Consider the following 72089-nt stretch of genomic DNA (forward strand, 5'->3'; position numbering starts at 1 on the left):
ATTAAATTAACATAGATGTAGTGAAGGAAATACAGTTAGTAACTCAATGGTTCAGAGAGAAAAATTATGCTTAAATAATGAGCATTTGCAGACAGAAGACTGAGACCTCTTTGTTGTTAACATATCACTCTCAAGAAGGAAGTGAGCTGTCCAGCATGAGATGAAGAAGGGAAGTGTGCCAGATAAAGAAGTGAGGGCAGGACTTGCAAAAGAGGACCAGGTCTGGGACATAGATATAACCTGAGCATCTGCTGGTTAGTGCTTCACTAGTTCCCCAGTAATGAAGGGTTGGTCACTAACATCAAACCCACATTGCAGTGATGCTTGAGTTAGCTTGCAATTATATAGACACTTAAAATTAACTGTTAGGTAAACTCATTGTGGGTTTTTGTTCTAATAGACTTTATAGGTTTTCTCTTCAAATTCTGTTTTGGAACAAGTGTAGTCTATAGATACACTTATCCCACATTTGCAATTAATATCCAGGTGTATGCTCACTCTATGCTCTTCTGTCTCTTCAAAGTACTTTTCAATTTATTAATGGATGTTAGTGATCAGAGGCTAAAGTCAGGAGTTAAAACAGTGATTGAGTGAAACTTTATAAACAATCCTATATAATAAAGAGGTAATATGCAAATTGACCATCACTCCAACACACAATATGGCTGCCCCATGTGGACACAAGATGGCCACAACAAGATGGCCAGCAGGGGAGGGCAGTTGTGGGCAATCAGGCCAGCAGGGGAGGGCAGTAGGGAGGGACCAGGTCTGCAGAGGAGGGCAGTTGGGGAAGACCAGACTTGCAGGGGAGGGCAGTTGGGGGCGACCAGGATGGCAAGGGAGGGAAGTTGGGGGTGACCAGGCCTGCAGGGGAGGACAGTTGGGGGCAACCAGGCCAGCAGGGAAGGGCAGTTAGGGGCAATCGGGCCGGGGGGGGGGAGCAGTTAGGCATCGATCAGGCTGGTAGGGGAGTGGTTAGGGGGTGATCAGGCTGGCAGGCAGAAGCGGTTGGGGACAATCAGGCAGGCAGGCAGGTGAGTGGTTGGGAGCCAGCAGTCCTGGATTGTGAGAGGATCTCAGATTGGAGAGAGTGCAGGCTGGGCTGAGGGACCCCCCACCCCATGCACGAATTTCGTGCACCGGGCCTCTAATTATTAATAACAAGTTTACAGTCTTAGTTGCAGGGGTGTATCGGGGCATACACTTAGGCACCCAGAAGGAAAAGGGATGGATGTTGGACATGGGTAAGAAACAGAGATGAAGAAAAGATATTGTAAAGGAAAGAAGAAGACCCAGAAAAACGTATCCTCTTACCCTCTTCTAAATATTTGATTTGTTTAGTAAAGAGCTTTTTCACTAATCCCTTGCTTTACCTGTACACAACCCCAAAACATAGACTGAATGAAAGTCAATAATTTCATATTATGGATGAAGTAGCTAAGCATCAAGAAAACTCAGTGGTTTGCCTAAGGTTGAGCTTAGATTGTAACTTGTGTCTTCTATCTCCCACTATATTTCTGTTTTCACTTAGGCATTTTATTCATGTGCATTACTTGACATTGAACTACTCTTTTTGTTACTTTGTGCTATTAATGTCTATTAAAAGAAAATTGGAATCTGGGCAGTGGAGCAGTATAGGATTAGAAATCAAACAATATATATCTAATTAATTCAATGAATACTTGATTAATATTTGGCAGTTGCATTTTCATTACAATATAATTAATTAGAATTTCTGATAAACAACTTCACGCAATTGCTGTGAGAATTAAATGTGATAATGTATGTGAAAGTGCCTACTGCATTGACTGGCAGTTAGAAGGAACTCAATTAGTTGAATATGAATCTTATCAAGATTAATTTTTCAGGAGGATTTCTTTGAGGCAAAGTTTACTCTGTGGTAGAGAACTAAAAATGGAGAAGTACTATATAATGCCATCATTAATTGATAACTAATTTCTGAAAAGTGAACCTCAGAATTTCAGTTTGGAATGTCTACCTACATACCTCACCACCATCTGAAAACCATCATCTCCAAAATGTAACTTCTATTCCTCCCATATAAATTTTTTCTCTTACTCCCTTTTGCTAATGGTGTCAACTAGGCTTAAAGTTATGACTCCTCTCTTCCTTTCTAATATCAGTCACCAAATTCTTTCAATTTTCTCTTGAAATAGTCTATTTTGGTTATTTCTTCTCCCTTTCTACTGCTATTTATCTGCGAAGGTTTTTGTCAACTCCTAGGAGGTATTACCTCTAAAATGTAGTCATCTCTGATTTTGTCTGCATTAGAAACCTTACTTTGTTTTTTTTATTTGTTTTGTTAATCCTCACCATAGGATATTTTTTTTTCCATTGATTTTTAGGGAGAGTGAAAGAGAGAGGAAAGGACAGAGAGAAACATTGATGTGAGAAAAACAAAAACACATCAATTGATTGCCTTCTGCACGAGCCCTGAACAGGGCCCTGGCAGGGAAGGAGCGTGCAACCAACATACGTGCCCTTGACCGGAATCAAACCACAGACCCTTTGGTCCAGAGGCTGATGATCTATCCACTGAGCAAAACTGGCTAGGGCTAGAAACCTTACTTTGAATAGTCTTCTTCAAATCCTGCTTTTAGTATGTTAAACTTATGATTAAGAAATGTCAAGGCTTGCCCTGGCCAATGTGGCTCATTTGGTTGGAGCTCTGTACCATATACCAAAAGGTCACAGGTGTGATTCCCTGTCAGGCACATACCCAGGTTGTGGGTTTGATCCCTGGTTGGAGTGTGTATGGGAGGCAACCAATCAATGTTTCTCTCTCACATCAATATGTAATACTTTAAACAATAAAGAAAAAAAAGGAAGAAATTTCCAGGCTTCCCAATACCTCATGCACCAAGTCTAACATCCTCTTGATTTCCCATTATCTTTTTAATGTAGCCTCTCTCAATTTTTCTAAGCATGTTTTCAAGTCTAAATTCATCTAGAAGCTTGAAATCCAGGCCTACATTTAATTTTTTTTTCATTTTGTTTTGTGTTTAGTGTTTATTTAACACCCTTTTATGTTGTTTAAGAATTGCTTCTTTTTTTTTCTCCAGCTTTATTAATTTACAAATACATATCATATGAAGTTAAGGTATATAACTTGAAGTTTTGATATATGTATGCATTGTGAAATTATCACCACAATCAAACTAATTAACATTTTCATCACCTCAGTTATATTTTTCTTTTTGTGGTGAGAACACTTAAGATCTATTTCTTTTAATAAATTTCAAGCATATAATACAGTATTGTTAACTATAGTCACAGTAATCTCCAGCATTTAATCGTTTTGCATAACTAAGTGTGTACCTTTTGACCAGCGTCTCCCCATTTTCTCTTCTCTCCAGCCCCTGGCAACTACCATTCTACTCTCTTACCTGAGATCATACAGTATTTGTCTTTTTGTGTCTGGCTTAGCCTAATGTCCTCCAAGTTCATCTATGGAATGGGATGAAATATACATAGTCATACAAAGTGTGGGATCCTTTTCCCTACTGGGTGCTGGGGGTCGAGTCCTTAGAATATGTCAAGAAAAAGAATTTTCTCAGGGGAGGATGAGTTATTTTTTTATTTTTGTGGAATTACATCCTTGGGTTTCCAAAGTTCCATTTCACTTAATCCAGTCCAGGAAGATGTGCAGCTGTGATTCAGTAGAGCTAGAAGCAAAGCCCAAATCCAGAGCTTCCGTTCCACAGTGGAATTGGGTCTGGTACAGCATCAGGCTAGTTGCAGTCCATTAGTCCATTGTGTGTGGGGTCCTCATGACTGTGGCCATGTGGGAGAATGCAGGGGAGCCAAAGGAGCATGCCCCTGCAACAAGTGTCCCAAGAGTGCTAGGAGCCAGAAGAGACCTCCTTTCTTTAGGAGACTAAATATCTTAAATTTTCCTGTGCTTGCAGTGGCCATGCCTCTTCTGGCCAATGACCTCTTCCCAGGTGTGACTGACAGGAAAGTACCATCCCTATTTTATCCAGACTTTACTGGGCATGTGTCTAAACTGCAGCTTCCTGGGAAAGCTGCACAGATGAATGCCTATAATATTTGGCTATCCCTGTGCTCCTTTCCAGTTCTTTATAACTGGGTTAAATTACAATGGTATCACATCCATGTTGTCACAAATGGCAGGATTTCCGTCTTTTTAAGGCTAAATAATATTCCATTGTGTGTGTGTGTGTGTGTGTGTGTGTGTGCACGTGTGTGTGTGTGTAAACCACATCTTTATCTACTCATCTGTCAATGGACATTTAGGTTGTTTCATGTCTTGGTTATCTATACTAATAAAAGGGTAATATGCTAATTAGACCAGGTGACTGAACATCTTCTGGATGCCTGACTTCCTTCCGGACAGTTAGGGGGTGACCAGGCTGGCAGGGGGGCAGTTAGGGGGCAGTCAGCAGGGGGGCAGTTGGGGGGTGGCCAGGCAGGCCAGCAGAGGGGCAGTTGGGGGGCTTCCAGGCAGGCTGGCAGGGGGACAGTGGGGGAGGGTAGCCAGGCAAGTTGGCAGGGGGATATTTGGGGGGTGACCAGGCCAGCAGGGGGCATTTGGGGGGCAACCAGGACAGCAGGGGGCATTTGGGGGGCAACCAGGCCAGCAGTGGGGGGCAGTTAGGAGGTGATCAGGCAGACAGGCAGGCAAGCGGTTAGGAGCCAGTGGTCCTGGATTGTGAGAGGGATGTCTGACTGCCTGTTTAGCCCTGTGGGATCGGGCCTAAACCGGCAGTTGGACATCCCCCAAGGGGTCCCCGATTGAAGAGGGTGCAGGCCGGGCTGAGGGACCCCCCTGTGCACGAATTTTGTGCACCGGTCCTCTAGTTGTTAATAATGCTGTAATAAACATGAGACTGCAGACACTTCTTTGAGATACTAATTTCACTTCCATTGGACATACACCTAGAAGTGGGATTGCTAGACCATACGGTAGTTCTATTTATCATTTTTAGGAATCTCTATTCTGGTTTTCATAATGACTGCACAAATTTACATTGTTAACCTAAAAATCAAAGGCCAAAGTTAGAGGCAACAAGTGTTTATTAGAGATAAAATAATAGCTATTTTCAAAGCATTGATTCAGGCAGGTAGTTTGGAACTACCAGATTAGAACTACCAATCAGTTCCAATTAGGAGGTAAAGACAAGGGGAAGGGGGTAAATTACATGACTAGAAGGAAGGCATTTCTATAGGTGCAGATAAGCTAACATAGTAACGCTAATTTTAAAGAATGTCTTTAATTTTCAGCCCTGTGCTGGGGTTGACCAGCAGAACCTGAGCAACAGATGAATGGATTACTCCGACACAACTGCTGTGGAAGAGAGGGCCAAGGGACTGGCTGGCTAAAAGAACCAGGCAGCCTTGATCGCCTGCCTCATTAGTCTTTTATTGTAGCAGCAGTTTGAGATAAAGTTTATCTTTAAGATACAATCACTAGGGTAAGTAATCTTGGGAGGACACATGTGTTTGTAGTGTCCTTTAAGCAAGGACACCCAAAGATTAAGCATAAGGATTCCAGTAAACACCAGGGGGGTCTGCGTGCACACAGACTTGTTTGGAAAGGTCAAGAAATAATTAGAGGTGCTTCCTTCAGCACTCCCCTAAGTCGGAATTCCGATAAACAGCAGGTCGCCTTCAGCACACTTCCCTTTTCTCAGAATGCCCTCCTTATAAACTTGTCAAGCAAGTCTCCTGTGCTCCCCAACAGTCCTGTATTCATAACAGACAGTTGTTTAGTGATGCTTTAAGCCCAGTCCAAAGGTTATTTTCCCTAGTTTTAACATTCCAAATGTTTGAGGAGTAAGACATGTGAGGCAGTTTCTCAGCTCAGACTCCATTTTAAGTGGCTTTGTTTATATTATTTTTTACAATATTCCCACCAACAGTTTATAAAGGTTCCTTTTTCTTTACATTTTCATCAGCACCTGTCTTTTGTGTTTTCGATAATGGTCATAAGAATTTCTTTTTTTGACTTGTTTGCTTTTCCATCTTAGCTGTAAGCATACTATCTAATAAAAGAGTAATATGCAAATTGACTGTCATTCCAACACACAAAATGGCCGCCCCCATGTGGTCAAATATGGCTGGCCCATTGTGGACACAAGATGGCCACCACAACTGGATCGAAAAAATGGCCGTGGAATAGACAGACATGTCCCAAGCCTTGTCCTGGAGCAGATAGAGAGGACAGCTGAGGGTCACACGGGGAGTGTTTGTTGATGAGTTGAGGGACAGCTATACTCCAGGAGACGGTGGGGGACTGCTGAATGGGGCTCCCTTGACCAGGCAGTCCCCACTGCTGCTGGGTTCCCTCCCGGAGTGACAGGCTCGGATGTGGAGACCGCGCCATCTTGAAAGGGAAAGTGGATGTTATCGGAAGCCTGAAAATCTACAACTACGGCACCCACTAAACAGCTGCGAACCCCAGAACACTGGTCCCCAATTGGTGCAAACACGTGGATTCAGAGGAGCTGTACACTCGACCACAGAAAGGTCAGATTTTGCCTGGGATAAGGTGAGGTCTCTGGTCCCAGCAGGGGAGAGAAACACACGCACCGAGGGAGCTGGAGACATGGGGAAGTCTGCTCCTAGGAAAATCTGTGACTGTTGGGGCTGGCATGATCCGTGAATGTGGAAAGGGGTCCTCAGAGCTGCTACCAGAAAAGAACTCTAAAAAGCAACCTATTTTGATCTGACGCAAAAGGACAGCCTAAAAATTTTAAAAGTGTGCCGGCTGCTTAGACCTAAGGGGGGAAAAAAGACTGCACAGACTTGCGTGCAGCCCCGGAGTTTGCACACTTACGCTGGCTCTTTTTTTTTTTTCCTCTTTAAATCCTTGCTTCTGATTACTAAGTCCAATACATAGGCTCACCCAATTGGGGACACCCTAAGAGACTGCAGGGGAAAGTTGTTTTGCTGGAACCTGGGGATCAAAGCAGGGAATAACCATCAGAGAACCAGCTCTGGGGCAACCCACTCCCACAAACTGGTATTGAGTGCCACAGGGAAAGCAGGATCTAAGCACTGGCTAGAGAGGACCTATAGATCCGGAGATCAATCAAGAAACACTGCCACCCAGGGGCTGAATCACAAATTGACTCCTGTGTAAACACAAATAAAGGAATACAAGAAATTAAGACACACCGCCTGCTTAAAAATCAGGACTGGCTTACAACACCGAGGAGCAGTGGAACGCAGGGAACTGCAATACTGTCCTGACTAGGAAACAGGCGTGCTAAACAGAACAGTAGAGGAAGTGAATGACCTTCACTACAGCACATTTTTATTTTTATTATTTTATTCTTTTCATCTTTTACTTAAGAAACTAATTATTTTCTTTTTTCCTCACTTGATTTTACCTTTTTAATTATTACATTTTTATTTTCAATCAGTATTATTACTACTACTATTTTACCTTTTTTTTTTTAAAGTATCATTTTATTTTCTCTTTATTTTACTTTGGGATTAGTGTTCTACGTTCTATTTTTATCTTTCCTTTAGCATCATTTTACTCTATCTCAACTTTACCTTTATGCCATCACTCTTTCCTAACTTTCCCCTTTTGTTGTCCTGTTTCTCTTACCCTTTTTCTGCTTTAGATTTTCCCTATTCTTTCTTTTTACCCCCTGTTAAAATTTCACCCTACTTATATATCTAATTTCCAATCCCCTGCTCCAAATCCATACACACCTCTCTCTTCCCTGTCTTCACTATCCAAAAAATTGTTTTTCTCTCTGTCCTTTTGTTGTTGTTTGCTTGATTGTTGATTATATCGATTTTTTATACTTGTTTGTGAGATTGTTTTGCTTATTCTTTTTGTTTGTTTTGTTTTTGTTTGCTTTTTTGCTTCTGTTTTCCCTCACCTCACTTGATACTAGTTGTTGTTTGTAGTTTGTATTCATCTCCAGGTACTTGTTGCTGGCATTTGTTGGGATTAGTGCAGCCGTGGGCAAACTACGGCCTGCGGGCCAGATACGGCCCATTCGGCTGTTCTATCTGGCCCGCAGAGCCGAAAGAGTGGAGGGTTCTCTTGCTCTCCCCTCCGCTCCTTTACTTTGAATTTATATTAGTTCACACAAACACTCCATCTATGCTTTTGTTCTGGCCCTCCAGTCCAGTTTAAGAACCCATTGTGGCCCTCGAGTCAAAAAGTTTGCCCACCCCTGGATTAGTGGCTGTTCTATTGGAGTTTTCTCCCCATATATATAGTTTGTTCCCCTCTTCTTTCTTATTCTCTTTCTTTTCTCTCTTACTTTTTTTTCCCTTTTCCCAATTTCATTTTGGCATTCCTTTCTTTTTTTCTCTTCTTCTTCTTTCTCTCCTATCCTCTAATTTGCCTTTCTCTGGTGGTCACCTTTGTTTGGTGTTATTAATATCGTGAATACATTTCTGTTCAGTGCCTTGTGCGTTGTACCTGGTTGCATTGTATTTTGTGCCTTTAAATCAATGCAGGAGAGAGAACTACATAACCAGACACCCAGAGAAGAGAGACCATGGGGAGACAAAGAGACAGCCCGCATATGAAAGAAAAGCAGAAATCACCAGAAAAGGAAGTAAACAAAATGGAAGCAAGCAACCTGTCAGAAAAAGAATTCAGAGAAATGATCATAAGGTGGTTGAAAAGAATGGAAAACAAATTCGACAATATGTGTAAGAACCAAGAGGAAATGAAGAAGAACCAAGAAGAAATGAAAAATGACATTGCTACTGTAAAGAACTCAATAGAAAGCACCAAGAGTAGACTAGAAAAAGCAGAGGACCGCATCAGTGAGATAGAAGACAAGGTAGGAAAAATACCCAAGTAGAGCAGCTTCTAGAAAAAAAAAATTAAAAAGCAGGAGGAGAGCCTAAGGGAACTTTGGGACAACATGAAACAAAACAACATCTGCATAATAGGGGTTCCAGAAGGAGAGGAAGCTGAGCAAGGAATAGAAAACCTGTTTGAAGAAATAATGACAGAAAACTTCCCTGATATAAGGAAGAAAAAACCCACACAAATCCAAGAAGCTCACGGAGTCCCAAGCAAAATGAACCCCAAAAGACCAACGCCAAGGCACATTATAATTAAATTGGCAAACAACAACGACAAAGTAAGAATCTTAAAAGCAGCCAGAGAGAGACAGAAAGTTACCTACAAAGGAACCCCCATCAGACTAGCAATTGATTTCTCATCAGAAACTCATCAGGCCAGAAGGGAATGAAATAAAATATACAAAGTCATGCAAAAGAAGTGTCTGAATCCAAGAATACTGTACCCAGCAAGGCTATCAATCAAAATTGAAGCTAAAATCAGGAGCGTCACAGACAAAAAAGGACTACGGGAATTTATTAACACCAAACCAGCAATGCAAGAAATGCTAAAGGGTCTGCTGTAAAAAGAAATAGGAAGTGAAGAAGGAACACAGGGGTAAAGAATAAAAATGGCGACAAATAAGCACCTATCAATAATAACTTTAAATGTAAGTGGATTAAATGCCCCAATCAAAAGACATAGGGTAACGGATTGGATAAGAACACATGACCCATATATCTGCTGTCTACAAGAAACCCACCTCAGAAAAAAGGACCCACACAGACTGAGGGTGAAGGGTTGGAAAAAGGTTTTTCAGGCAAATGGAAATGAAAAAAAAAGCTGGGGTAGCAATACCTATACCTGACAAATTAGATCTCAAAGTGAAGGACATAACAAGAGATAAAGAAGGCCACTTCATAATACTAAAGAGAGCAATCCAACAAGGAGAAATAACTCTGGTAAACATATATGCACCCAATACAGGAGCACCCAAATACATAAAAAAACTCCTGGAAGATATCAAGGGAGAGATTGACAGCAATATAATCATAGTAGGAGACTTTAATACCCCATTATCACCATTGGACAAATCCTCTAAACAAAAAATCAGCAAAGAAACATAAATCCTAAATGACTCACTAGACCAGATGGAATTAATTGACATCTTCAAAACATTTCACCCCAAAACCACAGAATATACATTCTTCTCAAGTGCACATGGGTCATTTTCAAAGATAGGCCATATATTGGGAGAAAGGAAAGTCTCTTCAAATTCAAGAAGATAGAAATCATATCAAGCATCTTCTCAGATCACAGTGGCATAAAACTGGAAATCAGCTACAATAAAAACAATCCAAAGAAATAAAAAACATGGAGACTAAACAACATGCTATTAAAAAATGACTGGGTTACCAGAGAGATCAGGGAAGAAATAAAAAACATCATGGCAACAAATGACAATGAAAACACAACAATCCAAAATATATGGGACACAGCAAAAGCAATCTTGAGAGGGAAGTTCATAGCTCTACAAGCCTACTGCAAAAAACAAGAAACAATGGTAATAAATTACCTAACCCTACAACTCAAAGAGTTAGAAAGAGAGCAACAAAAAAAGCCCAGTGTAAGCAGAAGGAAGGAAATAATAAAGATGAGAGCGGAGATAAATGACATTGAGACCAAAGAAACAATACAAAAGATCAACAAAACCAAGAGCTGTTTCTTTGAAAGGATAAACAAGATTGATGAACCTCTAGCCAGGCTCACCAAGAAGCAAAGAGAGAGGACCCAAATGAACAAAATCTGAAATGAAAGAGGTGTAAAAGCAATAGAACCCACAGAAATACAAAGGATTGTTAAAAAATACTGTGAACATCTCTATTCCAAAAAACTGGACAACCTGGAGGAAATGGATATATTCCTAGAAAAATATAACCTTCCAGAACTCAATCAGGAAGAATCTAAACATCTCAATAGGCCAATAACTATGGAAGAAATTGAAGCAGTCATCAAAAAGCTTCCAGCAAACAAAAGCCCGGAGCCAGACGGCTTCACAGGGGAGTTTTACCAAACATTCATGGAAGAACTAAAACCTATCCTCCTCAGACTATTCCAAAAAATTCAAGAGGAAGGAATACTTCCAAGCTCCTTCTATGAAGCCACCATCACCCTAATACCAAAACCAGATAAAGACATCACAATGAAAGAGAATTACAGGCCAATATCCCTCATGAACATAGATGCCAAAATCCCCAACAAAATTCTAGCAAATCCGATCCAGCACTACATCAGAAAGATCATACACCATGACCAAGTAGGATTTATCCCAGGAATGCAAGGATGGTACAATATCTGCAAATCAATAAACGTGATACATCACATAAACAAATTGAGAGATAAAAATCACACAGTCCTATCAATTGATGCAGAAAAAAGCATTTGACAAAATCCAACACCCTTTCTTGATAAAAACTCTCAACAAGGTGGGAATAGAAGGATCATACCTAAACATCATAAAAGCCATATATGATAAACCCACAGCCAACATCATACTCAATGGGCAGAAACTAAAACCATTTCCCCTAAGAACAGGAACAAGACAGGGATGCCCACTCTCACCACTTCTATTTGACATAGTACTGGAAGTATTAGCCATTGCAATTAGACAAGAAGAAGAAATAAAAGGCATCCAAATTGGAAAAGAAGAAGTAAAGCTGTCCTTATTTGCAGATGACATGATATTGTACATAAAAAACCCAAAAGACTCCATCAAAAAACTAATAGACTTAATAAATGAATTCGGCAATGTAGCAGGATACAAAATTAACGCCAAGAAATCTATGGCATTTCTATACACCAATAGTGAATGTACAGAAAGAGAAACTAAAAAAAGCAATCCCATTTACCATCGCACCAAAAAAATTAAGATACCTAGGAATAAACTTAACTAAGGAGGTAAAAGACCTATACGTGGAAAACTACAGGACACTGAAAAAAGAGATAGAGGAAGACGTAAACAGATGGGAGAACATACCATGTTCATGGATTGGGAGAATCAACATCATTAAAATGTCCGTACTACCCAAAGCAATCTATAGATTCAATGCACTCCCCATTAAAATACTAATGGCATATTTCACAGACCTAGAAAGAACTCTCCAAAAATTTATCTGGAATAAAAAAAGACCCCGAATAGCCACAGCAATCCTGAGAAAGAAGAACAAAGTAGGTGGGATCTCAATACCAGATCTGAAGCTGTATTACAAAGCCACTGTTCTCAAATTAGCTGCTACTGGCACAAGAACAGACATATAAACCAATGGAATAGAATAGAGAATCCAGATATTGACCCAAACCACTATGCTCAATTAATATTTGACAAAGTAGGCATGAACATACAGTGGAGTCAAGGCAGTCTCTTCAATAAATGGTGTTGGGAAAATTGGACAGATACATGCAAAAAAATGAAACTAGACCACCAACTTATACCATACACAAAAATAAACTCAAAATGGATACAGGACTTAAACATAAGACGGGAAACCATAAAAATACCAGAGGAATCCACAGGCAGAGAAATCTCAGACATATGACGAAGCAATTTCTTCACCGATACCGCTCCTAGGACAATGGAAGCTAAAGAGAAAATAAACAAATGGGACTACATCAAAATAAAAAGCTTTTGCACAGCAAAAGAAACCATCAACAAAACAACAAGAAACCCCACTGTATGGGAGAACATATTTGCAAATGTTATCACTGATAAAGGTTTAATCTCCAACATCTACAGGGAACTTATACAACTTAATAAAAGGAAGATAAATGATCCAATAAAAAAAATGGGCAACGGACCTAAATAGAATCTTTTCAAAAGAAGACAGAAGGAAGGCCAAGAGACATATGAAAACATGCTCAAAGTCACTAATTATCCGAGAGATGCAAATCAAAATGACAATGCGGTAACATCTCACACCTATCAGAAAGGCAACTATCAACAAAGCAACAAATGACAAGTGCTGGCGAGGATGCGGAGAAAAAGGAACCCTCGTGCACTGCTGGTGGGAATGCAGACTGGTGTAGCCACTGTGGAAAACAGTATGAAGTTTCCTTAAAAAACTAAAAATGGAACTCCCATTTGACCCAGTGATCCCACTTCTAGGAATATATCCCAAGAAACTAGAAACACGAATCAGAAAGGATATATGCACCCCTATGTTCATAGCAGCACAATTCACCATAGCTAAGATTTGGAAACAGCCTAAATGCTCATTAGCAGATGAGTGGATTAGAAAACTATGGTACATTTACACAATGGAATACTACCCTGCTATAAAAACGGAGGAATTCTTACCATTTGCAGCAGCATGGATGGACCTGGAGAGCATTATGTTAAGTGAAATAAGCCAGGCAATGAAAGAAAAATATCACATTATTTCACTCATTTATGGAAAATAAAGAACATTTTAACCTGATGAATAAAAAGATAGATACAGAGGCAGTAAAGCACCGGACAGACTATCAAATTACAGGGGGAAGGCTGGGGAGTGTTGGGGAGGGAGGGAAATAGATCAACCAAAGGACTTGTATGCATGCATATAAGCACAACAATGGACACAAGACACTGGCGGGGGAGGAGTGGGATGAGGGCATGCAACAGGGGTTAGGGGAGGCTGGGGGAAGGTCAATGGGGGAAAAAAAGGAGATATATGTACTAATATTTGTAATATTTTAAACAATAAAAAATAAAAAAATAAAAAGATGGCCACCACAAGATGGCTGGCAGGGGAGGGCAGTTGTGGGCAATCAGGCCAGTAGGAGAGGGCAGTTTGGGGGGACCAGGCCTGCAGAGGAGGGCAGTTGGGGGGACCCAGGCCTGCAGGGGAGGGCAGTTGGGGGGGACCAGGCCTGCAGGGGAGGGCAGTTGGGGACGACCAGGCCTGCAAGGGAGGACAGTTTGGGGGGACCCGGGCCTGCATGAAATTGTGCTTCTATGAACATAGGGGTACATATATCCTTTCTGATTGGTGTTTCTAGTTTCTTTGGATATAGTTCTAGAAGTGGGAATACTGGGTCAAATGGGAGCTCCATTTTTAGTTTTTTGAGGAAACTCCATACTGTTCTCCAGGCCTGCAGGGGAGGGCAGTTGGGGGTGACCAGGCCTGCAGGGAAGGCAGTTGGGGGTGACCAGGCCTTCAGAAGAGGACAGTTAGGGGTGACCAGGCCAGCAGGGGAGGGCAGTTGGGGCCGACCAGGCTGGCAGGGGAGGGCAGTTAGGGGCAATCAGGTCAGCAGGGGAGCAGTTAGGCATTAATCAGGCTGGCAGGGGAGTGGTTAGGAGGTTCAGGCTGGCAGGCAGAAGTGGTTAGGGGCAACCAGGCAGGCCAGCAGGCGAGCAGTTGGGAGCCAGCAGTCCTGGATTGTGAGAGGGATGTCTGACTGCCCGTTTAGGCCTGATCCTGGTGGGCCTAAACGGGCAGTTGGACATCCCTCGAAAGGTCCCAGATTGGAGAGGGTTCAGGCTGGGCTGAGGGACATCCCCTTCCACCATGCACAAATTTCGTGCACCAGGCCTCTAGTCTTTAAGATAGAATCCTTATACTATAGTTTACTTTTGAGTTTCTAACATGGTCTAAAGGCCAATCCTAAAAATATAGTAGTAGCTCAAGAGATATTTACTGAATTGAATTGAATTGAACTAAACTTTACTGATGGGGTTTTACTTTGGGATGTCTGTAGTAAATTTGCATGGAGGTGTTACCAGGTGGTGGCAAACATAGAAAAACAGCCTAAAGCCTCACTTGTTCAATTAAAATAAAGTGCTTTTTACATAATTTGCATATGATTTTAAATTATGATTTGATACTGCTCCCTTAAATGTTTTTTAAACATCTCCAGTTGTTGTTTTTTTTTTTTTTTAAAACTGAAGTACATTCTGATTAACAATACTGTATTAGCAATTGTGTGATTTTTATGGCTGGGGAAGACATTATACAATCTTTTGAGAGTTAGAGATGCCTCAAGGGAATAATTTAAAATAAACATATTTTGGGCTTAAAGTGGGGAAAAAAGCCAATCTTTGTTGATATTTTAAAAGGAAAGTCTGCCCCAGATAGTCAAAGTTTTGTCATAAGCTGTGTAGAAACCTAACCATGGTGTGATTTTTGGTGAAATTTCTGTCATTGGTCCTTTTCATGAATATTTATTTAAATCCCAGTGGAAATCATTGCTCATCTGAAAGGGAGTTAACAATCTTTAATAGCCTCTTCTGATTTGATTGATGTTTTTGTCACTTTCCTTGAAGTAAATAGGGCCATTAGCATTCCAAATATGCTATCTGTCCTTTTACCTCTACAGGCACTTAACTGACCACTCACTTAAGATTTAAATATCCCACCTAGGGTTTTGTTGTCAGTTCAGGGTCAACCTTTTCAGGGAGAAAAAAAAAAAGAGCTTTAACTATTTAGCTGGTGAGTAGTTACAAAATGGGGGAAAAATTGTTTTCTTCATAATGAAATCTCATTTAGACCACTTTTTTTTATTCTGCCTTCAAAGTGTGTACCATCCTGAAATAGCTGTGGTTATTGAAATCAGTGTGCATTGAGCCAAATGTAAAGAAAATATTTGGGATTATTATTGGGGAAATTTAGGTATCCCTTTCCCACTGAGTTCGGGGTGGGGCTGGAGGGGTGGAGTCCTTATGATATCTTGAGAAAAAAATTTTCTGAGACTTGCTCAGAGGATGGGTGATTTTATTTGCACTGAATTACATCCCTGGGTTTCCAAAGCCCCATTTCTCTTAATCCAGTTACAGAAGAAGTGTAGCTAGGGATTCAGTAAAGTTAAAATCAGAGTCAGCGTCCAGAGTTTCCGTTTCATGTTGCAGCTGGCTCCAGTTCAGTATCAGGCTAGCTACAGTCCATTAGTCCATTGTGTGTGGGTCCACAGGACCATGGGCCATATGAGTGAATGCAGGGAGCCAAGAGAGTACACCCTCTGCAATAAGAGTCCCAAGGGCAGCCAAGAGCAACCGAGAGGCTGAGAGTGCAAGTTTCTTTGTTTAGGGGATTAAACATCCCAAATTTCATGCCCTTGCAGTTGTCATGTCTGCTCCCAGGTGTGACTGTCAGTAAGCACCTTTGCTAGTCCCCCCAACTTTACTGGGCATGCATCTATCTTCCTTTGCCCAGTCCCCTGGGATGTGTAAAGTTGTAGCTTTCTGGCAAAGCTGCCCAAATAACAAGCCTATAATATTTGGTCTTCCTTGTATTTGCTACTTTACTCTTTTTAATAATAACTACATTAATTACAATGGTATCAGCATGATTTGGTAGCAGTTAAAATTCTCAAGGAAGAGTTTTGAATGACAGAGATGAAAGTAATTTTTGAAACTAAAGAATGGCATATGGAAATCAATAAGTATGAGTAAAAGACATATTCATTCCTAATTTTCCAGGGTGTAAATCAGGGGTGGGGAACCTTTTTTCTGCCAAGGGCCATTTGGATATTTATAACATCATTTGTGGACCATACAAAATTATCAACTTAAAAATTAGCCTCCTGTATTTGGTCAAACATTTAATTAACTCATCGGTAATGTCTTGGCAGGGCCAGACCAAATGATTTCATGGGCCTTATATGGCCTCAGGGCCAGACATTCCCTACCCCTGGAAATTAATCCTGGAGAGACATATATGGAGTTGTGGTTATCTTTTCAGGCCACCAGAGTTCATAGTTAATTAAAGGGTGTGAGTGGCCTGGAAAAATCACCTTTAAAACAGCCCCAATTTCTCCAAGGCACTTGGGTACCATCAGATGTGTTTAGGACCTATAAGAAATCAGACGTGTTGCCCTAGCCAGTTTGGCTCATGGGATAGAGCGTTGGCCTGTGGACTGAAGGGTCCCAGGTTTGATTCTGGTCAAGGGCATGTGACTGGTTGTGGGCTCAATCCCCAGTAGGGGGTGTGCAGGAGGCAGCCAATCAATGGTTCTCTCTCATCATTGATGTTTCTCTCTCGCTCCCTCCCCCTTCCTCTCTGAAATAAATAAAAAATATTAAAAAAAAAGAAATCAGAAGTGTCCATACCATCAATTTAATCAGTGGTTCTCAACCTTTTTAATGCCACAACCCTTTAATACAGTTCCTCATGTTGTGGTGACCCCCAACCATAAAATTATTTTTGTTGCTACTTCATAACTGTAATTTTGCTACTGTTATGAATCGTAATGTAAATATCTGTGTTTTCTGATGGTCTTAGGCTCTACAGCAGTGGTTCTCAACCTGTGGATAGCGACCCACTGGTTGAGAACCGCTAGCAGGGTCGCGACCCACAGGTTGAGAACCGCTAGCAGGGTCGCCTAAAACCATCGGAAAACACAGATATTTACATTATGATTCATTAACAGTAGCAAAATTACAGTTATGAAGTAGCAACAAAAATAATTTTATGGTTGGGGGTCACCACAACATGAGGAACTGTATTAAAGGGTTGTGGCATTAAAAAAGGTTGAGAACCACTGAATTTAATATATAGTCATCTCTCAATATCTGTGGGTTCCAGGGTCACCAGCGATATAAAATTTGAAAATGTTCAAGTCCCTTAGTAGGCCCTACATATTTTTGATCTATGGTTGGTTGAATCCTTGGATATGGAACCTGTAGACAGAGAAAAATGACTGTATTTCACTTTATTCCCCCACAAATTCCTTTTGATCCTATTTTATGAAGAATCTGAGTATATTTGCTACCCTCACATATTTATGATCCCTGTACATAATGCAGTGATAAGCAGGGGGCTATGGATGTGTAATAGGCAGTTAGACAGACATAAGCAGAGCAGGGAAGACCAGCCAGAAACAAAAGGGCACCAGAGTGGAAAGCTCTGGATGAGTAGCACCAGACACTTGTAGGGTGGGACCTTGCACCCAGGGTGACCTTTTCTCCCCTAACATAACCCTGGTCATGTGGTTTGGACCCTCTCTTTCAAATAGCTGGTCATGCAATTTAGACCCCCTGACCTTTCCTCCCTAGAGATAACAGCTAGGCCTCAGTTGTATTTTGGCTCCAGGCCCAGAAAAGCAGAAAAACCAGATAAAGATGCCAAGCCTGTCCTCAGGAACAGCTGCATTGGATAATGACCCCCTGCCCAGGCGCTCACCCATCAATCAGCGGAGATAGAGACCCCAACCCTGAAAGGACACACCTGGAAAGCTGCTGACTATTGTATTGAACTCTTTCTCTGGGAGCTCCCCTAAAATCTCCACCCTTAAAACCCTTAGGATGGAGGCCCCTGAGTGCTCTCCCTCCAGAGAGCAGCCCAGACCTTTCCCTTCCCCTGCCTCCTCCCCTTCCCCTCATGCACGTTACCATTGCCTTCCTCACTCCCAAGCTCCAAGGGTCCTTCTTTTGCCTCTGTAACTTCTTTCCTAAACCCATTTCTTCTACCACTCATTTCTTTCACCTCTGTGATTTTCTAAATAAGTGTTCTTTTATAGTATGAGTCTTGTATCTGAATTATTTTCTAGCCAGAACTCAAGTATTGAGGTTGCTGAATCACGGGTTGGTCTGACCCCACCAGTCTAACACCTGGTACTGTTCCCGCTGCCATCAACAAATGAGTGTGAGTGGAGATCAGAGGAGAGCAGATGGGTCCAATACAGCATTGGTATGATAGATAGGTGTTTTTTAAAAAAAATGTTTTTACTGATTTCAGAGAGAGAAGGGGAGAGGGAAAGAGAGATAGAAACATCAATGATGAGAGAGAATCATTGATCAGCTGCTGCCTGCACACACCCCACTGGGGATAGAGCCTGCAACCTGGGCATGCGCCCTGACCAGGAATCTAACCATGACCTCCTTGTTCGAAGTTGATGCTCAGCCATTGAGTCACATTGGCTTGGAGCAGGGTAGATAGGTTTTGATGGTTCTGATGCTTTTCAGTGTGGAGAAACAACGCTAAATTCATTTATTTGAACAATTGTTTTTGTTTTTTTAACAATGCTCCATAATGACACAAAATTCTTAAAATGTCTCAAGGCAATTGATTTGAGTACTTTTTAATTATAAAGAATGGTCTGTAGAACAAATAACTCTGTACTTCAAGTTGGAAGTCTTTGGTACTCGTTTTGATGCTTTAATGTAGACACTCACTGAGTTTGTTTCCATTTTTAGAGAAAAAAGGGGGGCAAAGCTCTGAGTATGATTCAGTGAGATAATATGGTATGCGAAAAATCTTTATAAATGATAAAAAAATACCAGTCAAATAAAGACTATTGTCACCCTGGTTGGTGTGGCTCAGTTGGTTGAGTGTCGTTCAGTGCACTGAAAGGTTGTCAGTTCGATTCCCGGTCAGGGCACATGCCCAGATTGGGGGTTCGGTCTCTGGTGTGGGTACATACTGGAAGCAACAGATCAATGGTTCTGACATCGATGTTTCTCTGACATTGATGTTTCTCTCTCTCCCTTCTCTCTAAAATAAATAAAAATATATTTTGAAAAAAGATTACTGTTGAAATAAATTTCTAGATCCAAGATACAGCCTTTCCTGCCTGGAGTGCCATGTTAGCAAACTGAACATAGGTGACTTTCATGTCCCCGTGACTGCTCTGCTTGACCAGAAACACAGTCTATCTAGTCAGCCAAACCCAAGCACCAAGCCAACTCTGGGCTGTGTATTTATTTCCTTGTTCCATCTCACTCAAACAAAGTTGACTATGTGGCCCCAGTCAATCAAATATTTTCTATTTTTCTCCTTGTTCTTGATCTTTTATAGGATAAAGATCCCATTTTACCTTTCTCTGAATGAAGTGTTTGCTTCATGAAGTGTTAAAATTTGTTTGCATCACCTAAATTGTCTTCTTTAATCATTTCAACATTACTATTTTAAAAAATTCTTTAGTTTGAAATAAGAAATAATTTCAGATTTACAGAAAAGTTGCATACATTAGTACAAAGAATTCTGATATATGTTTCACCCTAATTCCCAAATGTTAATATTTTACTTCATTTGCTTAACCATTCTCTCCTCTGTCTCTGTCTCTCTCTTTCTGTGTCTCTGTCATGGACATTTTCTTAGCAACTTGAGAATAAATTGTAGGTATAATGCTTCTTTCCCCCTAAATACTTAAGTATGAATTTCCTAAAAATAAGAACATTATCTTACATTATTACAGTACACAATAGGAAATTAACAGTCAATATAGTAATGTAATAGGTAATCAGACATAAGCAACGTAGGAACCAAGATACAGGTAAGCCCTGAGTGCCTAGCAATGGATAAATGTAGGGTGAGAACTCACCCCCATGATCATCTTTTCTCTCCTAGCATATCGCTGGATATGAGGTTTGGACCTTCCCTTGACCTTTCCTCCCCTGGCATGTCACTAGTCATGTGGTAGACCCCTCTAGAGGAGGAACAAGGGAACCAGAGAATAGCCTATGACTCCCATACAAGCCTTTGCATACCAGGTCCAGAAAAGCAGCAAGACCAGGCAGGGTGAAACCATAGCTGACATCAGGACCAGCTGTGATGACCAATCAGCAGAGACCACGACCCTGAAAGGACACACCTGGAAAGCTCATGAATATTCCATTGAGATCCTCCCCTGAGACCTTTAGATAAAAACCCTCAAGACAAAGGACTCACGTGTCTGTCTCTCTTGGGAGCACACCCTCTCCTTCACCAGGTACATATATCCTTGCTTTCTTTTTCCTATGCTCCAAGGGCCTTTCTTTCGCCTGTGTAACTTGTTTCCTGAGGCCATGCAATCCAGCTGGCTTACTTCTTATATGGGTTACTTCTACTTCTGTGACTTTTTAAATAAACTTTTGCTTGTATTTGAGTCTTGGCTCTGAATTCTTTTTTAGCCAGAACTCAAGTATTGAGGTTGTTCAGCTGAGGTCTAATTGCTGGTAACATTCTGATACCATTTAGCTGCTAACAGTACAGAGCTTATTCAAATTTCACCAACTGCTTTCTAATCCTGAGATTTACTATCAAATGGTTAACAATTTTAGAAAATGTACATTGGAATATATCTGATTCCTAGGAGTTATAGAAACTAGAAGGAAAAGTAATGAAAAAAGTGAGGTAGTTTTAATCTCTGAATAAAAGCCACTTTAAAAAAAACACCTTCCTTCTAAAAATAATGCCTCCATCATTGCATATATTGCCAATACTGAAGAAATGATTATGATTTATTCATTAATTCATACTTCATGAATTCAGTGAATGTTTATTGAATAACTAGTATATGTCAGATATTTTGCTAATTGTTACGGAAAGTAAAATATGAAAGAAGCTCAGAATCTAATTAGGAAGATACTGTTTTCAATATGGGTAAATAATTGATTCAGAGACCATGAAAGGAGGGAAGAAAAGGTAAAAAGAAATTCTCCATCACATGCAAAACGAAGAATATAATTTCATGAGTTGTGTTGTCAAGACATGGTTTGGACATAGTTAAAGGATCATTTGTTTCCTTGGCATAGGAAACACATATTTTTTAAAAACCTATAAATCCAGAAACAGAGTATTAGCTATATCTTTATTTATTATTGGGAATTATGTGCTTATGTGAATCAATAGATTTGGATTTTTTAAAATTTGGATAAATATTATTTTAAAAATTACAATAAACAGCACAACAGACATTGAATATAAATTATTTTTTAATCCCCACCTAAGGATATGATCTTATTTATTTATTTTTTTAGAGAGAAAGGAAGGAACAGAGAGAAAGAGAGAGAGAGAAAGTGAGAGAGAGATTGCTAGATTGCCTCCTGCACTCATATGGACTGGGGATTGAACCCCCAACCCAGGTGTGTGCCGTGACCAGGAATGGAACCTGCAACCTTTTGGTATATGGTAGGATACTCCTACCAACTGAGCCACCTGGCTGGCCTTGAATGTAAGTTTTTAAATAAAATTTTACAATTTCCTTTTATATTTGAAACTAATACAATAATTTCTTCTAATTAAATTTCCTTAGTCCATGTATTAATTTAGATGGACTATAATAGAAAAGGAGAAATGCAGAAACTAAATTTGAGAATATATGCATTCCTATTTATTTATTTATTTGTTTGTTTGTTTGTTTGCTTGTTTGTTTATTTAATCCTCACCTGAGGGTATTTTTCCATTGATTTTTAGAGAGAGTAGAAGGAAAGGGGAGAGACACAAGAGAGAAACATCGATGTGAGATACATTGATTGGTTGCCTTCTGGCCGGGGATTGAGCCTACAGCTCAGGTATGAGCCTGCAACCGAGGCTCATTTCCTTGATGGGATCAAACCAGGGACCCTTCAGTCTGTGGAATGACACTCTATCCACTAAGCCAAACAGGCTATGACAATATATGCATTTCTAATAGGTGATTAATTTTCTGGGAAATAAAATATACCAATTTAATCAATTTTTACAAAGACCAAGAAAGAAACATATAATGCTAAAATAAACATTGAATTAAAAAAAACACACCAAAAATAGATTCAACTAACTTACTTTACTAATGCTGATGTGGATTACTTTAGACTTATGATAGTAGACAAGTGATGTATGAAAATGAGCATTTTTCTTTATAAAATTTGGGAGACTTATGATTACCTTTCAAGTATAAAGTGTACATATTTCTGCCTGGCCAAATGTATATGGGACAATGGTATACAGAAATCATACACACATGGGCAGTATGACAAATAAATAAAGAGGAGATATGCAGATACAATTTAAGCCTAGAATACTGTGTTAGATTTTAGATGCCTTGGAAGCAGTAATCTGAAGAAAAATTGGAGCTAGGCCAGAGAAAACAATAGTAATGATTAAGAGAAGGAAGGGATTAATTTATAAGAAAAGATTTAAGTAGACAAATATATGTAGCTAGGCAAGGAATGACTATAGGGTATATTATAAGATTCTACAAATATTTGAAAGTTATAAAGGTGGGAGTAGAATTATTTAAAATTACATAAAAGCATAAGTTACCAGGAGTAATTAAGGTAGAAGAACTCTTTGACATTGAAAATCATCAATTTTTAGAAAACTCTTCTAATAAGAAGTTAAAAGTATTATTCTCTCTGAAGATTTGAAACTAGACAGGAAATGATTCTTGATGGGGAATAGTTGTTTTCAGGCAAGTGGAAAAACTGATCAACTCATTTGACTCTCCATCCTTTTCCATGAACAAAAAAGTCAAAGATATTAAATCTAAGATTCATTAATATAGTGTCTAACAATTACTCAACAGCTTATGTTAATTGTTTGTGACCCAATAATAGTTTAAGACTGTACTAATGTAATTAAACTCTGTATTATATACTGACTTCAGCAGTTTATTATCACTTATTGGGGCGGGGGGAGGAGGTGTCTTAAAGTTTTATATTTTTAATCCAAACAGTACCTAAATAGTGTTAGACACTTAGTATGACTTGAACATATACTTTATTAAGTAGAAGGCTTTACTTTGTAAGCAGGGTGTTTATATTTCAATGGATTTCATAAAATATTGGTAGTGCTTACTTGTCTCACTTCTGATTTGGAAGATTTGTTGATATGTATAAAAAGTCTTTCCACTGCTCCATGCTCCACCAATTGGTTTGCCATAAAAAGGACCATCTCAGCCATCTCAGTTCCTATTTCTGCTTAGTTTAGATTTAGAACCTTTTCATTTCCCATGAGACTAATACAAAGGCTAATACTCCTTTCTAATAACTCCACTCTTTTCTCTATTCTGCTCCTCTACCTTGCTGCCCGAGTCTGACCAAAATTTGATGCTGCCTATAGTTGGCTCAGTGGATCACAATTACCTACAGGATAAAGATTAAACCTATTCATTCAAATCCTTTCAGGATCTATCCTCACCTTATTTTTCAAGCCCATCTCCATCTAATTCCTGTGCATTAGATCCCAGAGACTACACAGTCTTTCTCACACTCCCCTCTGCTCATCCTGTTCTCTTTGCCTAAATCCTTCTCTCAATCTCCATGGTTCCACTCAGATGCCATTTTCTCTATGAGGCTTCTCTTGAAGCATTGTATGAGATTAATTATTCATTTTTTTTTGCATTTTTGTATCATTTATGTCACCTATATGGTTTAAATTAGTTTTTTTGCCTCCTTTTCCTACAACAATACATTTGTTTGAGGACAAAATCTGGATTTTATTCACCACCCACTCTTTTGAACATATGGCCTTGTAAATAGTAGGTCCTCAATAAATTTTTATGGAATGAATGAAATGATAGAACGTTCATCATCTTCATGTGGAAGAAATCTCAGAAACAAACAATATAGCAAAACAGATGTGATTTTTCAATTATATTGGATTTTTCTGAATTCTCTAATAGGGCAAGGTATAATATACAACTTTAGTTGTTTTAGATTTCCTTAGGTACTTCCCAAATTTGACTTAATTCAAGCAACACAAAGATGTAATGTTACTGCACATTTCATCCTCTACTCTTTAGCACTTTTCTTTCCAGCCGTTATTGCCACCAGACATATTTACATATTTTAATTATTTAATTAATTATGAATTATTTTCTATCTTTTCATTATGGAGTGTGAGCACCATGAAAATAGTGCTTTGTTTTTTCCTATTGCTTTATTCCCATTACTCTCAACAACGCTTGACACATAGCAAGTGTTCAACAAATATTAGTTGAATAAATAAGAGAACTTATATTGTGTCATTAAAAGGACTAAATTTTTGTTAGTGTCAGTTTTGAGACAATTAAATTTGGCATTTTATGAAACATGTAATAATAATTTAAATCCTTCAGAAAATTGAAGTATACAAAATTTTTATTTTTATTTAGGAAGTGGTTGACCATTGTCCATGAATACTATACTAGTTATTAATAATGGCAATCTTGTAGCACAGAAAATATTTAATATTTATCTTTAAGGCCTTTTATTTATTATAGAAAATGGTATAAACATAAAATACAACTTAGCTCCCCAAATAGTTCTTTGAATTTGGGGATAATTATGAATCTGATTTGAGTAATTTTTGGCACATTGCTGTATATTATTTGTTTTTCATCTTTGTTCTTTTCATAGATTGTTATTGAAAAAGCTATTCCAGTTCCTTTTGAACTGTAATATCCTGCCAACTCATGGTAGAATTTCTAAGAGGCCTTACACATTTTAAGAGCAGATCATGTGTAACTTAAGGAGGAAAAGTAAAATGCATACCTGCCCTAAATTGTGTAAGCCAATGATGGAGCCTTTGATCTTAGATTGGCTTGCTGAATGTAGTGCAACTTGTATTATATACGGTGTTTACCACCCACTAGTATACATAAGGATTTTATTAAAGGACTCTAACAGTGAATATATTCTATTAGCTCTTTCTTTAAAAAATTAAGTCAACACGTTTTTCCTGTCTTCTCTTTCTCTTTTTAAGACCTACATGTCAAAGTATATGATTGTCAATTAATTTTGCACTGCATTTGCTATGAAATGAAACAAAAATGAGAAATTCTACTCAATATAGAAGTGAGTAGTAACATAATTTTTGAGTTTTAAAATATTTCCCAAGATTTAAGGGTGTTATTGTTTGTCTTTTTCTTAATGGGGAAAGAAAAAACTTAATTTCCTTTAAAGACACCACTTGGTTTGTTTCTATATTACCACCACCTTAGTGTGTGTGTGTGTGTGTGTGTGTGTGTGTATTGTCTTTATTTTTCTTTATCATTTGTTAATAATTTGGGGATTCCATATACTAAAGTTTCTCCAAATAAAAATCAACATTTTCTTTAGGGTTAAAACTAGGCATACTAAATGCCTAATTGAGGAAGAGAATTTTTGTTTAAAAGAATAAATCACTGATTATTTTTACTATTTTATAGATTTATTCAACTATAAATTACCAAATTCATAATGCAAACTTCTCAGGTAATACTAGATTATAACATGATTCTAAACATGGTAATTTATTGATAAAATAATGCCAAAAGTTAAGACAAATCTGAGACACCATCAAGACAAGATTGGAAAGGATTTTGAATTTTAAAGACTCATAAGTTCTACACCTAGTTTTGCTACAGGGTTTCCTATGATCTTGGCAAGTCACTAGCTCCATTTGTCTTAGTGTTCCCATCTGTAAAATTGTGGTCATTATACTTGACACTTCCTTTCTTAAAAGGGGATGTTATGAGGATGAATAAGGTAATGTGTTGTGGTAAAATGCTTTAAGCTCCTTAGAAGAAAGGTGCTACATAAATACAGAGTATTATCTCCCATGAAAAATAGCTACAATACTTTGAGTATAGCTGCTAAGAGGCACAATGAACTCCTAATCTATTTTTTCTCAATGTGGAAAATTCCTTACATTAAAAGAAATGATGTTCATGTATTGACTGGCAAATACATCATCACCTCTCTGTATTACTGTGTCACTAATACACTTTTAAAACTTAAAACACACTATCAATTCTTCCTGTTCTTTATACTGGAAACTTCGGAGACATCTTCAGTTTCCTTCTCTCTTTTGACCTCTAAATTATTACACCTCTTCCTTGGTAATGTTTGTTAGCTCTATCTACCATCTTTCTATCTACCTAATATATATATATATATATATATATATATATATATATATATATATACCCAATGAGTTATATTAGTTAAGAAATCAGATGCAGGAGCCACAGTTCTTGGGCTCAAATCCTAGTTTTTTTATATTATATGTAAATTTTGGCATATTATTTAACTGCCCTGGGCCTCAGTTTTCTTACCTGTAAAATGGGTACAATAATGATATCTACCTAAAAAGGTTTTAGAGAGAAATAATACATGTACAGTTCCTCATAATTGTTCCTGGCACATAGTAAGATCTCAATAAACTTTAGCTATTTTTTAAAAATATGAACAACTACAATAATCTTGTATCCATTCATTATTCATCAGACTTACCAGGGAACTTGCATCTTCTGATAGTCTGCATTTACGTACAACACAATTTAACTTCCTTTTAAAGTGATTCCTTTTCCTCCAAGTTATCCCCATGCCCCCAAATAATCATCTTCTGGTTCCTAATCATGCGGTTGACTTCAAACCTCTAACATTCCTTATGAGACACATGCATCCATCCAAACTATCTAACCTCATTGTCAATAGCACGCAGGTGGGAATGCTGCTTCCATCAGGTAAATATTCCTGTCATTTTCACCAGCCTATAACCAGCTTCCACTCTTAATTTCTCCATTTCTCTTTAAAAAAATATGCTCATCCTCTCCTGGCTTCAAATCTGTTTCTCTGTGGAGCCCTTTCCAACAATTTCTTCCTTCTGATCTGCCTAATCACTTCAAGAATAACAACACATCAGCACATTGTGTAGATCACTAATGTATAACTGAATTTGATTATGTAGTTGGCGTGTTTATATTTTTATGTACAATATGACTTTATGTTGCTTTTTGAATCAGGGTGAAGCATTATCCATACCAAAGAGGGGAGCCTGGAGACCTTTTCTCCCTTGTCATGGGGACTCTAAATTAGGCTGAAATGGGCATTGTACGCACAGACTTCTCTGACAAGCTTCTGAAATTATCCTTTGTTGACTTAGCAGTTCCATAGCATACGGCGCCTCTGACTTCCTGTTTAGTCTCTTAGGTCCCAAAATTTTAAATGAACTGCTTACTACTGCAAGTTTTGAGCTGAGCGGATATCATATGTAAATACATTGTTTTAGGGAGCCTTAGAGAAAAGTTCTATGCAAACAGCAATAACTACTCACAAAATTATAGAGGCTCAGGGATAGAAAGTTTCTAAAATACCATCTATTTTTCAAGGCCAAGAAGTCACAGTAGTTCCTGCTTCTATTAACTTCATAAGGAGTAATTCTAGAGAATGATCTGATATTTCAATGTTTCCACAAAGTACTAATTTTAAGTATCACTCATTTCTGTTTTAAATATATTGCATCATATAATTCTAGCAAAGCTTAGAGTCAGTAAAATTTCTGACTTGTGAATGAGAATGGGGCATAGGATGCCTACTGCTGAATTTGACGTTAATGCTATTTTGCAGTGTCTTTTCTGTCTCGATTCTTCCCCTCAAAACTTTAAAACAAACAAAAAAACTTTAGCATATTTTCTCTCTCTCTCTCTCTCTCTCTCCTCTGCCCCACTAGAATGGTATGCTAGGAAGGGAAGGTTCACATCTCTGAAAACTGTGAGGAGAAGAAACAGTATGTATAGAAGCAGATATTGGAGAAGAAGAATTGAAATTAAGACTGAAAATTTACTTCCTCAGAATACACAGAAATCTTTGGCTTTTGGACTTCCATAGGGCTAGGTTTTATCTAGATCTGAAGGGACAGGTGAACCCCACTGTATATCCGGGCTAGACCTAGAACATATAAATAAATAAGCATAATTTTCATTGTGTATATTTAAAAGTATCATTATTTAGAGCTACAGACTAAATAGAACAACATGGAATTTTGTTAATATACTTGGACCCTCTCCAGATTTACCAGAAGAATCCCTGCAGAGATTTTTAAGCATGTTAAAGCTTAAGAACCACTGCCGTCAAAGCATATCTCCTATTTTGTGTATATTTCCCCTTTAGACTATGGGTATCTTGAGAGCCATAATATTTTATATTTTTCAAAATTTATGGGATTTCTATTTAATTTGTAAGTCCCTTGGTAACCATCCCATCACAAACGCTCAATAAATACTGTTAAAATGAAATGGAATTACAACAAATGTATTTGCCATTTTATACACTTCCAGAAATCCCACAAGATGTCAGGGAGAGTGAACTGTACAAAAATGCCTGCTTTCTTTTGCTCTCCTCTCTTGAGGTTTCATAGCCATTATAGTCTAAGGTGAATATAGTATCCTCCTGAATCTCCAAGTTTTAACCAATTGTAAGCTTTTTGGCCATATTGAATGACCTTTGCCCCAGGCATGGAGGTAAAATTGTGAGAAGAGTGAGACTTCTTGGACCTTTCGTGTCCAATAATCTTCACAGTTGCTGGTGGCTCCCTCTCCTTCAGACCCCTATGTCCATCTGAGGACAGTCTCTACTCGATGTCCAATAAGCATCCCAAACTCAACCTTCCTATGTGCTCAGATCAGAGTCCTCGGAGTCATCTACAACTCCTTTCTCTCTTTTGGATTACATCTTTGCTACCTTCCAAATATGTGTGCAGAATCTAACCACTTTTTAATTCCTTCACTTGATCTCTGGTCCAAGTCATCCTCATTGTATGCCTAGATTTTTGCATTAGTCTCCTAACTGGTCTTTTTACTTCCATCTTTGCTTCCATTTGTCTATTCTCAAGCTTTACCAGATTAAGCCATTACGTGGCTCAAAACTCTCCAATGTTTCCCATTTCATACAGAGTAAAAGCCAAAGTTATTACAGCAAAAACTGGTTTTATTTTAGCATCATTGTATAATTGTATTAGAAGAATGCAAGTGCTGAATTTAAACAACTGATATCTGTTAACCCTCTTTAAATTAGCCTGTACTACGTGCATTTGAAAAAAGAATTGCTTCCTATATACATGCTATCATTGCACTCTATTTGTTAATATATATTTATCAAGCACAATATTAATTTATTAGTATTTATTTATCAAGCATGTGCTCAGTACTGGTCCAAGCACTAGGGATACCTAAGACATGGTTTATTGAAGATTTATGGGAAACTTGGGTAGAGCTGTGATAGCCAGTCATTATAATTGCAAACATATCTTTATTTCCTTTAGCATATTCACTGGCTGGTTGCAATTTTGGTGACTTTTTCTTTAGAAAGAAAAAAGTTTCATTACTTTCTAGTTTGTTTTAAATATCTCTTCTTTTCATAATGTAGTGCCTTACTAACTTATTACAATTATAATGGCAGACCATATGTAGAGAAAATTAGGATATTGTTTTCCCAATTTTTATATCACATTATGACTGTACTCCCCACCCCTACCCCAAATACAAAGAAGAATCTGAATACCAAAATTAAAAGAAAACCTACCAATTTTCAATATAATGGTGTTTGAAATCAAATAGAAAAGGTAATTTTTACTTATCTAAAAATTTAACTTCTCTGTTGGTTGAGACTGTTATAAAGATAAAACCAAAATTTCTCTCTTATAAAATTCAGAGCCTTCTTGGAAATGAATATTGATTATAAATTTGGCATACTTCTGTATTTTAATATACAATAATATGAAATAATGTTAAATGACTAATAACCAAAATATGAGCTCTATCAAATCTTTGCAAACATTGCCACATTTTATCTAGTGATGAGAAAATTCTCAATTTCCTAAATTAGACAATACTTAAAAAAAAGAGCAAACCTAGAGCTACATCCTTTAAAAAAAAACTAAAACTCTCTCTGGAGCCTGATAACCTATAAAAAATGTTTCACTACCTTATGCCTTTCAATGACTAGAAGTACGGTAGCTAGCTAGTCAGCCTCTATTGTATTAGTGTCACAGCTGTGCAGTAATAATTTTTAGTATGTTATTTTCTTTTCAAAGGAAAAATTGGAAAGTGGTACTTAGACTAAAATATAATCCTATCAATTTTATATAAAATATTGATAAGAAATAAAAACTTAGCATCTCTGGTGTAAATTCACTAGACTGTACAAAATACAAATATATAGATTAGGAAAGTTAACATAATCCTTTTATGGGAACTAAAATCAATTACATGTCAGCTTTGTAGTATTATAAATGTATTTAGTCAGCATAGAATTTTTCCAGCAGTGTTTCCTGCAGATTGAAATTGACTAACCAGATGTTAAATATTAAATAGAACTAATCAAAGCATGGTTCAAGAGATTTTAAAACAATGATCAAAGGGAGCTATTTATTACCTGATTCATGTTACTGCTGAAATATTGGCTCTGTGATATTATATTTAAACTTAGTTTTTTCAAGATCCCATTTTCTACCTTTACATAAACAATAATTAATGTTAATAAATTAACTCATAAACGATGTAATTGGATCATTGTGCATAATCATGTTTCAAAACTTGACCAAGAGATTTAAAACTCAATGCACAGAAAGAAAACTTTAGTGGAATATTTAGTACACAAATAGCTTTTACCAATAGTATAAATACAGGTATTAAAAAATACTGGGATTCATTTGGTCTATTTCTACACACACACACACACACACACACACACACACACACACACACGTGAGTGCACGGAGAAGATAATATTAGGATCACTTCTGATGGATGTTGGACAATCATTTCATCATGCCTTTTACTTTCAGAAAAGTAATTATTCAATTAAAAAATAAATTATTTTGGCAGAAGATTTTCAGAAAAAGTCATTCCATAACTTCTTATAAGCTCATCATGTTATTTTACCATAGTGCCAACATTTTTCAACAAAAACCTTTCATCAGATCTTATTTGAACCCACTTCCCTTTGTATATATTAGGGAAAACAGAGTTGATAGACTTTTCAGTATCTGATGTTATTCATTTTACTATTATTACAATACTTATGTAAATAGTTTATATAATTTAAGAAATGTGTTTCAAAGTATAGATTTCAATAAGCAATAAAATTCACAACTATTCACACACCAATAAATACTTTTTACCAATATACAAACTATTTTTTCTTTGTAGTTCATGTTGTAGAAAAAAATAGGGAAATAAAGTGAAATTAGTAGAACTATTAAAAATGTTTTACCTGCTCTGGCTGGTGTGGCTCAGTTGGTTGGAGCATCATCCTGTGCGGGCGGCAACCAATTGATGTTTCTCACATCGATGTTTTTCTCTCTCTCTCTCTCTCTCTCCCCCACTTCCGCTCTCTCTAAAATCAATAATAATAATAAAAAAATCCTCTGATGAGGATTAAAAAGTCTTTTACCTTATTCTTAAAATTTTTGCTTCTACTAAATTGTTTTTGAATGAATTTTCAGTCAATTTATGCTTGTTTTTAATTAATTGTATTCTGTTCATAATCACTTTTAAGCAACCATTATTACAATTTTTCAAAAAAAGTCTGTTTTAATATAGGTGGTATTGTCTCTTCTACAGAAATGAAGATTTACTGTATGACAGCCTAGATTCTGTGCCTTGAATATGGTAAGTTCTGTTATAGTTTTAACAGCAAATCAAGAAAAACTTATTTATTGAGAAGAATATATTTATACACCTCAACCATGATAGTCTCTTTTTAAATTTCATGTACACATTGTCCTAAATAGCCCCTTTCAGCTAATTCAGGACCTACCTCTCCAAAAAGTCTCCTCCTACTCTAATCATATTCCACTCTTACCACTCCCTTGATTTTTTTCCTCTCAATCATTTGTGATATATGATTATACCTCAGTTTTTGTTCTCTGGTTATTTGGTGTATCTTTGCTTCCAAACCAATATAAATATCACTGAGCAAAAAATTTTCCAAGACCTTTACTTCATGATAAAATATTCCTTTGTATATGTAAGTACATGCATGTGCACACCATTATGGGATTCTGATCTACTTGAGCATTATTTCCTGTTACTTGAGGTTCTAGTCCCATCAGCTACTGGCAGTTACCAGACCATGTTATGCCTTCTTGGATTGCCTTGACTTGTTCATGCTTATTCTTCTCTTAGAATGCCTTTCTCTTGCCTTTTTTTGCCTGGTTAACACACTGTCAACTTTTAAAAGGTATCAGTTTCGCTTGGAAGTCGCCCCTGATTCCCCAGTCTGAGTGAGTGGGTGGTCCCAGGTCACTTCTCACATTGCACTGATCGCACTCTTGTGTTTTCTGTCTCTGCAGCCTAGTGCCTTTGTGGAAAATAAGAATTCAGTACATTTTGGGTTACCTTCTTTAACCTCTTTTGTACATCAAGTTCTTCATCTATTGAAGAGGGGTGATAAAAGGTCTAACTTCTTGTGAGATCAAATGGCATAATAAGTATGCTTGACTCAGAGTCTGGCTTGTGATAAGAATGGTGTAAACATTAGCTATTTATGCTTCTTGCATGAATTAAATGATCCGAACTCCTCATGAACCTCATTTGTTTTCATTTTGTATCACCTCTTAATGTAGGATTTCATGGTTCAGTGCCTGCTGTGAGAACTTACTTCTATTTGTATTAAATGTACTTTTCCAAGTTTTGAGCTCTCTCATTTTAGCATCCTAATAATTTAAAAAATAAATTTGGATCACAAAATATTAGGTATGTCTAAAATATTTCATTTTTTAATCAGCATTTCATAATGCATTTTCCCCTTCCTTCATAATGTTCAATACATTTTTTAAAAAATATTTTTTATTGATTTCAGAGAGAGGGAGAGAGAGATAGAAACATCAATGTTGAGAGAATCATTGATTGACTGCCTTCTGCATGTCCCCAAATGGGGATTGAGCCTGAAACCCAGGAATGTGCCCTGACCTGGAATCAAACCATGACCTCCTACCAAAACCGGTTTGGCTCAGTGGATAGAGCATCAGCCTGCGGACTCAAGGGTCCCAGGTTCTATTCCGGTCAAGGGCATGTACCTTGGTTGCGGGCACATCCCCAGTAGGGGGCGTGCAGGAGGCGGCTGATCGATGTTTCTCTCTCATCGATGTTTCTAACTCTCTATCCCTCTTCCTTCCTCTCTGTAAAAAATCAATAAAATATTAAAAAAATGTGATTTTCCTTTAAAAAACAAAAACAAAAACAAAAACAAACCATGACCTCCTGGTTCATAGGTCAATGTTCAACCACTGAGCCACACTGGATGGGCTGTTCAAAACATTTTTTATTTCTTTTTAATCCACTTGTCAACCAATCCATCTTTATTTATTCATCACAATATTGTGGTAAATACACAAATTTAAGAGATATAGTCTTTGGGGGTGATAAGAGTAACATATGTACAAAATCAACAAATAAGCAATATTTTCCTATGTGTTAATTGTGTGTTTGCTATAGCGTTTTAAATAGGAAATATGAGATGTACAAACAAAAATAATTATATATGATTACACGAAGGAAGTGATGTGCTAGCTGGATATAAAAAGATTTGAATAGATACAACATAAAGTGTAAAATACAACACAGACAAGGGGATTAATAAAAGTCAAAGCAGGGGTGCAGAAAGAGTCCTCAATAAACAAAGGGTAAAAAGTATCTTTGATTCATAGATGTATATGAATGACGATATTATATCTGTTTAATACCGTAATCTAAAATTCTAAGAAAATATGTTTATAAAAAAGGGAAAATGTCCTTCAAAATAGAGTGTTAAGATAGAAATCATTGCTTAAATAAATCAATCTATAGTTTTTAGCCTTTAATATTTATAAGTTTAGCTTATATCATATTGAGCACACAATAGTTAAATAGAAGCACACTTCAAACATCTATAGCAGGGTCTGAGAAGGGATGGTGGGAAGACATTTTATATTAAATGTTTCATGCTGTCTGCATTTCTCCCCATTGTGGAGTAGCCAGACTTTTTTCCTCAGGTTGGACTTTAATTAAGGACCCTACTGCCAGGATATCACAACTGCTTTCTTCGCTTTAGCAGTACATTAAGGTGAAGAATGTAAAAGGCATGGGAGGGGACGCCAGGGCTCAGATAGGCTCCAGAGAGCAGAGGTGATGAGTAGAAAGAATTTGGCAAAGCAGTTTGAGGAATTTGTTTATTTAAAACCTGAACATTGAGAAAGGAAACAAAGACTAAATAATTAATGTTCTGACACTATGATGACAAGACCTTACTGATGACACGAGTAGGACAAAAATATCATGGACACAAAGAACATTAATAGAACTAAAACAGCACAAGATGACAGAGCCAGATCAGATCTAAAGCAGGACTATTTTATAATCCGTTTGGGTTAAGAGATGCTAGCAGATTTCTAGTGAGGAGAAATTATAAGTCTGATCAAAACTTCACTTCATATCATTTATAGTTTTACTGTATATAATTAAGGTTTAATTAACTATGCTAATATGTATATATTCTCATTTCTAAATGTTGTTACTATTCTTAGTAAATCCTTTTGCTTTCTCTATGAAATAAAGTTTGAAATGAAAAAAATATCACCCGAATCTGCATAGGATTTATTTCCAAATTTGGATTTTATAAGACTACAAAATATATATGTTTTAGAATGACAGAGACACTCAATGAATATTCTCTGATTGTTGTAATTAAGTTTCTTTGCTTGGAGCAGGGAAAATTAGGTAAATGACATCACTTAGAGAACATTGCCTTAGGAAAGCTTCTTTCTCACTGAGTATGCTACAAATTACAGAAGGAATCCAGGTTTCTAAGTGGCAGTTTTCTATGTTTTGTATGCTTAACAGATTAACTGCCTTTTTTTGTTGTTATTTTTGTTTCTCTTAGGACTCAGGAAAGAAAATGACATAACAGATATTTCTCTTCCCCCCTCCCCCTCCCCTCCTCCTCCCCCTTCCCATGATCAAGGTAAACCTCCTTAGTCAAAGCCAGTTGCTCCTTGGGAGGTAAAGAGCGAACTAACCTATGTTTCTACAAGTTACGAAATCATTTACATTTATTACCCTTGCACAGTGAGGCCCCAAAGCCTCAGAGCTATGATTCTCCAAATCACTGCATTCTAAGCTTGACTGATTGGTTTAAAAGCTTGTGAGAGATTTATAATGATTCACTGTGCAAGCCAATGACTTTATATTTAAGGCAGGAGACTGCTTATAAATGATAGAAAACTTTAGACTCTCCTTGGACTCAGCAGCTGACCAATTGTTTTCATAGGTTTAGATAAAAACTGCATTTTCTTTGCACTGTTTGGATTCAAAATTTGTCAAGTTCACACACATTAGAATGCACACAAGCAGTATGCTATTAATGCCCCATTTACAGTGCTATCCTTGTATTATTTAACTATATTAATATCTATTTGTATATATCACAGGAACTTTAAAAATGATGTCGCTTTTGGAACTTTTCTTACTTAGTTTCATAAACTTCAATAGCTTTCCCAAATTCCAGATTTGTTATTTAAATACCAGATATTACTATACATTAAGCTTGGAACAATTACTATGCATAGTTCACTGTGATGTTTGACAACAAAAGATAAGCTTTTTACTGTTTAAAAGTTTATATATAAATTGTCATTATTTGAAGATGTATTGGCATAGAAAAAAGAAAGAAGATTTAGGGAGTACACATTTTTACAGTGTTAAAGTTTATATCATGTTTTTCCTTGTTTGATCAGTGAAGAAAACTTGCTATTCGTGAAGAACCCCAAATATTTTAATGAGGAAGTTATAAAGAGTAATCATATTATTAAAATTAAAGGAGAGTGTTGTATAAATATCTATTATATCAGCACCTAAGAGTCTATCAATCATTTTGTTTATTTCCCTCCAGCAATACTGAAAGCGCCAACCGGAATGGGCACCAGAGTGCGCAGAGGTGCAGTTTCTGTCTTTGTTAGAAGAAAATTAATCACACCATCATTATAGTCGGCTTCATTAACCACAATTCCTAGCGCCCTGTTCTCTCTCCATCTCAGCAACCATCAAGCTCCTCCAACTGGTCTCTTGTTCCCTTGCTCCTTGCATTCCGCTCATCATCTCTTCTGCCTGATACCAGCTGGCTTTCTACTGCTGCCTTCTTCTCTAGACTCCTCCGTACTCAGATCAGGTCTACACTGGGCTCTCCACAGAGCCCGCTGCTACTCTGTTGTATTGTGAAGAAATGCCCAGCATTATCCCAAGTACAGCATAGTATTTAGGAGCAAAACCCTTGGACTCAGACCCAGCTGCTAATCTCCATTGTTTCACCTGCTGGCTGCCTCACCTTTGGTCGGATTACTTAACTTCTCTGAACCTTAGTGTCCTTGTTTGTAAAAGGGGAAAATAATATCTATCTAAAACGATTTGTGGTGAAGACTAAAAAAGATAATTTATGAGAAGTGTTTACCACCATACTTGGCATGTAGGAAGTACTAAATAAATTGTTACTATTACTATGAAGCTTATTCTGATAGTGACTGGACTAATTTCTTAAACTAACTGAGTAGCCTCTTTCAGTACAAAGTCATTTACCCAGAATCTCTTTATATTAGGGACCACTCTCTCAAATTTCTGTAGTTCTCCACTTATTCTAGTTTATATATCTTCATCTTGTGCAAATGAATCTCAGGGAAAACTTTGTCAGAAGCCTTATAAAAGCTCAAATATACAATGACGATGGATTTTGCTGACCAAATAATATCATATTCAAGAAAGAAATTAGGTGACTCTTACTCTTGGTGAACTTACTGTTACATTATCTTCTAATGGATCCCAAACACCCCTTTAGTCACTTGCTGTGGATTCTTAGATTTGTTGTCAAGAGTCTTGGTTGAGAGTTTGCAGAATTTATTTACTCTTGTTGGTAATTGTAACTCATCCCCACTGCCCCAGTCTCCTCTCATCTGTTCTTTAAACATTCTCTTTTCCATTTTCTCTGATTATTCAAAGGTCAGTGGCTGGGAAACCCCTTGTGTAAGTCCTCCCAATAACCATGACTAAAATTTGTTTAAACCAGAAACTTGAACTTGGTAGAGCAGTGAGGTGCTCTCTTTAGTTGCTTTCTTAATCGTAGACATTGCTTTCTTTGTGTTTTTTACTAGTGTTAATTGGGTAAGCTCATTGCTTCCACCTCTCCCACTCTCTTCCACCTACTTCGTGCTCATGTCTGTGGCCACCATCCCTCCCCTCCACGCTCTGCCCAATGTGAAACAGTCTGTATGTCAGACCTTTCGTTGGAGGGGCTTGTCAACTTTAGGAATTCAGTTTATTTGCTCGGCTGTGACTCTGATGGATTCCTCAAAATTATGACGTTTGTATATTAGCCTGGATTTTCTCATTGTTAGGAAGAGAAACTTCCTCCCTTCATTTCATAATCCCTTGGAATTTTTCTGTTGTCATAACCCATTTAAAAAATGGCTTACTTGAAGATTTTCATGGGTGTAGAAGTCAGCCTTGCTGCAGTAAGAAAATAACTCAAAACTATTAGTCACTTACAATATGATCCCCCCCCCAAACAATATATTGTTAGCTGTGGGTTGGCTGCTGCTTCTATGGCTCTCTTTTCTGAAATCTCATGGGCTCTTGTATTTGTCTCTCTACTTGTCAGAACCCAGGTGAGGGGTAGCCCCAATTTGGGATGTGGCAGATGAAAATGATAAGAAAACTAGTAGAGCCTGACTAGTGATGCTCAATGGTTGAACATAACCCATAAACCAAGAGGTCACTGATTCGATTCCAAGTCAGGGCACATGTCCAGGTTGCAGGCTAGATCCCCAGTAAAGGGCATGTAGGAGGCAGTGATTGATGTTTCTCACTCATTGATGTTTTATCTTTCTATCCCTTTCTTTTCTTCTCTCTCTCAAATCAATAAAAAAATTAAGAAAACTAATGACACTTTGATTCCTCTCAAAGTATCTGCTCAGATGTAACAGAGGCTACATACACTCATAGTCCATTGCCCACTCACAATGAAGGGAGAACATATACTCCTGTCACAGGAGGTATGAGCAAGTCACATGCCAAGGGACAGGAATAATGTAATCCTCATTCAGGTAATGTGAGGTGGGAGTAAATAATTACAAAGTCTACCTATCTAGTAAAACCCAGTTTTGTTTTCTTATATTTGCCTTGCCTGCAATATTTGAATTGTCTTAATTACACAATTGTATTGGTCAGAAAGATTTTGTCTTTAGGAATGGTTTTAAACACCAAGAAAATACATAATTTTATGTACTAAGAAGCTCAGAGGAGAGTGAAATCTAGATAGAGCATGTCAGGGCTGTGACTTTACTTTCTTTTGAACTCTTCTCTTCTCCCACCTGCTTGAGTTGCCTTTGTTCTCAGACTGGCTTCACTGATGATTGCATGATGGCTGCTAATGGTAAATGTTGCTACATGGTAGTTTGGACATATTTAGAAACCTCACCCTATATAGGAATATAAATTCTCCCCTTTAATATGCTTGGGCCAAGATGGGAAATGTCTATTCCCTGGACTAATATTAGTTCCAGGGGGAATTAATTAGTCTAGGTCTATGGTTGGCAAACTGCAGCTCGCGAGCCACATGCAGCTCTTTGGCCCCTTGAGTGTGGCTCTTCCACAAAATATCACAGCCTGGGCGAGTCTATTTTGAAGAAGTGGCGTTAGAAGAAGTTTAAGTTTAAAAATTTTGGCTCTCAAAAAAGAAATTTCAATTGTTGTACTGTTGATATTTGGCTCTGTTGACTAATGAGTTTGCCGACCACTGGTCTAGGTGGTCTACTCTAGGCTAATTATCTGGGAGAGAAAGGATGTTGAGGAGTCAACCATAATGTCTATTAAAGCTATCTGATCTTATATCTTTTTCTCTTACATTATCCTAGGGTTCTCTGCTTCTTTTTCATGTGTATGTCTACTAGTATATGCATATTTATCTCTAACTATCTCTTTAGCGATAATTTCTATCTATACCTATATCTGTATCTACATCTACATCTCTCTCTACCTATCTTTCTATATGCACACAAGCACTATTCACAGTCTTCTGTTCTTTACACACTTGGCTCCCAGTCAAGGGGAAGAGAAGCATATAAGAGTGTGAGTACCAGATGGCAGGGACATTGAGAGCCATATTAGAATGAGTCTGCTACAATTCTCAACCCATAAGTTTGAAAATTATGTATACAAAGACTTCTACACTGTGCCTGAGTCTTGGAAAATATTTCATAAAGGGCAGTATTATTATCATTTCTAGTCAGATGTGAGGGTAATTTTAGGAACTTATATTTTTGTATCACTGTAGTGGGGCTTATAATTACCACTTTGGTGTGTAGTTATTTGTATATATACTTAATTTCATTAGAATTATAAGCTATTGGAAGGCAGGAACAAATTCTTTTATATTCTGGAAGCCTCTGAGATCTAGTAGGATGCCTTACTCAGAGAGGTGATTAGTTACTTTCTCCCTGGGCTCCTAGAGTCCCTTGCATATCTATATGACAGCTTATTTCACATTATATTATATACTAGAGGCTCTGTCCCTCAGCCTGGCCTTGGATTGGGCTGAAACCGGCCCTCCAACATCCCCTGAGGAGTCCTGGATTGCAAGAGGGTGCAGGCCAGGCTGAGGGACCCCATGGTTGCATGATTGGGGCCGGGTAGGGACGAGAGAGGTTGGCCAGCTGGGGAGGGAGCCCAGGAGGGCTCCAGGGTGTGTCCGGCCCGTCTTGCCCAGTCCCGATGGAACAGTCCCCAGCAGCAAGCTAACCTATTGGTTGGAGCGTCTGCCCCCTGGTGGGCACTGTGTGTCATAGCGACTGGTCTAATGGTTGGACACTTAGCATATTAGGCTTTTATTATATAGGATATTATAAATAGTTGTATATGCCTGTATTTCCTACTAAATTGGGTGTTATTCAAAGGGGGGGGGGATCACTGAGTTTTTTATTTTTTTGTTTCCATTTTCTGTGCCCTCCCCACTAAAAATCTTACCGAGCACCAAGTACAGAGCTTAGTATAGTAGATGTTCAAGAAATGAGTACATAAATAATAATGGTTCAGAAACAAGTTAGTTAATGAATACAAGATTTTTTAGAAGGCAGTGTCTACCACTAAAATCATAAGATGCAAAGAAACATAGGATGCAAAGAAAAAGAATGAAAAAGTATAATTTTCCTACATTTTCACCTATAAGAAATATTTTTAAAAATATAAATAAATTAGATTTTGAAAACAACTAATTAGTAGAGTACATTGGCATACTAACACTATAGAGCTGAGATCACTGTTCTCTTCTGATCCATGAATTGCTGAAGACTCTTAAAAAAAAAGGCATGTTTACTCTTTGTTGCTATTTATTATGATGTTGAATTTAACATTTTAAATATTTGACATAATCTACTTCATAGGATTACTGTAGGGATGAGAGAAGGTATTAGGAAGTATTTAGCTCAGTTAATTTCACAGCAATTTAAATTTTGATTTGTTAAATATATTGTTGAATCATTTTACCAGTCTTAAGCAAAAGTGAAAAATAGAATCTTTCATGAGTTTTTTTTTTTCCTTGACATTTGAAACTAAGGAGGAATTTGAGTTAGTGTCCTACTTTTCTGAGTCAAATATAAATTTAAAATTTTTATTATGATTGTTGGGATAAAAGTCTTAATGGCCTTGGAGCTGTGTTGAGTATCCTTTCATGAGAGTTCAGTAAGGAGAGAGGGATTTTCTGTTCTGAAGCTTCACCTTGCTGATAGCGGCCTGCTTTTCTAGGTAACCTCCAGTGATTCTAGTGACTAGCTCGGGGTTTGGTGTATACAATAGGTGCTCAATGAATGCCATTTGATTTGATCAATAAATAAAATTGATTTCAGTTCAGGATTCTCCAACAGATAGTTAACCTTTAAATGTAGAGACCACAAATTATTGTCTGTATGTCCAGAGCCTGGCACTCCGCAAAGGTTGAAAAGGAATGACTTAGCTGGTAGGAATTATCTCCTTTCTTATTTATGAAGAATATTATTTATTATTTTCTCTGTTTGAGGACAGTGTTTGTACTTTCACCATGATGTTTGGTGGATATACCAACCTCTCAAATGAGGGTCACGTATAAACTCCATTTCATTCCTGGACACTTCCTCCACAATGCCATAATCTGGTTTCTCCTCTCACAGCTCTGCTGATCTGTTTTCTCCATCACTTTTCTAAATGTTGTAAAATAAATTTAACATAAAACTTACCATTTTAAACATTGGAAAGTGTACCTTATGACATTAAATACATTCACCATGTTGTACTACCATTAACACCATCTATCATTAGAATTTTTTTCCAAACAGAACTCTATGCTTATCAAAAATTCCTTATTCTTCACCCCCATTCCTGGCCCTGGAAACCTCTATTCTATTTTCTGTCTCTATGAATTTACCTATTCTAAGTATCTCACATAAGTGGAATCACGCAACTTTGGCCAGAGGACAAATGTGTTTGACTTACTTCAGTTAGTATATAATGTCTTTAGTGTTCATTTATGTGGTAGCATGTTTCAGAATTTTATTTCTTTCTAAGGCTGAATAATATTCCATTATATGCATATACCACAATTTGTTTCTTGATTTATCTGTTGGTGGGTGTTTGTGTTGTTTCCACCTTCTGGCTATCTTTAATAGTGTTTATATGCGCCTCGGTATACAAATACTTGTTCAAATCCTTGATTTCATTTCTTTTGGGTATACACCTGATAGTGGATTTATGAGCATATGGCAATTATATGTTTAACTTGTTGAGGAGTTGCCAAACTGTTTTCCACAGTGACTGCACCATTTTACATACCTACCAGCAATGCACAAAGATTAAGATTTCTCCACATCCTCTCCAATTTTTCTTCCTTCCTTCCTTCCTTCCTTCCTTCCTTCCTTCCTTCCTTCCTTCCTTCATTTTCTTTGTTTTTTTCCTTTTTAAAAAATTTTAATACTAGTCATTCTAATGGGTATGAAGTGGTATTTCATTGTGGTTTGATCTGCATTTCCCTAATGATTACTCAGGTAAGCATCCTTTCATGTGCTTATTGACCATCAATAATAATAAAAGTGTAATATGCTAATTAGATTGGACAGCCGAACGACCTTCCAGACATCATTCCGGACGTCCTTCTGGACGACCTTCTGGACGAAGCTGCGGCAGTGGGGGCCAAGGCAGAGATGGCCGCCACGGTGGGCGGGGGCCAAGGCAGAGGCGGTTAGGGGTGATCAAGCAGGCAGGTGAGCAGTTGGGGGTGATCACGCAGCTGTCTGGCCCAGTGGTTAGGGGCAATCAGGCAGGCAGGCAGAGTGGTCAGGGGCAATCAGGCAGGCAGATGAGTGGTTAGGGGCGATCAGGCAGGCAGGCAGAGTGGTTAGGGGTGATCAGGCAGGCAGGCAGAGGGGTTAGAGGCGATCAGGCAGGCAGGCGAGTGGTCAGGGGCGATAAGGCCCTTCCTCCCAAAGGTTGTACGGCTGTCCGGTCTAATTAGCACATTACACTTTTATTATTATAGATGGTCAATAAGCACATGAAAAGATGCTCACCTGAGTAATCATTAGGGAAATGCAAATCAAAATCACAATGAAATACCACTTCATACCCATTAGAATGGCTATTATTAAAATTAAAAAAAAGAAAAACACAAAGAAAAGGAAGGAAGAAAGGAAGGAAGGGAGGGAGGAAGAGAGAAAGGGAGGAAGGGAGGAAGGAAGAAGGCAGGCTAGTGGTTAGGGGCCATCAGGCAGGTATGCAGAGTGGTCAGGGGCAATCAGGCAGGCAGGCAGGCATGCAGAGTGATTAGGAGTGATGAGGCAGGCAGGCAGAGGGGTTAGGGGCAATCAGGCAGGCAGGCATGCAGAGTGATTAGGAGTGATGAGGCAGGTAGGCAGAGGGGTTAGGGGCAATCAGGCAGGCGAGCACTTAGGGGCAATAAGGCCCTTCCTCCCAAAGGTCTTTTGGCTGTCCGGTCTAATTAGCATATTATACTTTTATTATTATAGATGGTCAATAAGCACATGAAAAGATGCTCACCTGAGTAATCATTAGGGAAATGCAAATCAAAACCACAATGAAATATCACTTCATACACATTAGAATGGCTATTATTAAAGAAGAAAAAAAGGAAAAAAACAAAGAAAAGGAAAGAAGGAAGGAAGAAATGGAAGAAGGAAGGGAGGAAGGAAGAAGGCAGGCGAGTGGTTAGGGGTGATCAGGCAGGCAGGCAAGTGGTTAGGGGCAATCAGGCAGTCAGGTAGAGGGGTCAGGGCAATCAGGCAGGCAGGCAGAGGGGTCAGGGGCAATCAGGCAGGCAGGCAGAGGGGTCAGGGGCAATCAGGCAGGCATGCAGAGTGGTTAGGGGTGATCAGGCAGGCAGGTGAGTGGTTAGTGGCAATCAGGCAGGCAGGCGAGTGGTTAGGGGTGATCAGGCAGGCATGCAGAGTGGTTAGGGGCAATCAGGTAGGCAGGTGAGTGGTTAGGGGCAATCAGGCAGGCAGGCAGAGTGATTAGGAGTGATGAGGCAGGAAGGCAGAGGGGTTAGGGGCAATCAGGCAGGCGAGCACTTAGGGGCAATAAGACCCTTCCTCCCAAAGGTCTTTTGGCTGTCCGGTCTAATTAGCATATTATACTTTTATTATTATAGATGGTCAATAAGCACATGAAAAGATGCTCACCTGAGTAATCATTAGGGAAATGCAAATCAAAACCACAATGAAATATCACTTCATACACATTAGAATGGCTATTATTAAAGAAGAAAAAAAGGAAAAAAACAAAGAAAAGGAAAGAAGGAAGGAAGAAATGGAAGAAGGAAGGGAGGAAGGAAGAAGGCAGGCGAGTGGTTAGGGGTGATCAGGCAGGCAGGCAAGTGGTTAGGGGCAATCAGGCAGTCAGGTAGAGGGGTCAGGGCAATCAGGCAGGCAGGCAGAGGGGTCAGGGGCAATCAGGCAGGCAGGCAGAGGGGTCAGGGGCAATCAGGCAGGCATGCAGAGTGGTTAGGGGTGATCAGGCAGGCATGCAGAGTGGTTAGGGGCAATCAGGTAGGCAGGTGAGTGGTTAGGGGCAATCAGGCAGGCAGGCAGAGTGATTAGGAGTGATGAGGCAGGCAGGCAGAGCGGTTAGGGGTGATCAGGCAGGTGAGTCGTTAAGGGTGATCAGGCAGCCAGGCAGAGGCGGTTAGGGGCAATCAGGCAGGCAGGGGAGTGGTTAGGAGCCAGTGGTCCTGGATTACGAGAGGGGTGTCCGACTGCCGGTTTAGGCCAGATCCCCCATGTGGCATCGGGCCAAAACCAGCAGTCGGACATTTCCCAATGGGTCCCGGATTGTGAGAGGGAGCAGGCCGGGCTGAGCGACCCTCTACCCCCATACAGGAATTTCGTGTACTGGGCCTCTAGTTTGTATATCTTTTGGGACTGGCCCTGTCAGTGATCCTCTCGGCTGCTAGCCTTCTTGATGCTATTTATTTGTGCATCAGTAATTTTTCCTTAGCTCAGTTTCATCTGTCAATGCTTTGACCCTGTAGGTTATCACAACCTCCTCAACAATTCCTTTTTGTCCTCCTTTGCCTGTGTTTTTTTTTTTTACTAGATGTAAGTGACCACAACTCAGGGTCCGATGGCCCACTCCTGGTACTTTCTTTCTCACTGTATGTTTTAAAACAATCTTTTAGAGCTCTCAGGTTCTGGTCAAATTCCTTCAGCTGCCTCTAATACATCCATTCTTGGGTATCTGACTTACTTCTAGCTCACATATATGTTACTTAAATTGTCATCCTGGTCTTAAAAAATTTCTCCCAATTTCTGTCACTGTCTTGGTTTTTATCTTCACTTTATCTTTGGTTTTATTTTTGTTTTCTCCATCTTCATTCTCCATATTCAACCAGTCACCAGTTCTGGTTTATCCTTTCTTCACCATTTTTAACTTTATTCTAAGGCGATTCAAACTAAGACATGCCAATGATTGGTGGACATACTTTCATTCAGTGATTAAGCCTTTTGTGAAAGGATTGATTAAACTGTTTCTATCAAATGGGACTTGCTACTGTGTTGTTGAGCACAAAGCCTTGCACACAAGAAGCACTCAACACGTATTTGCTGAATTGTTTGAGTTCACTTTGACTACTGACTGTTAGTCGGCATACAAGTCTGTAGTCATTCATTGTTAAGTTTCATTTTAATGTATATTAGGCTTAAGAGGAAAAAAATGTGGACTTCAGAAAAATACAAAAAAATATACCATTAACTTTTCCTAGGATGTGCCACATATTAATGTCTTAAAAATGTAAATCACATTCTGTGCTTTCTAAAGTGTTATATTTAAAAGGGTTTTAAAATTTAAAATGTGTCTAGTAGTGCTTACATTTGGTATCAAATATAATTGATTAATAATTCCATGTTCTCTGAATTCTTGATTTGTTTCGTGTCGGAGATTCAAGACTATTAAGAGGCGATTAGGGAGGATATCCTTGAAGTCTCCTTCACACCAAGAATCTCCCTTTTTTTTTGGTTCACTTAACTTAATGTGGGAGTTGCTTGTGATATTTTCTACATTTCACCTTCCGAGGTTATGGGCACCATTCATATGCCATATCTCCCTCTCAGATGAGTAAGTGTGACTTTTATGAATTTTTCTTCTTGTAGAATTTAATTTACATGAATAATTAGAAAAGGACCAAGTGAAATTCCTCTTTCTCTAGGCAAACAATCTTGTTGAAAAAAAAAATCAACTGCAGACTTTTCCTTTAATATTTTTTCTTTGCACCTTGAAATTTATTGCTTGCTACAAAGAAGCAAAATAAAAAGAAATATAGGGTACTACAACATACTGCTCTTTTGCATATTGATATCTGAATAATTACCTTAGGGCATATTGAGTTATAATATGAAATACTATTCCCTCAGGACATTATCTTAAAATATTTTGCTTATTTAGCATACAGTTCAATATTTTAGAATTATGTTAAGAGTATAGTTGTTAACCGACATGGAGTATGCTGGCAGAAACAAAAAAATTAGAGGGACCTAATAGGAAAAGGGGATTATTCTTAGAATGTTACAGTATTTAAATACTGTTGCAATGTAGCTGGTCAATTATAATAGCCAACATAATAAAAGACAAGAGGGCTGTAATTCTGTACAGATGGTTAATATATGCATATTTTCACTTTAAAGTGTATTTTACATAGAATTCTATTTGATATTCATGACTATAATCTTGTCCAAGTCCAATTTACACACAGCCAGCAGACATTACCCTTTTATATTCCTAAAATATACCAAAAGAACAGGGCCTGAAATCGAAGAACTACAGAGCTTATCTGTGACTCAACAGAACACGGGTGTGATGCAGGCTGGTGTGGACATGACGTGCTGCACCTGGTGCCTGCTTCTTAGAACTTGCTCCATGCAGTTGGCCGGGATGTGTACTGGTCTATTTAGATACATTCATTGATTGATTCTTGTATGTGCCCTGACTGGGATTGAACCTGCAATCTTGGTTTATCGGGATGATGCTCTAACCAACTGAGTACCCAGCCAGGGTCAGAGACCATTTCTTTACATTCATAAAAATAATTTACTAGTGCTAGACAATTAATTGTAACCGTTAAACCCATAGACTACAGCATAGATTCCAGACAAAAGGGTAAAATAAAAACAAACCTTTTAAAAATATCTGAGCTATGAAGTGTCTTTGCTTTTAAAACTGTTTTCAATATGCCCTCTTAAATGTTTAGGAAATTACAGATGATTAAACATACGTGTTTATAAAATAAACATCGTGTGGCCATTTTGTGATGAATGACATGTTTTATTTACCTTGTTTATCATAAAATCGGCCAATTCCTATGTTTAATGCACCGAAATAGCTCTTTCTCAATTTCTGCTGTTTGAGGAGGAGCAGCGTTATTATCCTAATTTTACAGATGGAGAACTCCACATGCAGGTGATACAATATGATTGATATTACATTCCAGGTTCAGTGACAAATCAAAAATGGAGTTGAGCTCCTTCCTTCCCTTCACCCTGCAGTCCTCACCACTTTTCATGCCCTGCTGTGTAAAAGAACACCAGGCAGTTTGTACCAATGGGAGCTCCATGATGGGTATTTAGCATCTCCTGTGCCAACTGACCAACATCTGAATGGACTTCCACTACATTATCAAATCATTTTTACAAAATGGGTGTATTGGACTTTCTCATCTACTAATGCTTTAGCCAGTGGCTTCCCAATTGCAACAGCAAGATGGCAAGAGGAAATGCAAATTGCCATGTGTTAAAAATCAATGGAAATAACATTTCAACCTTCGGTTGCCGCGAATTCTTTGAGAGAATGAAACAAAATCCTGGTGGTGTCAGTGATAGTGATGTCAATGGCTCCTTTTCTAATCAATTAAATGCATGATTCTTAAAGCCTGCCAAGTTTATATTTTGCTATCTGGATGTCCCCTTGCTCTGACCTTCCCTTTCTTTCTATACCTCATTTCATACGCACCCGCTTCTTTCCTGGCTTTGTTCCTCTTTTCACAGCGGAAATGTATTCCAAATTAATTTACACCTAGGTTACTTAAAGGTTTTCATATTAATAGAAGACCAAGTAATGCTGGACCCAAAGAAATAAGTTTCTAATAGAGTGAGAATACTTGGGTGGGAAAATTTTCCTGCTGGCATGGTCTTTAGGCACACCTCAGATCATACCTGCTTTCTTTCCCGCTAAGCCTGTCTCTGCTCTTATCAGGCTCTGGGTAGCTATGTTTCACTGTGATTCTGTAGAAATGCTAATTCGGCAAACATACACAATCTAATGAGGAATTAGAACTTCTGTCTAGCTACTATTTTAGAGGGATGACTGAAGTGCTAAGTCAGGCAGAGTAGGGGGTGATGAAGTCTGTCCATCCATAGAATGAGAAGGCTTGATAGATGATAGAAATGGGGTGAAGGCCATACTTGTCACAGAATAACATGAGAAGCATGAAAATGGGTGGTGTGTTTGGGGTTAGTTGAGTCTGATATGGGGATATGTGAAAATGACTGACTGGAACCGGATTGTGGAGGGTTTTGAATGCCAGGCCAAACAGTTTAGACTTAAGCCTATAGGTAACAGGGCTCTGCAAAATTTCTTAATCTGTGTCTCCCTAGCCACAGGAGATTTGCACCATCCCAAAACTGTGGGAAAAGCATAGGATTCTGAATCATAATATTGTTTGAAACCTCTTAAAGTTTGTATGAACTTGGGCAGGTAACTGAAAAACAGAACTTACTTCCCCTCTTAAAATGACAGTGTTGCATGTTGGAGTTCAAGCCAGCATGGGCCAGTTAAATAGAGTGTGACAGAGCATGCTCACACTGGGTTGCTAGAACTAGAGTGGGACATAAGCAGAGCAAAGGTGCTGGAGAAAGGCTTCTTTGTTAGGAAGACAGGTAATCTAGAAGATGTGGAAATAGCTTACAAACCTGAATGTCATCTCCTATCTTACCTAATAATAGACAAACATGTAAATTGACCATACCTCCACTACGCCACCAACCAATCAGGAGTGATATGCAAATTAACCCATCAAAGATTTGCATATACAGGCGCGAGTGATGGGACGCTTGCATCGTCACCATGGCAATGACACAGGCATTCTGCCCCACCCTCTGTCTCTCAGGGCCTCTGGGCAGCGTGGGAAGGTGGGGTCAGAGCAGAAAGAGGCGGCTCCGGGGCCTGAGTGGAGAGGGGCTGGGCCAGAGTGGAAAGGCAGTGCTGGCAGCCAGGGAAAGGAAAGCCCATTCTAGCATGAATCTTTGTGTGTCGGGCTTCTAGTATAAAATAATCTCAGCCAGTTATTTGTAGCCAGGCTCTTAAAGCTTGTTCTGTATGCCTCTGTTATAGTAGTGATTGTCTTATTGGTGTTAGACAATACTGTATGTTATATATTTACAGTATATATATATATATGTATTTTATGGAATGCAATGATTTATATTTCTCTCTTTTTCCTCCTATATTTTTAAATGTTCTTTTGGTTGGAAGTAATGGAAAACACAGTGGGTATTGTTAGGAGAAAAAATGTATCCAAGCTCAGGCAGGGACTTGAAATAAGTAATAAAAAAGTCATCAGAAATCTAGGCAATGCTTTTTTCTTATCAGATTCATTCTTTTTTCTACAGACCAGCTTCTCTGCCTCCCTGTCGCCACTGAGATGCATGGAAACTCAAGATTTACATGACTTGCAATTCTAATCACCTACCAAGACTAACTGGCTGTCCCTGGATCTCAGTTTCCTGTTCTCTGGAGAAGTGCACCTGGTGGTTTGATCTTATTTTACTTGTCTAGCCCTGTCCAATCCACTATTTCCAGGAAAATATAGTCACGTAATCTGTGTCTGTCTGTACAAATCCACCCTGTGAATCAGTTTGGTCTCTGGGCAGGGAAAGCCGCTGCCAAGACTGGACAGACACTTCGAAGGGTTTCAATACATCGATTTTGTGCTCTTTCTAGGCGAGAGACCATGTTTCATTGATATTTTGTCACTAGCACTTTACATACTGTTTTGCACATGTCCAATAAGCATTGATATGTTTTTTTTTTAAATAAATAAGTCACTCCTGGCTAAGATCGGAATTCCTCTGAACAGTAATATTTGCAGTTTTATATTTTTAAGGTTCTTTCACAATCAACTCATTCCATCTTTTCAATAATCTTGTGAGGGACTAGATTTATAATCCAATTTTGAGGGGAGAAACTGAGGCTCCAGATCATGAACTCTTAAGTGTCAATGTGGAATAGACCAGAGCTGAACAAGAATGGAGTCTGGAGAACCAGTTAGAAGTACACGAAAATAGTTCAGTTGATAGACTAAGGTGGGAATGAATAAGATTAGGGAAATATGCATGGCCTTTAATTAATTTGGAATCCTCAGTGTACAATGCGTTGTGTGTTTAGGAAGAAGAACAACACCACCAATTTGTACTGGCCGGTTCATATGTACCAGACCCTGCACTAACTACTTAATTATATGCATTAACTTCTTTAAGTCTTCACAACATACCTCTGAGGCTGCATTTTTAACTATTCTTATTGTACAAACCAGGAAGCTGAGGCACAAAGAGGTTAAGGAACTTAATCTGTGTCATGTAGTTAGTAACTGCCATGGCTGGAATTCAAACCTAAGTTGATTTGACACCAGGACTTAAACTGTAAACTGTTATTTTTGTTAGTCAAGGTATATGTCCACCACCCAAATCTGTGTTCAAGACTGCTGTTGTGTTATTGTTTTACAACACTACCCAAGAAATCTACTTCATTCCAGATCAAGCCTGGACTAGCTAGAGAAGACTCTCAGCATATTTCAATGCTCTTTATCATATAAGTAATGATCATAACATGACACCATCATTCTAAGATTTCAGAGATGTTAAATATTGTAATCAGATAATAAAAAATATTCTGATTTTCATTTAAAAATAGATTGATAATCTATTCCTTCTATTTGAACTTAACATGCATGCATTTAGTTTCTGTTTATGACAAACTAAAAGCCCGGTGCATGAAATTCATGCACGGCGGGGTGTGTGGGGGGGTGCATCATCCTGTTTTTTCACTGTTAGAGTAGTCTTGCCAGGTTTTAATTTTTAAATCTAGTAGACTGTTTCCAATGTATAGGAATGCATGGTCACCCCCATGTAGAATAAACAGCTAAACCGGCAGTCGGACATCCCTCTCTCAATCTGGGCCACTGCATGCACCAGTGACCATACTCTCATACAGGTGAAAGGCATCTTGCTGTTGTATGGGCAGCTACATTTTTTTGCCCTGATTATAAAAAGTAGTACATAACATGATCCTTCTGAGGCAGAAGTACCATTTTCCCCATCTTATGGGTGGAAAAACTAAAGCAGAAAAAGTTAAGTATTTGGCTTTGTCACACAATTATAAGTGTCAGAATCAGGGCTGACCACAAAATATGCAAACCATAGTCCATGCATCTCATCGCTGCATCATCCTGTTTTTTCATTGTTAGAGTAGTCTTGCCAGGTTTTAATTTTTAAATCTAGTAGACTGTTCCCAATATATAGGAATGCATGTTCACCCCCATGTAGAATAAACAGGATGTGGTCAGTTTAGAGATTCTTCTGATGAATTAGGATTAAGCAGCCATGATCTCTTTTTCAAATACTGCAGAAGCCACCATCCTGGTTTAACTGTGTGTGGGATATAGCAGTTTATAAGCTATGACGTAGTCACTCGCAATCTGGGACCCCTCGGGGGATATAGCAGTGTGCCAAGCGGCAGGCGGCCAGGGAGGAGCCCGAACTGGGGCTAGGTGCTGCGCTGCTCACACTCATCCTGGCCAGCTGCACCTGCTGCTGTTGCTCCCCACTCAGTAGTGCTGCCGCAGAGTCGGGAGAGGCTCCTGCTGCTGCAGCTGCACTTGTCACCATCCTGGTTTAACTGTGAGCCTGGCTTCTGGCTGAGTGGTGCTCCCCCTGTGGGAGCGCACTGGCCACCAGGGGGCAGCTCCTGCGTTGAGCATCTGCCCCCTGGTGATCAGTGTGCATCATAGCTACTAGTTGACTGGTTGTTCCGGTCGTTCGGTCATAACAGTCGCTTAGGCTTTTATATATATAGACTAGAGGCCCGGTGCATGAAATTCGTGTACGGGGGTGTGTGTGTCCCTCAGCAAAGCCTGCACTCTCTCTAATCTGGGACCCGTTGAGGGATGTCCGACTGCCCGTTTAGGCCGATGCCACTGGGATCGGGCCTAAATGGGCAGTCGGACATCCCTCTCACAATCCAGGACTGCTGGCTCCCAACTGCTCGCCTACATACCTTCCTGATTGCTCCTAACTGCTTCTGCCTGCCAGCCTGATCACCCCCTAACCACTCCCCTGCCAGCCTGATTGATGCCTAACTGCTCCCCTGCCAGCCTGGTCACCCCTAACTGCTCTTCCCTGCTGGCTTGGTCACCCCTAACTGCCCTCCCCTGCAGGCTTGATCACCCCCAACTGCCCTCCCTTGCAGGCCTGGTCCCTCCCAACTGCCCTCCCCTGCTGGCCTGATTGCCCACAACTGCCCTCCCTTTAAGGCCTGGTCCCTCCTAACTGCCCTCCCTTGCTGGCCATCTTGTGGTGGCCATCTTGTGTCCACATGGGGGCAAGATCTTTGACCACATGGGGTCAGCCATCTTGTGTGTTGGAGTGATGGTCAATCTGCATATTACTCTTTTATTAGCTAGGATAGAGGCCTGGTGCATGGGTGGGGGCCAGCTGGTTTGCCCTGAAGGATGTCCCAGATCAGGGTGGGGGTTCCCTTGGGGTGTGGGGCAGCCTGGGCGAAGGGCCTGTGGTGGTTTGCAGGCCGGCCACACCCCCTGGTGACCCAAGCAGAGGCCCTGGTATCTGGGGTTTATTTATCTTTTACAATTGAAACTTTGTAGCCTGGAGCGGAGCCAAGCCTTCTGCTTGCTCTGTGGCGGCAGCCTTTTTTGGGGGGATTTATGTATCTTCTATAATTGAAACTTTGTAGTCTTAAGCGGAGGCCTGGGCGGCCAGGGTGTGCGGAAAGCTTGGCTTCCTCCATCACCGGGGGCAACCCTAGCCTCCTGGTCTTTCCAGCTCCTTGGCTGCCACCATTTCTGTTTGGGTTTATGTATCTTCTATCATTGAAACTTTGTAGCATTGAGTGGAGGCCTAGGCCGGCAAGGGCAGGCGAAAAGCTTGGCTTCCTCCATTGCCAGGGAAACCCAAGCCTCCCTCCTGCTCTCTGTGGCCGTAGCCATCTTGGTTGGGTTTATTTGCATGTTCGCTCTGATTGGCTGGTGGACGTGGCTGGTGGACGTGGCTTGTGGGTGTAGCGGAGTGAGGGTTAATTTGCATATTACTCTTTTATTAGATAGGATTGGTCATATTTGGACTATCCATTAGTAAAGATAAAAAGTTTACAATGGAAACAGTTAACTAAATGATTGTAACTATCTTTGGTCATTTTTGTTTTATTTTTAAGTTTGTTTTCTTCAGAGATGATGTGACTAATGGAACTTTTTTCTTAATTTATTGAACTTTTCATTTCACTTGCTTAAAGTAATAAAGTAAGCAATAAAACATACCTTGTGATTTTTAGACACAATTTTGGAAGAAAAGATTTAAAAAAAAGTCATGGCTATATATGCATACTGTGAATTTGAATAATTATTTACAATCAAGTGGCAAAGTCCTAAAAAGAGGCAAAATGTTTTATTAAGAGTTGAATACTAATATTGTTTATCAGTTGGCTTTTGATTATCTTTTGATGAAGAAGCAAAGGGAAGATTGAATAGCCATCTCATAATGAAAATTAAACAAAGGTTGGTGAAATCCAATCCTCAGGGGTTTCTGTGGAGTAAAGATAGTAAAGGTTTAAATATTTAAAAAGGTATTTTGACCACTTTGCCCAGGAAATAAGATAATAACTGTAAAGTAGAGAACATATAAACAATGATAAAATAATAATTTGTTCAGATCGCTTGCTTGCTTGTAGTAATTTTTAAAAGATTTATGAGGCTCTATCTTTGTACTTCAGCGACAAGTAGATTCATTATGATCATTAGTTTCCTGTGGCGTTGTTATATCAGGTAGATTTTCATCAAGACTGCTGGTGAAATTATCAACCATAATATTAAGATTAGAGTAAACAAGAGATTCTTTCCTTATACAATCAATTCAAATTTTCATTTCATTAAAGTGTAAGATGGCAATGTCACTAAATTGCTGTTTAGACTATTACCAGTCTGTGTTAATAGTCTTAATTTATCAACACTTATTTTAACCTCTGCCAATAAGCCTTGCAAATAAAGTTGATCATTATTAATTTTTGGTAGAAACAAAACTAATATTTTGTGCCTGAGTTCTTTTATCAGAGCCTGTTCTTGGCAGAAGTTTGAGTTCTTAAAATCTTTTTCCCTATGTGTGTCTTCTTTACAAGTTCAACCTGTTTTTTATATATGTACTAGCGGCCCGGTGCATGGATTCATGCACTGGTGGGGCCCCTCAGCCTGGCCTGCACCCTCTCGCAATCTGGGACCCCTCAGGGGATGTTGGACTGCCAGTTTCGGCCTGCAGGGATCGGGCCAAAACCGGCAGTCTGATATCCCCCAAGAGATGTACTAGTGCGCAAAGTGGCAGGCGGCCAGGGAGGAGCCTGAGCTCAGGATGGGTGCTGCGCCACTCCCACTCAATCTAGCCTTGCTATGTCTGCCACTGCCGCGGCTTGGTGGTACTGCCATGGAGGCGAGCAAGGCTCATCCTGCTGCAGTTGCGCTTGCCAGCCATGAGCCCAGTGTCTGGTGCCCGTCCGTCAGCTGAGTGGCGCTCCCACTGTGGGAGTGCACTGACCATGAGGGGGCAGCTCCTGCATTAAGCATCTGCCCCCTGGTGGCCAGTGCACATCATAGCGACTGGTTGTCTGGTTATTCAGTTGCTTAGGCTTTTATGTATATAGATATGTGTATATAACCTTTTAACAAAAACTGATAAAGTGTTGTGCTATATAATGAAGTGAAATTCTAGAAGGAGCCAGGGCTTTGGACATAGAAGACCTAAGTCTAAATGCTGGCTCTGCTCATTACAAGTCAAATAACTTTGGGTGACTTTGCTTCTTTTAGCCTCACTTTCCTTATCTGGGCAATGGAATAATGACATCTGTCTTGTAGGTGTTCAAAAAATGACACTTGTTATGTAACCTACAATTTAAATATAATATCTAAAGGGAACATGTTCTATAAAGTTGTTTTTTTTTTTTTTTTTGGCCATGTGGTTCATTTTATTTCTCTAAACGTAAGGGATTCCTTGCATGCCACTGTCCTCCTGCTACCCTGGTTCATTAGTCAAAAAGTATGAAATTGAAATGTTGAGTTTTTGATGACATATTATTAATTATAAATCTCCATTTCAGTTTACACTCAGCTATGAAAAATTGAGGTAAGTTGTCATACATTTTCTTTAGTCCATTCTTAGTACAGGCTATTACCTCAACCCACTATCAAATATTTTATGGAGAAATAAATGAATACATAAGGCTGTGGGTGGCAGAATCTTAATGTAGGTACTGGATCCATCTGCTGAAATGTTTCATCCAAACATTCCTTGGAAGCCATTAAGCTCCATGGGGAGAGGGACGTTCTAGCCAAAATGATTAATTAGTGTCCTGTGAAGCCTAAAGCTGTCTTACTGTTTCTCTGGGCTTCCTCCCACCATTTACCATGTCTTCTGATTGGCCAGTGAGTCTTACTTTATGAGACTTAAGTAATCATGTTCACGAGATATGTGCAACAGATAGCAACCCTAAACATCTGTACGACGAGGAACCTTCAGAGGACCCTGCTCCCTGGACTTCTTCTTGGGCAGGATGGCGTTTTAAACTGATCCTGCAGTCTGGCATTGCAATGTTTGCAAGCCAGGGGGTCAGGCAAAGAGTAGAGGCAAAAGACAATGCTACTTTCTAATAATATTTCTCCCTCTTCACAACTATTTTAAATGCAAATACATGTTTATATTTAATAAATTTAAACAATAACACATTTAAGAAATATTTGGTGTTCATTCATTAATAATTTTGTTGAATTATATAGAGATAGAGCAAAACCTTTTTTTGGATTATACATACAATTTGTACATAGATTTCAGGATTGCCATTCAACATAATTTTCTTTACTTTAATAATGCTTATTAAATATCAGGATATGGCCCTTTGGCTCGGTGGATAGAGTGTCAACCTGTGGACTGAAGGGTCCCAGGTTAGATTCCAGTCAAGGGCATATACCTTGGTGGCACATCCCCAGTAGGGAGTGTGCAGGAGGCAGCTGATCAATGTTTCTCTCCCATCAATGTTTCTAACTCTCTATCCCTCTTCCTTCCTATCTGTAAAAAAACCAATAAAATATATTAAAAAAAATAAATACCAGGATATAGCTTCAGTAAGGTTTAGCCTGAGAAAAACATTGCCTGATGGTTATAAGATAAAAAGAAATAACATCCAAATGTAATATGTTGAGTTTGTAAAAAAAAAAAAAAAGTTCAAAACAAATATACAAAGAGAAACCTAAGGTTTATGTGAAATCAGCAAAAGATGAACAAATACGAACTATTTGCAAGTGTACTTAATATTTAGAGGACTTGACAGAAGTAAATAATACCTTATTTGGATAAGCTCAGTCTTGGTTTCAAATGATTCTTTTGGAGTGGGGAGTTTGGTAGTGAGAAAAAGGATTATTTATTGTATGGAGAAGAGCTTATTTGCACAATAGCAAAGAATCTCCTAGACAGCGTGCAAAACAGAGCTGAAGGCATTTGGCCACTAGAAGCACAGGGGAACTACAATCCACCTGGGTGCATTCCATGGATGTGTGAATTCACCATTAGGACGACAAGCAACAACATTTATAGGGGAAGTGGAGTTAATAAACAGAATGAAACTGAGACCTAAAACATCTACACTTTAAAGACTGAACATAGAGCAGTTGAAGACAGGGAGACAGAGCTGTCCTGTTGTGACAAACAAACTGGACTAGGGTAGGATTGTGGACTTGGAACAATGTGATTAAAAAACAGCCAAGTCAATTAAAGAAGAAGATTTATACTGACATTTTCAAATGTTCTCTGTAACTCCAGTGGAACTTTCTTGTCTTATCTCCCACTGCTATTTATGCTGATTGTCCCATTCAAACGGGGCAGTAAAACTTACAGCTTTACTATTGATGTAAAGTTCTGAAAATTTCACTCCCCTCCTCCCACCTTTCTGTTAAATTTACTGCCATATTAGTGTTTTCATAAATTTGGAGTAAACTTAAAAGTAATTGTAGGTGCATGTCTTTGCCATTTTTTCTGGATGATAATTTATCTTTGTGTGCTAATTTTCCTCTGAATTTCAAGAATTAGTTACTTATTCATTATTATCATGGACATTTCCTGTGCTGCATTTGTTTCTCTACCACTGACTGTTTCCTCAATTTCATTATTATCAAACAGCCCTTCTGTGATAGACTGCTGTTCCCCATCTTCATATTGATTAATTTCATTTCCACATGCATCATTCTGATTTCCAACATCTTCAGAGCAGTCTTCAGAAGATGAGTCATTTGCAAAGACAGATTTTCATTAGTGGAGTCATCCTCAGAGTCAGAATGAGATGGTCTGTTTGCAGGAATATTGTTTGCTCCTCTGTGTCTTTCATTATCTCTTGGAAGGGATGTGCCTGATGAACTTGCTTAGTCATTATCCAAGTAATTAAAATCAAATGTATTTATTTTGTAGATTAAACAAGAACATTCTTTATTATGATTGTTGCAGTTGAAGCTTCAGGGACACTTTAGGCCAGATACTACAGTATGTAGTATTTTTCATTTAGATGAAAACATTTAAGCATTAATTCAGAAAAGCAAGGTATATACTAGTAAACGAATGCCTCATATGTGAAGTTCATGAAGCAGCAGTTCCACTATAATATTATTTTGTGAAGTTAATATGCCCCAAATAAAACATTTTAAGAGATTATCAACACTGATTTATAAATTCTAGTCGCTAGTATAGTTACTGTTCGTGTGTGTATGTAAGTTTTCAAATAGGTTATAACTTTCAAAGACTAGGTTTTTCAAAACATTTTAATGAATATTTTCCCCACTGTAGGGACATTTTTGTAAGTAAGAGCAATGTGGATAATTAACTGATTAAAGTTGCTATGTAGAAATGCAATCTGATAACTTAGTATCAGAAGGAAATGAGAAGCAAAATTATTTTGTGTACCCCAAAGCTATGAAGTCTATGAGATCTACAATGTGTGTCTGTCCACCTCCTTGTGTTAGATGATCAGGGGAGCTGGTGACTGAGCACTATTGGGGTCATACAAAAAGGTACTTCAGAAGTGAGGAAAGGTTAGGGGTCTAGTGGAGAAAGCCTAAGGGAGCTGGCACTCCACAAATAGTACGGGGAAGGTCTTGTCATTTAAAGTGGGTTGGCAAATCCCATATCTGAAGAATTTAAGAGCCAGAAGTAGTAAGAGGGTGAAATTTTCACATGCAGGTCTTGCTGAGCCACTCTTCCTGCCTCTGACTTTGAGGCGATGAACCCCATCAATGGGCATAAAGAAGGTCGGGCTAGTAAGGATTCTGGCTTCTTAAGCAAATCAGAATAAGAGGGGACAAAAAGGTTGTTAAGAAAGTGTGAGATTTCACTGGAATCAGCATAAAAATGAACACAACAGAGATGTATCTACCCTTCTTATGTGGCAAGGGTTATGCCAGGAGCCCTCATGTCTGCTAGCTACACAGCAGGAGGTGGTATTGTTTCAGAGGAATTGCTGCAAGGGGTCACCCTATGGAGCTATAGACTTGGGACAACTTGGAGCAAGCCCAGCCTTGAGCCTAGTGAGGCGAAGGGCAAACTGTGACACTCAGCCTTCAGCCCATGAACACCAGAAACCCCACAGGACTGGGAGCTGTGAGGAGGAAGGTGTCAACTAGGATTTGAAAAAAATGTTGGTAAAGTGGGTACTGTAGATACAGGAGAAATCAGCCCATCACTGGTGTATCAAATCAGGTGTTTTTGTCAGAGAGGCTGAAACAAGAATGCCATCGATTGGGTGGCTTAAATAACAAACATTGATTTCTCACAGATCTGAAGGCTGGAAGTCTGAGATCAGGGTGCCAGCATGATCTACTTCTGGTGAGGTCTCTCTTCCTGGCTTGCACATAGCCGCCTTCTTGCTGTGTCCTCACATGGCAGAGAGAAAGAGAGAGAATACATTCTCTGTCTCTTCTTACAGGACCACTAATCCCACCACAAGGGCTCCACTGTCATGACCCAGTTACTTCCCAAAGGCTGCTTCTCCAAAACCATTACAATGGGGGTTCGGGTTACGGCATATGAATTCTGAGAGGACACAAACATTCAGTTCATAGCACCAGGTAGTGTTGTCCTCTGACTGGTGGTTTTGGGAGGAGTTGCTGAATGGAGAAGAGTTTCTATAGCCCAAGGCAAACATATACACCCTCTTTTCTATGCTGGGGCAGACAGACACTCAGTGGACCATATTTCTAAAGCCTGACTGACCATACTGTCTCTAAAAGGTTAGGCCTGACCTCATACCTCTGGGGGGAGGGTGTGTCCTGATACTGCTCAGATCTGGTGCTGACTCAAGTAACAGAAAACCCATGTCAACTTGAGATGAATAGGGCTTTGGGGGCCCAGTTTTATATTTTTGCTTCACTCTTGGTTTATTTGTTGAATTTGTGTCTATCCAGTAAAATATTTTAAAATTTCTTCTGCTTTTTTTGACTAGTTAATTTTTTCAGTTAATTTCCTCTCATGCTATTTATTAGATGTATGTCCTTAGTCCTGTGTGTGTGCATGTGTATAGACAGCATAATGTATATTGCAAAATAAATTCCCAGTTTTTAAAAAAGCTAACTTTTAAAAATGAGGACTACTATGTAAGGTTTAGTGTTTAGATTTTAAGGCAACTTCTTCAAATGATAAATCTAGTGTGCATAGTAACTTCATTCATACCACACAGTTTAGGCCATGTATGTGTTTACCTAGAGTTATTCCTTTAATGAAAGACAAATAAAACAAGTATATTCAGCTGTTATATCAAGTATGGTACTATTCCCCTTCTCTAAACAAGTTATATTAAAAGAATAATTTGTCCTGGCCAGTATGGCTCAGTTGGTTGAGCATCGTCCCTACACCGAGAGGTCACTGGTTCAATTCCTGGTCAGGGCACATGCCTGGTTTGCAGGCCCAATCTCCAGTGGGGGTCAGCTGATAGATGTTTCTCTTTCTCATCGATGTTTCACTCTCTTTCCCTCAACCTTCCTCTTTCTCTAAAACCAATAAAAAATTTAAAAAATTAATAATTTACCAGTGGCTGTTATAAGACTAGAGGCCTGATGCATGAAATTTGTGCAAGAGTAGGCCTTCCTTCCCCAGGCTGCCAGCACCGACTTCCCTCTGGCACCCGGGACTCGGGCTTCCCGGGCCCTCCCTTCATCTGGAAGGTCGTCCGGAAGGATGTCTGGTCTAATTAGCATATTACACTTTTATTATTATAGATGGATATTCCATTGTTAATGAGAAAAATGAAGTTGACAAAACGAAAGACTGCATCTGAGTTCTGCATAGCAACTATTAATAAATAAAGTCCAGAAACTGCCCAAAGAATACCCTCCACACAGCTCAGACACTTCACTTGAAAAAAAAAAAAAAGCCTGAACTGATTTGCTTCAAATTATAGCAGTTTTGGCAAATAGAAAGGAAAATACAAAGAACATTGGAAAAATTAAAAATCTGTCACTGCTATGAATATAATTTCCTTACCCTCTTCTCAGTCATTTTAAGATAAAATTTAGAAGATATATTTTGATTAAATACTACTTTCCTATTTTTAAAAATCACACAGACCTGATAGGAAAGCCCTAGTTTAATCACCCATCCTTCCTCACCATGTATTTAAGGCTGTGTTCTTTGTTTCAAGGTCCTGTTGAAATAAGACAGAATGAAATTAGTGACCTTCACACTGACTTCCCTAACCAGTGTCTGGCAACTGACCCAGTCATCAGTCTGTCAATAGCTTCTGCAGTTTTGGATTTCATTTGCGAGCGCACACACACACACACATACACACACACACACACATCTAGTTTCTTCCTATAAACATCATATTTCAATTGTTTCTTTTTAGAAAGCTAATTACATTTACACATGTTACATACTAATAAAGACTACTTTGTTGGTAAGCTTTCTGCAGAAGTGGAGCTTGATTGAAAATGTTTTATTTGAGGCATATGGAGAAAGCTGCAATAGTGAAGCAAAATATTTATAATTCCTCCCTGTTTGGTTTCGATTTGTCAATCTTTCCCCTTCTTTACATAAAACAACATCTTGCAGGCAAACTGTTTGAAAATTGACATCGTGGCATTCCAAATGTAGCCAGAGAAAGAAAACTATAATTAAATTTAGAAAGAAAAATGTAGGTAAAGGAGACAAATGCTGTCAGCTAAGATTTGGAAGTCAGAGAAGAGCTTTAAGGTCTTATAAGATGAGAAATTGCCAGATCCTGTGAGTGGGCACACACCTCAATCTTTACCTTTTAATCATTGTCTTAAATTTTATCTAGTTTGTTTAGTGCCTTAGTTCATCTTTTTTTTTTTTTATTCTTGATGTTACCCTTTCTTCATTATGTTTTTAAATAAAATATTCTCATCCTTATTTTTTCCTTGTTTCATATATTTATTTTTCTGTTTGGCCTCAAGAGTGGAACATTAAAATTTTTGTCCTTTTAAAAGATACCTTCAGTTTTTAATCCAGAACACTTGTCAGAAATTCTTGACATAGCATCCCATGTAAGTTTTCCACAGAATCAGAAGCTATTTGATTTCAGCTGTACCAACAAATAATGCCTACTTTTCAGTAGTGGATTTTCTATTAGTGAATTCCCTAGGGTGTGACACATTTCCTCAAGGTCAGATTTCCTGAAGTCACAAACATTTTATTATTTCCTTTAATCTTTCATTACTTTGCGTTTCAACCCCCGTGATATTTATTATCCCTGGATCCTAGATGTTTTCTTACTGTGACCTTAAAATTGGTTATCATCCAGGCTAATTTCCTTGTATTTGGTCCAGAATGGCCTCATATGGCTATGGTGCTGCTGCCCTTTGAAGATTTGTCACATCAGGGGTTAGAATTTTAGTTTTAGGGAAAAATTAATCCTCAGAATTATTTACAATATTTTACATAATTTTTACATAACTCTTGGAGGGCTTCTTGAGCCAATATATTTCATGGGAAGAAAATACCATATCTGAGCCTATCCAGCATGGTAGGAGCATGGCTCCACCTGTGTTTTCCAAAAGCCAGTGACTTGTGTTTCTGAGACATTTTCTTCATATTGCAGGCAAGCTCATATAGTTACTATTTGGAAAGGCAGGGTGAAGCTAGAGAGCGAGATTGCCTTTATTATTAGTAGTAGTATTTTACTAGACTTGTATAGTCTGTTTACTGTGTACACTGCTCTAATTTTTCCCCCAATCTTGTAAGTTGTAAAAGTCTCTGTCATTTTAAATATGCTACCAAGTTAAAGGGGCATCTTAGGATATTTTTTCCGGAGGTTGATACTTAAAAAAAGACTTTCCAGCCATGGCCGGTGTGGACCAGTGGTTAGAGTGTTGGCCCACGCACAGAAGGGTCTTAGGTTCAATTCCCAGTAAAGGGCAGTACCTTAGGGTGTGTGAGGCAATCAGCAGATGTGTTTCTCACATGGGTTTTTCTTTCTCTCTCTCTCTCTCTCTCTCTCTCTCTCTCTCTCTCTCTCTCTCTCTCCCCCCCCCTCGTTCTCTCTCTCTCTCCTTTCCCTTCCTCCCTCTGTTCCACTCTCTAAAAATCAATGAGGAAAAACATCCTTGGTGAGGCTTAACAAAAAAAAGAAAATTGTTTTTTTTCCAGCTCTGGCTGGTGTGGCTCAGTTGTTTGGGTGTCACCATGCACTGAAACGTTGCTAGTTCAATTCCCAGTCAGAACACATGATCAGGTTGCAGCTTGATCCATTGGAGGGTGGGGGAAAGCCTTGGATTTCTTGCCTCCCAGTCTCTTTTCCTTATGGTATTAGCATTGCTGAGCTAGAATGGAAATCAGAGTGTTTTCTGCCACCTTTATTCAGCATAGAATGCTGCCTGGCCTGGTTTAATCTGGTAACCTGGAATGATTTGAATCTCAAAAATTGAAAGGCTGCCTGAGGATTTTGCAAAGCAGAATGAATTGGCCTAAGGAACCCCGACCTAGCTGAATAATTCTCCTTATTGTTCATTGGAGCCCACAATACTTGGGTTTCAATCCTGGTTTTGCCGCTTACATGCTGTGGTGCCTTGGGGAGTTTGCCTTGTCCTCCCAGAGCTTCCCTTTCCTTACCAGCAAAATGGGGTGAATTCGGGAAATCCTGTCTAGGTTTTGAACTGCCTGGAATGTATATGTGGAGGACCCAGAGGAGGTTGCTAAGATTTCAAACATAAATGGCCTCAACAAAGAGTGAAAAAAAGCCTTGGGCTTGAGTTTTAACTTTAATTTTGCTACCACCTCACTAGGTGCATAGGACAGATTAACCTTGATCTCTAAATTGATGTGTTGGAATTACATTTATAAGAAATTACCATTTTGGGGGGAAAACATATTGTGTATGTAGAGAAGTTAAGTGAAATTCCAGAATATTTTTCACACGTTGTCTTTTGGTGCCACTTTCAAAGAAAAGTTGGAAGCCTGATACATTATTCTACCATTTGGTTTCTTTTGTTTTTTTGATGAGTGAGGAATGTGGAGCAATTGCTGGGTTTTCATTCAGGCTCCTTGAAAGGTAGAGCAAAGAGACTTAGTAACAATTTCTTTCTCTTAAAGTCCTCCTGCCCTCCCAAATCTAGGACTAATACAAACTTGAAACAGATATTCCCAACTACTGCTGACTGAGTGCATTTTGAGAGTTAAGTCAGGTGAGTCTCAGGGTCTTTGAAAACACCATAGCTCTCTAGTTAGACAGCAGACAGCTAGTGGCCATTTAGGAGTTGCACCCCAAATTGGATTTACTGACAGTAAGGAAAGAAAGGTTAAGATGGGTGTTTTATAAAAGGAACCTGAGACTTTTCCATCATTTAGAATATTTACTGTGTTTAACTTGCTTTCCGTTTTTGAGCCCGAAAGGTGCATTTCCAGATTAATTTGCAGCATTTTTAATTGTATGGGGAGTTTCTGTCTCATAAGGCGATAAAAAATAATGAGCAGATAAGACAGGCCTAATGGCAGCATCTGCATAGAAGTCCATGACACATTTACCTGCATAAAAATGTTCTTATTTCTAAGCAGTGGTAAAGACAAATAAAAAATAGCCGATTGAATGACAAGGGAAATAGTAGTGCCCCCTGAAGGTCCGCCCTGGCCTCCCTGGCCTGAAGGCTGTGACAGGGACTGCTAAATGGCAGGCAGTAGCTGCACTTCTGCTGTCACGGTTTCAGCAATTGTCACTGTCAAAATGTAGCGCACTCATTATGCAGGTACAAAACTATAATTAAGAACATTGGCCAAGAAAAGGGGGAGGGGAATTGGACGGTCCAGGGAGTTGGAAGTAGGATAAAGAGCAGTTCTCCTCTAGGTCACTAGTTCAAACTTCGCCCATATTGGTAATGACTGACAGTCATTAATATATGATGGCTGTTTGATGGCCTATAAGAGTAGGTGCCCATATCAGAAAAGTCACCATTGTAATTGGCATTAATTGGCACTTCTGTTGGCAGCGTCAGCCGAGAGGCTGAAGATTGAATGGGCTATCGCCAGTGAATTATCCTCTCATCCTGGGAAGTGGGCCTCCCAGGGCCGAGATGAGGCCCTGTCGCAGGGCACTGTGGGCAGGCGGCTGCTGTCCCAGCTCCTCCTGCTCTGCAAACACAGCTCGCAGTGCTGTTTGGCACCTTGCTTGATGAGCGCTGAATCTACTTAATACCCAGCCTCACCAAAATGAGCAATGGGCCTACGGAAAGCAAAAGGGCCCCAGTCTAAGACAATGAGACCTACCTCGGGGCATCCTCCTTTCCTGGTTTGTTTCCTGCTCAACCACACTTGGTCAGGGAGCTATGTGATCTGCAGCAATGATTGATTGCACTTCTACAGGTTTTTGTTTGTTTGTTTTTTTAAAGCATACTCTCTTTGGAAAAGCGACAAAAAATTCTCTTAACGCCTGCAGTAAACCCCTGTTGAACCAGCCACCATGTTGACTTTTTATAGCTGAAAATTAAAGGTCCACTGTAATCACTGTTTGCTCTTCATTGATTTAAGGAGACAGTCAAATAATAATTTAGACTCAACTTTTCATCTCTGCCTAGATTCATAATTTGTAAGCTGTTTCTGGCAACTTACTCTGTAATACCGGTGAAACTTCTTTTATTCATCTCACTTTTTGGCTCAACTCCCTCATAATTAGCTTCTAGGTCAAAGTAACAAGTATTTAAGATGAAATTTCTGTGGATACCAACTCCTAAAGTATATTTCACAACCAGTCACCATTTCCTTAGCATTATTCATTTGTCTTATATTAATGCTGAAGTATTTGGGCAGTGTGTTTTCTAAAAAATTAAACATCAGAAAGAAGTTGATTTATTTGTACTTTAAATAGCTATTGTTTCCAGGTCTCAAAAATGCCAATTATTAAAAATACAATTAACAGAAAACAACAACAGAGGAATGTTTAAAGAATAGCAAAGAGTGCAACAATTTTGTTTGAATTATTATTTATTTAAATTAGAACAAAAGCTACCCCCATGGTTTAAATTATCTGTAAAATCAGAGTACATTTTCCTTAATTAGAAAAAGCTGCCTTAGCATATTTATATTTTTATTTGAATACATTTATTTTCAAGGTGGTTTAGACTTATAAATTAAACCAAATATCTTATTTCCTTGATATATTTTTTCCTCTAAATTTTCTGCTTCAAAACCTAATAACTTTATGGTTTTTTAGTATTGTAAAATAAATGTGTAAGTTTTACTATAGGTGGTGCTCTTGCATGCATCTTGCTTTTAGAAACATCCCTCTATAGAATGAGTTTGGCAGGCAAGTTTAATGGAAGCTGCTTAATAGTATACATTATATATCATAAATTCTACTTAATGATTCTGCCCAGATAAAGAGCCATGAGCCCAATCCTCAATGATTGATATGCTTGTTTCATCCAAATTACCACCATTCGGTATATTATGACTTTTATTAGCAATCCAAGAATTTTATCAAGTAGATCAAGGCTCACCCACATTAAAGTGTGAGAGAAATTTGGATCTTTCTGTTCTTTCCTCAACTGCAGAGATGGCACCATTTATGTTTCCCATTTTCAAAATAAAAATTTCAAGACAGCATTAAAGGAAGGTGGACAGTGTACCAAAAGAGCAAATTCACTCTCTTGCAGGAAAGGTGGCCCTGGGGTTCTCATGCTGACACAAAATAAGCGTGTGTATAATCACAATGTTGCCTTATGATTTGACAAAATTCACTAGCTGAGAAAACATTACATATCATACATATTGCCATTTATTTCAGGTGAAGGAAGACACCATGGAAATTTTAATTTTTGATAAAGAGATAGACTTGATTAAGAAAGGTAAGAACATATTGATCTGCAGGTGTACTTGAGAGAGATGACCGGAGGAGAACGAGAGAAAAGTCAGGAGAGAAGGGAACAGAGGGAGGGAAAAGACTTGCATAAGGAGCAAGTTGATTGGACTTTCCCTAGAGTCCTTCCTCCATCTGGTATTAAAGCTCTTCTCTGGACTTACAGGGATGCTAGTGTTTCTCCCAGAGGGGCCTCATAATCAGGTTTACATCTAGTTTCCTGGGACAATATTTCGTTAATTAGTTAGATCTGTACTGTGGTTTATCCACTTACAAAGTATCTCAAAGAAGATATTTAGGAAAATATATCCTTTCCATCCTGTCAATCTTATCATGCTATTTGGGACAATTTGGGGGTAAATGAATTCTCTCTGATCCATACATAGATCACCTTAGTACACTAAGAATCACAAAAACCTCCTGTTTGACGTTTCATATTCAGAGAGAGTTCCTTGATTCTTTTTCTAAAGCCTTTACATAACACGTTAAAAATAACCTTCCTTGATGATTTAGTGGCATGAACTGAGATTAGAACTTCAAAGACAGTTGCACACAAAATGCACTTATTGTTCTTGTGGTCCCTTGAAATATTCTAAAATGTCATTGCCATTTATTTACCTCGTTTTGTTCTATATTTGTTTGTAGGGAATAAAACTTGATTGTACCACTTTTAAGACCTTTGCATTTCCACTTACAATAACAATTTATATTTACATGAAACCAAACTTTCCATGTTCAGAGTGGAAGGTCATAGCTCACCAGTCATAATTTCATACATAATATTTTAGGAAACAAAATTAGCAGTTTGATGTTAAATCTTGAGCACAGCAGAAAATGCTTATTTAATAGTCAATGTGATATATCTAATACAGCAAATTTTTTGCAATCATTTTCTATTTTAATGGATGAATAGATTAACATCTCTTTACCCTGCCCACCCCAGTCTTTAAGAACAAACTAGGAATGATATGCAGATTACAAAGAATGTGCTATTCATTATCTACATATTTCTGTTAATGTCAGTATTTTAGCAATAATGCTGTTAACATTGGCATTCGGTAAGATGGACCCCCACGTGAGGTAGAAAAGTTCATTCATCAGCAAACCTTCATTGAACACCTATGTGCCCGGCAGTGTTTTATATAACTATGAATTCATGTAATCTTCTCCCAAGCCCTAAGAGTTAAATGTAGTCACTTTCATCTTACAAATGGGAGGCTGAGACACAGAGAGCTTTAATCACCAAACCAAGGTCCCATAGCTAGCAAGGTGCGCGTCCACCACCTGACTCTCCAGTTGACATGCTCACCCACCCCATGAGTGGTTTCTCAAGTGCTGCTAGGAACTTTGTGGGAATACTGAGCAGTTTCACTCAGGAGCAAATGTTTGCTGGTCAGCCTCTATCTATGACTGGGATACCCAAGGACTTTGTTTATCTTCTAGATATCTGGCCATAATTGGTGTTTAACTAGGACTTGAAGTTCAGAGCTGAAGAGAAACAAAGGGAGTTTCAAGTGATTGTGAAATAAGAAAGGAAATTTATGAATTTGCAGGATGCCTGGAAATAAGACAAGGAATTTTGAATTCCAATTTTATGGTCATGTGGGATTTTATGGATTTCAAGGTGGTTTTCATGTTTTTTATTACTGTGAAAGGACATTAACCTACTTTAATTAGTAGAAGGGAGTGAGAGTAAGGCAGGGAAGTGTGGACCAAACAAGTTGTTTTTCTGGTGTGAATTTGTTGAATTACTGGAATGGTGACAAAAACAAGGAGACATCGGTAGAGGTTCAGGGTGGGGGAAATGTCCCATTCTTCATTAACATTGTTACATTATTTGCTTTGAGCATTTAAGAATTCTCAGAATACTAGATAAACATAGTCAAATAAAATAAAACACAGTTAGGAAACAATTCTCTAAGTTATCAAATAAAATCAGAAAATACAGTTGAGAGATTTTCTCCATGGGTCTTATATGTTTCTACAGGCAGAGGTTCTGACTGCTATTGTTCTGGACTATCTTTCAGGAAGATTTATGTAGTGAACAACCTTGGAGAATGCTTACTATCCATTACAATAAACGATTCAGGACCCTAAGCTCAGTGTTTTTCTCCTTTAATGCAACCTACTGCAGATGCAGGTAATGTCTCTGCATCACCTTATGCCATAGGGTCTATGGGAACTGGGGCTTGGGAAACCAAAGCAAAAGTAATGATACTCTGGCTACTGCTGTTACTGCTAGTAATAACATTCTATTCTCTATGCTAGGAGTATCGTGTCTTCTGCCAACACCCATGAAACTACCGTAGGCTAACTTGTTAATTTACAAAAGTGTAACATATTAGGCCCTTCATTCTTTTTTTCTTTTTAAAGATTTTTTTATTGACTTTCAGAAAGAGAGAAAGGAAGAGGGAGAGAGAGAAACACTGATGTGAGAGTGAAGCATCTATCAGATGCCTCCTGCACACCTCCCACTGGGAATCAAACCGGAAACCTTTGGGTACACAGGACAACACCCAACCCACGGAACCACACCAGCAAGCTAGGCCCTTTATTCCTAATACATACATACTATTGAAAGCTGTTTGGATTATTCCTTGGATGACAATCTCATTTCACTGATATGTATAATAGAATTTAGATATAATTTCTTGTATTAATATAGATTATGTAGTTTATTCTCTGAAAAATTTCCATTGCAAGTTTAATTATTTCTACCAGACTCTCTTTTCCCTTTTCTGTATGCATGATTTAACATTCTCCTACTTTAGTGGATTCACATTTTGATATTTGTATCAGAAAAGAGAAAATATGCATATGTATATGTCATTGAGAACTGAGGACACCACCTGGAATATTGCATGGGCTATAATTTGGAAATCAGCGTTTTAAACCATTACATCTCTGCAAGATGATCAAACTATATTTTTCCTCCCATGAGCACAGGATATTTTATTCATCAGAGACCTTCCATTTAGTTTAGCAGCAAAGTGGTTTAGCAGAGTTCTTGATTAGTATCAGGACACCTAACTTCCAGTCTCTACTTGGTCAAGAGTGCTGTGTCAGCAAACTGTCTCATTGTCTCTTTTTTAAAAAAATGGGGATAATAAACCTTGCCACTTGCCTGCCTCACAGCGATATTGAGAATACTAATGAGAGTCTCTTGAGAGATTGTGAAATGTGCAGAAGGAATATGCTATATAAATACGCAGCACCAAATCATATCGTTTTAGAACTGAAGCGTTCAGAGAAAGCGCTCAAGCTAATCCCCTCATTTTATAGGTGAAGAAACTGAGGCCCAGGAAGGCTCAATGGCTAGACTAAGGTCCTATAACTGGATCCTGTGTAACAAAGTACAAGGAGCTCAGTCACCAAGTTTCCCTTTATAAAAGAGTTGCTTCGTGGCAAAAAGGATGAATAATCCCAGATATTTCCAGGTTCATAGTGATGTTATTTCCTCAGTGGCTTGGCATGAGACAGGCTGCTCTCCAGAGGCAGGTCAATTTAGTAATTGAAGTTCATCAAGGATTTCGCTTGCATCAAATGACTATTTGGCTTTTGGCAGTTGTACTGACTCTACCTGGGTGAACAATATTCTTGAGGTTATCCTTGAAATAGCTGGTACTTCAGGTAAGTGTAGAAGATGATAAACTCTTTCAGGTGACCGGACTAATAACTTAGGCTCAATGTGAAGCACACACATGTGAGTATGTCACTATATACAGACTTCCATATTTTCTTTTCAGTAGCTATTTGGCGTGATTGGATTTCTCCAATTGCTTTGAATGCTTATTCGCGTACACTTGCCAAGGAGCGGCAGCACCTTCCCTGGGCTCTGTGGTGCCAATGACAGCTCAGAGCTGTCAGACGGCCAAGACTCACTAGAAACTGTTTGCCCATATCCAGGTACAAACACTGGGGCCAGAACCTGCATCACTTATCCTGTTGATGCTCTTAATTAGATACTAATTAAATATTGTGGCTGGAAACTTCCTCTTTCTGTGGTATAGAAGACTCGTTTGAAGCAGATGTTGTATGACCCAAAACAGACAAATCTGGTAAGTCTCTGGGAATTTCCAGGTGTCTTACACTTTTAAGAGATCCTTATCTTCTATGTAGCATACCCAGGTTGCAATGTTTGTTAACATACTATTTGAAAATATGTTCTTATTCTTGTTTTTGTCCATTCTTGGTACTAGAGTTTTGATCTTTATATGTCCTTTAATCCAGGAATTTTTGGAAAAGATCATAGGGTTTATTGATTTGTTCAGACTGACTGAATTCCTGGTCTGAAAAATAGAACATGTGTTTTACTGAATATACAATATGGGTTCTGATATCACTCTTCAGTCCCTCTACTTTGTTAAATTTATTTGTTAATATTTTTCTCTTTAATTGAATTCATTGGAGCGACATTAGTTAATAAAAATCATATAGGTTTTAGATGTACAATTCTGTAGTGCACCATGGTAATCTGATGTCCACACTAACTTTGGTATCAATATGGTGACCTCCCGTGTGCTGGGACCACCAGGTTGCCTAAGGAGGGATGAACCAGCCCAGGTCAGAAACAGAGCAGGTCAGTCCCTCTATTTTTAAAAACAAGTATAGCTGGCATGGCAAGGGGATTAGTCTCAGTTGTGGTCCAGCCTGGAGTCCCTCCCGAGAGCTCACCACAGCTCTTGCCTCATACTATCTGCCCAGGGCACCAGCTTTTGTTTCACTTGCACAAACTTTCCTTTAAAACAGCATCTTTTTCAGTTACCCTGAAAGTCCAAGCTGCCTGACCAGTCAGTTACTGGGCTGATGTGATGCTGCCTGCCACACTGTCTCTGCAACTCGAGTGTCTTTGTGCTCCTCCTTGGGTTCTTCCTCTGTCATGACTGGCAATGACTTGTGTGGGAGGAGCAATTTAAATCCACTTTGCTAAACGAGTGGACTACCTCTTCCCTTGTCCTCCCACCCTCTTTTCCCACTTTGCTCTTCCCTGACCCTCCCTTGCTAGGACATTTCTGGTATGTTACCATTAATTATCACCTGGAACCTGAAACTCAAAGCCACTATCTGTTTCTCACTTCATTTCCAAGATCAGATAGGTATATATGTTCAGTTTATTCACTGGAATGCATAGGCAATGGTCTCCTGCCTCAAAGGTGTTTCTGACTTAATTTGGAGTAAATAATCCTTATTAATAATATTATTAATAACACATTTATTGACCACGTACAGTGTGCTAGGATACTGTTTTATTTTTTTATTTTTTTTTTTCAAATTTTTATTAAGGTATTATATGTGTACATATCTTACCATTGCCCCCCCCCCACCCCACTCCCATACCTGCCCTCACCCCCCAATGTTTTGCATCCGTTGGTTACTCTTATATGCATGCATACAAGTCCTTCAGTTGATCTCTTATTTCCCCCACCTCTCCCTAACCTTACCGCTGTAATTAGACACTCTGTTTGATGCTTTACTGCCTCTGTAACTATCTTTTGGTTCATCAGTTTATAATGTTTTTCATTATCCCTAAATGAGTGAGATCATGTGGTATTTTTCTTTCATTGACTGGCTTATTTCACTTAGCATAATGTTCTCTAATTCCATCCAGGTGTCTACAAATGGTAGTAATTCCTTCTTTTTATGGCAGCATAGTATTCCA

The sequence above is a fragment of the Plecotus auritus genome, assembly GCF_963455305.1.
Source record: "Plecotus auritus genome assembly, chromosome: 3".
NCBI lineage: Eukaryota > Metazoa > Chordata > Mammalia > Chiroptera > Vespertilionidae > Plecotus > Plecotus auritus.